General features: G+C 52.3%; 6 protein-coding genes across 9 annotated transcripts in view; all 6 read right to left on the bottom strand.

Annotated features, from left to right (window-relative positions):
- Positions 1-11205: 11205 nt before the first annotated feature.
- On the bottom strand, positions 11206-18866 carry HOXD4 (homeobox D4). Its single transcript, XM_044381454.3, is given in 3 exon segments — positions 11206-14660; positions 15202-15334; positions 15336-18866. Coding segments are annotated over 3 exon segments (777 nt in total). The 5' UTR covers positions 15639-18866; the 3' UTR covers positions 11206-14319.
- Positions 18867-34674: 15808 nt separating this feature from the next.
- HOXD8 (homeobox D8) lies at positions 34675-39120 on the bottom strand. 3 transcript variants are annotated; one of them, XM_057318800.1, is made up of 3 exons: positions 38505-39120; positions 36543-36690; positions 34675-36127 (listed from the first exon to the last, which is right to left on the bottom strand). In XM_057318800.1, exons 2-3 carry the CDS (start codon positions 36565-36567, stop codon positions 35832-35834), a joined length of 321 nt encoding a protein of 106 aa, XP_057174783.1. In that variant the 5' UTR covers positions 36568-36690; positions 38505-39120; the 3' UTR covers positions 34675-35831. The 3 variants fall into 3 exon arrangements, with proteins under 3 accessions (XP_057174783.1, XP_026348283.2, XP_026348282.2); XM_026492498.4 differs by lacking the exon at positions 38505-39120 and having other exon boundaries at positions 34675-36124; positions 36543-38496; XM_026492497.4 differs by lacking the exon at positions 38505-39120 and having other exon boundaries at positions 36543-38495.
- Positions 39121-42509: 3389 nt separating this feature from the next.
- HOXD9 (homeobox D9) lies at positions 42510-45115 on the bottom strand. The gene is made up of 2 exons (XM_026492501.4): positions 43867-45115; positions 42510-43520 (listed from the first exon to the last, which is right to left on the bottom strand). The coding sequence occupies exons 1-2, from the start codon at positions 44648-44650 to the stop codon at positions 43279-43281; spliced, it is 1026 nt and encodes a 341-aa protein (XP_026348286.1). The 5' UTR covers positions 44651-45115; the 3' UTR covers positions 42510-43278.
- A 2413-nt stretch (positions 45116-47528) lies between these two features.
- On the bottom strand, positions 47529-50853 carry HOXD10 (homeobox D10). The gene is made up of 2 exons (XM_026492500.4): positions 49853-50853; positions 47529-48485 (listed from the first exon to the last, which is right to left on the bottom strand). The coding sequence occupies exons 1-2, from the start codon at positions 50805-50807 to the stop codon at positions 48208-48210; spliced, it is 1233 nt and encodes a 410-aa protein (XP_026348285.4). The 5' UTR covers positions 50808-50853; the 3' UTR covers positions 47529-48207.
- Positions 48400-60509, bottom strand: HOXD11 (homeobox D11). 2 transcript variants are annotated; one of them, XR_008961519.1, is made up of 3 exons: positions 59356-60509; positions 58155-58609; positions 48400-48485 (listed from the first exon to the last, which is right to left on the bottom strand). XR_008961519.1 is itself a non-coding variant. In XM_026492502.4 (2 exons), exons 1-2 carry the CDS (start codon positions 60134-60136, stop codon positions 58374-58376), a joined length of 1017 nt encoding a protein of 338 aa, XP_026348287.1. In that variant the 5' UTR covers positions 60137-60509; the 3' UTR covers positions 57690-58373. The 2 variants fall into 2 exon arrangements, 1 of the variants encoding a protein (XP_026348287.1); XM_026492502.4 differs by lacking the exon at positions 48400-48485 and having other exon boundaries at positions 57690-58609.
- A 6140-nt stretch (positions 60510-66649) lies between these two features.
- Positions 66650-66956, bottom strand: part of HOXD12 (homeobox D12) — a 962-nt gene continuing 655 nt past the window's right edge. Inside the window, exon 2 of the mRNA XM_026490561.2 lies at positions 66650-66888. Coding sequence (XP_026346346.1) covers positions 66650-66888 — 239 coding nt within the window. The remainder of the gene's footprint in view (positions 66889-66956) is intronic.

Here is a 66956-nt window from a genome sequence, read left to right as displayed (position 1 = left end):
GAAAAAAAAAACTAAGAAAAATTCTATCCCTTTTGTGTCCTCTGATTCTTGATGGGGGTTTCCCTTCTTACCCACTCCACCCCCTTCTCCTGAAAGGTTTCTAAGGAGTTAAAGTATAACTAATACCATTCAACCACTTTTGTCTGCTTGATAAAGAAAACTCATAGGTCAGCTCCCCGCTCTTAATTCTTGATCTCCTCTTTCAGGCACCTTTCGTTCTCAAAACTCCCTGGGCTTCCATCATGGTCATCATGATGGACCACATTGTCTAGACAACTTATGTGGCCTAATGGATTTGACCACTAGGATCAAAACCACTCCTCCATTCACTCATTTCTCCTCCACTTTCACCAAAGGGGCCAATTTTTAAAATTCTTCATATTACCCTTTGTTTGGTAATATTATCGCCCATTTTGTTTTAAAATATAAGTGAATCTGGCATTTATATTGATAAGACACAGGCCCTTTTCAATGGGATAACAGAATACTAGGATGTGTTTTAGGAATTGTTTCTATTGCTCTTACATGTATGCAGTTAAGATATCTACCTAGCAAAGCTGGTCTTAATCTTTCTTTCATTCATTTTCTATATCAACCTCTGACCATTAAAGTTACTGAATATCAAATGGAAAATTACATCCTCATCCTATGATTAATATTTGTGTGTTTGCCCCCAAGCCAAAGGACCGGGTACTCTGGATTTACTTGTTTCTGGACTTTTCTGGCATCCTGGTTCCAGTCTTAATCCATGAGTGGGCCCTCTGGATGTCAAAATGGTCACATTTGACACTCAGCATACCCGAACTCACTGCTACTTCCATCATTTCATTTACAACTGTGGAAGCAAAATCACCCCCCCCCTTGCCTCCCAGGTTGACCAAGTTTATCTCAATAGGTGGACAAATCACATTAAAATAGCTTCTTTAGGAACCGACCAGGTCTTTGGAACAGATGGTCTTACATATATATTTGTTCCTATGGCATATTCCTGGAAGAAGCTCCGTGTCCTGGGCCTCAAAAGTGTAAATACTTGGCAGCTTCATGAATAACCACAGCGCCTGTTCTCTCGCATCTGTTTTCATTGTCTTAAGGAATTTCAAGGCCCACTCAATGATGAGCCACCACCCCAATGTCCACTGCCCCATAAGGGCCGTAGCCCTCTCCTCACCAGAAAGGACTTTGCAGCCTTCCCCCACATCCATATTATAATGCCGCAAAGAAACCAACTCTCCTAAAACAGAACCCAAGAATATTGTTACAAAACTGGTTTAAAAAAAAAAAAAAAGCTTATTTCTTTCCAGAAATCCCTACTCCTTGTGAACTCTGCTTGAACCTAAAAAGCAGGAATGGGTCATAAATCACTTGGACAATGGTCAACTGTTCAGTGGCTCATCTTTTCGATCACCTCCCCCCCCCCTTTTTTTTAAAGGCTTTCTTTTTTCGCCCTTTGGTACCTCTGCTCATTTTTGCTCCGGGACCCAAATGCCTTGGGGTGAAGACTAGCCCGTGTAGGGGGAGGGGCGGTCTTCGAAGTCCTCAGCTGCCCTTTTCTCTCATTCCTCCTCCCCTCAACCCCCGGGGTGCCGGCCGGGGCAGCCTCCCCAGAACCACGCCGGCACAACCCCCGGCCCCTTCTAGGGTAGGGGCACTAAATGGGGTCTGGCTCGACCTTTCTCGCGGTCCCGGGAAGTTGCCCAACTCAGCTTGGAGGCCCAACCGCAGGCAGGGAATGCAGGGCCAAACGGTCCCCAGCCAGAAGGAAGGCGGCCTCAAAGTGACCACCGTCCGCCGCCTGGGCCGCACCCGCCGCACCCGCCGCGCCTCTGAAGCCGCCGAACCCTGATACTTGCTCACTGCACTTAATTCTGCCTGGGATCAATACCTAATATGATACCGAATAAATAAAAGGCGCTCACAGCGGCCAGGGGACGGGGTTATTAAGCAGCTGGAGCTCTCACGGTGCATATCAATGCACCTGTCATTGTGGTTTGTAACAAAATTTATGACTGCAAGCGCGGCGGCAGTAAACGCTTCAGTAAGGAATGAAAAGAAAAACACTTCCCAAGGCCCGGCACTTTTCAGAAGTGGAAAACAGGCTCCGCGTAGGAGGAAGAGCAGCAAAAGAATTCCCTACTCCGCACTTTTCCCGGCCCCGCGCCCCGCGAGCAGGGGGATTATATAAAGTGGCCAGTGCCCGCCTGTCGGAGCAGCTCTGCTGGGCGGCCAGACGCGGGACCGGACGCGCGCAGCCTCGCCGGTGGCCGAAGACCTGCTGCCCGCCTCTGCCTGGGACGCCGGGAGGCTTGCTGGATGCGCGGACGCCGGCTCGGCGCTCGCTCGCTCGCCCGCCCGGGGGCCGTGAAAAAACCGAGGGGCTTGGGGAGGAAGGAAGAGAGGGAGGGGCGGCAGTCGCCGGGCTGCGACTTGCTAGGCAATTGTAGCAAATTATGGAGCGGTAGAGTCAGGGCAAGTTGAAAGAGAAGGGGAGGCGATGGTCTGCCGGTGGTTTCTGTTGCTCTCAAATGTTTCTAAGGTTCCAGTTCGCCTTGGCTCCTCTCCCTGTTTTTTCCTTAACCAGGGCCTCGGAAGCCCACAAATCTCTTTTTGACGGACAAGACTCTTGCTGGGCATCCCCGTTAATTCGCTGGAACATAGCAACGGTTCTTGCTCCCTGTTGGCTTTGCTACTCCGGGATTCCGAAACCACTCCTTTTCGGGTTTGCTCCGTAGGGATATGTTTGCTGCAGAGCTGGGATAGCTTTCTGCCCGAGTTCTCTCGTTCTCTCAGCCTGAGCCTCTTCTGCCCTATGGGAAGCCCTGGACGCGCCTTCTAAATCATTCTTATTTAGCCCAGATAACTCAATACGTAATACACCCTGCATTTAAGGCACTGGGCTCACCCCATTAAAGCGCCATAAATTTGAAGGCCGATGATCGGTTATCATGTAACGGGCAGCAGTTCACACTGAGGTGATCCACTTCAAAGCCGCCCTTTGTTTTATGTCTTGATGTATGAATCCTGAGGTGGCTACCTTGAGTTGTAGGACAGATGGAAATGTAGTGGAAATTATTTTTTTTTAAATCACACTACTCACCACAAGTGTGTGTGTGTGTGTGTGTGTGTGTGTGTTCTCAAATTTTGTCGGTAACTCTTTTTAGGTTCTTCGGGTTCCTTTTGATATTCTGTTAAGGCAGATCTGGAACAAAATGGAAAACTCTCAGTGGCAGCCGGTTCTTTCTTACACACACATGTTGAGAGGCTTTACCCCTTTTAAGGGTGTCATAATCAATGTGACTATTGTATGTGCTGCCCGAAGTCATTCCAGGCGCCTTCTCCCTGGCAGAAAGAAGACGTGGTTGGCTTCTAGGGAGTAAGTGGGCTTTAACACAAAATCTTTGGTGGGGTGGGGAAAGGAACAGCTCCAACCTGAGGAAAATGCCAGACCCTCAGGCAGGGGGTGGGCCAAGCGGGTCAAAGGCACAAGGGGAATTAGTTCTCTCCTCCTGCTTCCACCAAGCTCTAAGTGCTCCAGGTGCCCTAATCCCCCAGGCCGAGCCCACCCCCTAGGACCAAAAGAGGCCTGTGCAGAATTGGGGTGGAAGGAGGCTACAGCATACGGCACCAGAAAAAGAGGACGAATATATAGGTGGGCCTGGGTAGGTCCGAGTCAATGGCTGTCCTACTCAGCCCCAGTGGGAAGGGAGCTGGGCGCTATTTCCTGGTTTGTACGTTGTATCTTGAATGGTTCTCCTGAATTTATTTTATTCCAGTAGGTACCCACCACACTCCTGGCCTGGGCTGCTCACCCACTCCTGGGTAGGGATTAGGCTGCAAACCATTGAAGAAACAAACATCCGTTCCACCCTTACCCAGAAACAGACCAAGCTGCCCACCACTGTGGGTGCCTAATGGGTGTCCATGCAGGTCAGGAGAAAGGAGAGACACAATCACCCCTCTTGCAACTGCCCTGTGCAATTTGTCGACTCAGTAGTTTGCAAACACTAAACCACGCAGGAGAAAGCCCCACACAAAGCGTTCCGGTCCCTTCTAAAGACCAGAGCACGCAGCCATAAGCCTTTGAAGTGACCTTTGGCTCACACGGCAATAACTCACCCCTTAATGAACACCCAACGGAAGCGCCTCGGAGAGATCCCAGCCCGGTAGGGCTCCTAATATCACGCCCGGCTTCAGCTTCCCAGCCAGTCTCAGGCCCAGAGGGCCCAGGGGGCCCAGGCTGCCGGGCCGCCCCAGGGCTGCGCAGTGGGGGAGCGCTGTACGCAGGTCCTCGGACCTGACCGGCAAGCCCTGGAGCCACTTTAGATGATACATTCACGTGAACGGACATCAACTTTTGCCACTTGACTGTTTTATTATTTTTTGTTTGTTTGTTTAAAGAGGGTTCTTTAAAAGTAGGATCTTCCCCTCAGAAGACAGCTAAATTGGGAGGCCACCAGGGCCAACCCCGCGTAGCTAGATTTTGTTTTCCCAGCCATGGAGGAACAGGGTAAATGTGCTCCTGGGTGCTTGGGATGCCCTGTGCACCCTGTGCTCTGGTGCAGGAGGCTTGCAAAGGGAAAAAGAAAAAGGACCCCAGGGGGGACAAAGTTGGGCCACCCAGAGTCCTGACTGCCTTCTCCCGCATTCCCTGCTCAGCCCACCCACCATCCAGCACAGGCCCAACATCAGCCTCCTGCTTGCCCAGAATCACAGGCTTAACCCGGCTGGCTCTGGGCCACCAGCTCAAGTACCCTTTCCACAGCCAGAAACTGGGGGAGCAGGAGGGAGCCCTATCTGCGAGCTGTCAACGAAGAGCTGGTCCGAGGCAGACCCGGCCCTATACCCCAACCCCCACCAGCATCCCCGGGAAAAGTCTTTAGGGTAGGGAGCCTTGGTGCGGATTATTGAAATTTTCGGGGAAGTTATAAGTGAGTGCTCCATGGGGCCAAATGAAATGCTGCTCGCAGTAATTGGATTCAGCTGACTAAGTTGGCAGGCGCGCTGCTCCAAGGCAGCAGGCGAAGAAAAATGTCCAGCGACTTTAAGTTCTGATGGAGCCAAGAGCAGGCGATTGACAAAACAACTGTACTGTTCTCCTTTGATGGCGATGCCCTTGGAAGTCGGTCCCTCTGGCTGGGGCCTGTCCCAGCCTAGGCTAAGGAGCTGCTCCTTGCTTTCTGGGACCCTTCCCACAGAGGCCCAGGCTGGCCCGGCCGTGTGGCATTCCCATGAGCCTGGAGCTGCTCACTTGGACTCATGGAGCTGCTTACTTGGGCTCTGGCCCCGGAAAAACCCAGAATGAATTGTCCTGTCCTCCTCCAGCCGGGAGCCAAAGGCTCCAGTAAACAAAAGGAGGCAAGGGGGGCAGAAGCCAAAATAGGGTTTAGCTTCCATCCTGGGTTCTTTGGGGAGAAGAACTCAGGAGCCCTAAGTCTTTTCTCGGACACTATGGAAGTCAAAACGCAAATTAGTGAGGGGGCATGTGGAGGAGCCTCTCAAACTCTTCTGAGGAGTTTGGGGGTTCTCTTGAATTTGGGGGAGAAGCTTGAGTAGCACTTTAACCTCTAAAGGAAAAAATATTAAGCCAGTAGCAAGAGATAAAGGCGCCCGTATGTGGAGCTAGCTCCCAGAACAATGCAAGGAGCTGGCTGGTCACAGAGTTTATTTTAAATACATATAAATCAACCTGCCTGTGCCCAGCCAGGCAGCCCAAGACACAGAATTAATATGACGCTCCATCTTACTTTGGCAGTGACAGTGTAAAAAAAGTTTCTTTTTATTCATTTCATTTTCCAGCCCCTTCTCATAACTGCACATTTACCCCCAAAATACTTCCTCCACCCCCGACCCCCTCACCGACCCTCTCCTCAAACTGCCACCTCCTCCCTCTCTAACCATGCCATCAGCCACCCCCCAAGCCTGGCAAGGTAGTGTGTCCTCCTAACCTTTGGGTAGGCGGGGAGCATCCCCACAAAGCGCACCTCCTTGCGATTAATCACCGTCCTCGATGTATATGTAGAAGTGTATCTAGGTCTACGCGGACTGCCTCACCAATTGGCAATAATCAAGATCACAGATTACACAAAATAAATCATATTTAGTATCCCATTCAGGGCAGCAAGCAGCCCCGTGCCCAAAGATTTCCATTTTGTCATGCAATTGCTTACCTGGATCCCAATTTATCATAAACCTGGTGTCCTCGGCCTCAGAGTGGGCGCCAGTGGGGGGCAGAGCTAGCCTTCCCCCTTTGTCTGCAGACAACACTGTCCCAACCCTGGTCTTGCGCGCTCGCAGACGCGGCCATATACCCGAGCACACGGAATTCCCGGTAGAACGGAACCAGGCTGAGGTTCAACTACCAATAAACGCAGGAGGAACGAGTTCGTAGTCCCCGAGCTGGCTTCGCCCGCGCTGCGCGCCCGTCGGTCCACCCGCCCGCCTGTCCGCTCCCAGGCCCAGAGCGGCGGCCACCCGCGCCCCCACCCACTCCTGGGTTCCTGCCCAGCCCTCCCAGACCCCCCAGAGCTCGGGGTTTGTTTTGCTTTCGGAATGTGGCCCTTTCTGGATTTGGAGAGAGCCCCGGAAACCCCCTCATAGTCGGGAAATACAGACGCTGCCTTCAAATGCGAGCATATTTGTTCACGTGACCCCGAGGGAAGATTGTACTGATTGAGGCTGAAACTTTCACGCCATCCAGCCCCGGAGCGCAGCCAGGCCTGGGGGCTTGGAGGAGGGGCAGGAAGCGTGGGATCTGGGCCCATTCCCCGGAGCAGACATGGGTGGGCATGGAGCGAAAAGAAAGCCCCCATCTCGCAGCTCAGGACCAACCCAGCCCCAGCCTGGCCGCCGGCAGTGGGATGGGGGCGCTGAGACTCTCTCCCCCCACGACCTCTGACCCTGGCCCGGCCTTCCACCGGACTGGCCACGGATTGGAAATTTTAGAGGCTGCCTCTCAGAGGCATCTCCGGAGGTGGCTGTGGAGCATCAGAGGCCCAGGGTTCCCTTAGCTCCCCGGCCGGCCGATCCCGATACCTCGCGTCCGCACGCACCCAGCCAAGGCTCCGCCTAGACGGACGCGCTGCTCTCCCCCTCCCCGGACCAGGCAATTAGTTGTGGCACAGCGCAGGCTCCGGCCCTAAGGTGGGTGACTCCAGCTCCCAGAACCGGCCGGTCACCCCGGGGAAACCCCACCCCCACTCCCACTCCCCCACCCTCACCACTGCTTGAGGCCTCGGCTCGCTCCGCAGACGCAGCAGAGGAGCCACCACTCCCGAGAGCCAGAAAAGGCGCCTAAGCAGCAGGCCAGACCGGTAGCGGTCTTCCCTCTCTGCGTCTGGCGCACTCCACTCGGGTCCTGCGCTGCCTGGAGCTGCCGAGGCGCCGAGCCGCTCTGTGCGGAGACCTGCGCGCCTCTGAACCTGGGCCGGGCCCACGGAATCCGCAGGCCCGGCGACTGCCAGGCCGCGGCTTCCCGCTTCCTGCGGCGCCTCCAAAAAGGCGAGGAGCCTGCGAAATCAGTCCTAGTCGGGCTTATCTGGGAATCAAGGGAGCTTCTGTTTAGAAATACTACATCGGGACCTGTTCCCAGCACTCTCCAAGTGGTCGGGCGGAATTTACGGTAACAATTCTGCCTGTGAGAAAGAGTTAAGCTCTCGAACAGGGTGAGCGACCAGCCTCCAGGTCCTAGCCTGCCAAGAGCCCCCCTGGCCCTCTCCCGGCCCGACCTGCACCCCGGAATCCCGCACCATGCGGGAGTCTCCACCCCATCCCCTAAGTCTCATTTTCATGGCCAGTTCTGCTTCTGAACGGCATCGCGCATGGAGCAGATGCCGTGTCACCGCTAGCAAGGTCTCCGACAGGCGAAGGCGAATGTGAATGGGCTCGGCAGCCCTAGAAGAGCCGGGGAGAAGGGAGTAAAGTCCTCCTCATCCCCACTTCAGAAGCACAGGAAGTCCCCGAGGACAGGTCACAGGCTCGAGCCCCCAGACCTGTCCGGGAGCTCTTCCTTTTGTTCACCTGGCCGGGCCTGGCTGGAGGCCCACTCGGGACGCCTCTTGAGGCCGGACCGTAGGTGTCCCCAGTTCACCCCCACCCGGAGGATCCCGCCCCCTAGCCTCCCTCCAGGGGCCAAGGAACGGGCCCGCAGCAAGTGTTAATCTCCTGCCAAAGAGGGGGGCCGATTTGCGGGAATTTGTCTCCGGGAAAGGATCTAAGCCTTCTTCAATCGGAGCATATGTTCATAGAGCAATAAACCGGAAAGATTTACAGTCCTCGCCCGGCCCCCAACAGCCTCGCACCCTTTCAGGAATTACTTACGATGATTTATCACATCAACCCGGGCAATTGTCACACTGATAAAATAGCCCGGGCCGGTGCCCGCCAAGCCCAGGACTTGGGAGGCTGCTGGCTGCCGCGCTGCCAGCGGGGCTGGGGAGGCTTTTGTGGGTTCCTCTCTGGGCCTACCAGGGGATGCTGAGGTGGGTTGGGGTGGGTGGGGTTGGGGTGGGAGGGGAGCCAATTCTCATTGAGAAAAACGCAAGCAGCTCAGAGAAAGCGCCCGGAATCTGCGTCGGAGTCTCTTGCAAAGCACATAAACATTTGTCATCTCTGAATAATTGAATTAATGTATTATTGTTTGAATGTATAATTCATAGCGGAGGAAACTTTGTCTCTGTCCTGACTGGGAAATATACACACACCAAAAAAGAAATCAAAACATACACACGATCCCAAAACAACTACCAAACACAGCCAGCTCCAGCTAGCGGAAATCATCCTCAAAGCCAACGGGAGGGAAGAAGGCGAATAAAGAGGCTTTCCTCCCAGGCACTGGCCCTGAGTTGCGAGCTGGAGGAGAATGCCCGCTGCTGCCCCAACCCAGATCCCCGGGCAAGCTGGGGGTGGGATGGGGTGTGAGCAGAGTGGCTAGTGGGACCTCAGATCTCCTTGGAGGGGGGAGAAAAAAGGCTGCAACGGGAGACGACAGGACAGGCAGCCTTTGCGCCTCGACCTGGCCTCTCGCGCATATCCCTGCCCCAGGCTTCCTTTCGCCCCAGGGTCTCCGACTTCGGCGGCAAGGACTTCTAACCCGTGCCTTTATTTTAGATCTTCGCCCAAATTAAAAATACAAAAATAAAGGGGAAGAAGGAGAAACTCCTGGCGGGGGTGACAGAAGCAGCAGAGCTTGGGTGGGAAAGGAGGGGAATGGGAGAAGAAACTCGGAAATCATTATCTGTAGGTTAAAACCTGCCTGGGGTAAAATTTCAACTCGATTTTATAGCCTTCTATTATGACGCAAAGAAAAATTTACGACCCTCGCTTGAAAAGAGGGCCAGGGCCTTTTCTCACCGGTTTAAGAATAGGCAGCAGATGCCGTGACAGCGACCATTGTTCCCGGTAGACACAGGCGACCGGGCAACCTCGGCCCGCGTGCGCCAGGCGCGTCCCCAGCCGGGCGGTTTTTTTTTTTTTTTCCACAACTCCTGTTGTTTCGGAGCAGCCCGCGCGCACCCTCGCCCCTCGCCCCCTCGCCCCTCGCCCCTCGCACACCCCCACATGCTCGCACACACCCTCTCTGTCGCTCACATACACACACTCGGCCGCTCTCAGTAATTTTTCATAAGTGCAAAGCTTTGCTGAACCAAAGGTCACTATCCAAGCCACTAACAACTTCTCGCCGGCGCGCGGTTCCAAATCAGGAAGCAAAGGGAACTATTTGTCAGCGGCCCTGACAGCTAAGTTCATTAAGGATTTAAATCTGAAGAAATAAAAGTCGCCAAAATATTTACCTGCTGGCTGCGCTCCCGCGCCCGCCACTGGGGGCCGAGGGTGGAGGGCTGGGGGCGCCGCGCGGCCCCCCTCGGCGGGTGATATTCTTGGGATCCCTGCACTTTCCAAGTCGGAGAGAGCCCTTTGCGTGGCAGATTAATGACGACTCCGTGTTTCTTAAGGGACGTGCTGAATTAATTATTTCGCCAATCACGTGGTCGGGACTTGTAGAAATCTATTCTTATCATCTTCCTCGCACTTTGAAAATTCTCCGGGTTATGAAAGGCCCTCCCCCGGCTGCCGGCGAGCCCCGGCCGCCCAGCCAGGCGCGGGGGGCAGGGAGGGCTCCCCAACATGGCGGGCGGGCGGGAAGCGCCGTCTGCCGAGGGTCCCGATTTACTGTACTGTACTCAACCGGGCTCGGCTATGGACTCGCTTCCTCCTCGTCCCTGCCCGTGATTCAATACACACAACGGTATTGATGTATTGGTGGGCACAGGAGGAGCCATTAACCAGAAGACGGGCAGAGGACAATCATAAAATGTGTCTGAATATTTAAACTTCTGTCTGCACACTTATAAATACACATGTCCACGCGTCTGAGGCGAGCCCTTCCATATATTAAGGACACATGTCTGATTTTATGCATTCTGCTCATTTCCTGTCGCGAGCAAGCCCCCCCCCCCCCAGCTATTTTGGGACTCCTGTCTTGGCCCACTCTTCAAGGCGAGGCAAAGACGAGAGAAAGCCCTCGAGAAAAAAATAGCGCACGCCACTTTTTATAGTGGGGAGTGTTTATTGTCGTCTGGTGAGCAGAGGGGGCTCCAGGGGAAGGAGGGGCAGGTGCTGGAGGCCCCAGTGGGGCTGAACAGCACAGGAAAAGTAGGAGTCCAAGATAGGAGGCCAGAGGGGTCTGGTCCGAGTAGTCACTGGCCAGTTCCAGCTTGGCCCAGAACCCTGCACTCTTCCAGAGTTGGGGGGCGGGGGCCATGCAGGGAAGTCTCTCACCCACCACAAAACAAAGAGAGACTGAAGGGGTCTGGGGCTAACCGGGGCCACACAGAGAGCCAACCTGGAGCCTCCTTTTAGCCTAGGAAGTTACTTATTTTCCTCCAAAAAATAATGTCCTGCAGCCTGAATCCAAGCTTAGGCTTCCCAACGCTCACAGAATATGGTGGCCAAATTGGGAGTGTGTATGGGGGGGGGGGGTCAATGACAGATTTGCTAACCCTTACACAGTTTAACCTTACACAGTTTAACCTTCACATGTCAGGCACGATGCAGAAAATAATAAAATAAATTGTTTATATTGAATGTTAGCTTTTAGAAGACTTAATGAAGAATGCTTCTGTGGAGGCACCAAACAGGATGGAAGTTTCGCTACACCTTTTATTATTTCAAATATAGATCAACGAATTACATCAAAACTACAGGCAACAATTAGTATAAATAATACTTTAATCAGTGGCAGCAGAACATTGGTCAATTCTATTAAAAAAGCATCTTGTGTGAACAGACACCATGGGGCTGACTGACAATGTCATCTCCCAACAAAAGGCTGCAATGGACAAAGTGAGATGGGAGTCTGAGGAGCAATGTCCTCAGTAAACACTTCACTCCTCCCCAGTCACGACCCCAACACAGCTTAAAAAAAAACAACCACCACCAAAACAAACACTTCTGGCTCATATTTGGGGGAACAAACTGGAAACAAATAAAAGCAAATGGGCAGGGCGCCTTTCCACATCTAGGTTTCTCCAGAGTACGTTCCCAGATGGAAACTCACTTCCTTCCCTGCCCTAGGTGGTGTTGGTTGGGCGGAGGCACTGCTTCTTCCCTGCCCCACTCCTGTGGGCCCAAATGGACGCTGAGGTCCAATTGGGACCACAGGGTTGAGGGCTGCCCCCTGGGCCATCCAGGCTCCATTAACATTTCAAAAGACAATCCCCGGAAACTGAGGAGAACTGAGACTTACAAACAAAGAAGTTGTTTCTCTGATTAAGTTACTTTTCAAAGTAGTGGGGCTATATTTGAGAAGGAGCTTGGGTTTTTCTTCATCAAAACACGCCTCTTGGCTTTCCTCTGGGGCATGGGTGAAGGCAGCTATGCAGTTTTGGCATTTGGTCTGAAGCTGGGGTGAATAACCTGAACTTCTGGGAAGGGGGAAATCTATATAATAATCTTTATAATATATATGTAGTTGGGTGTTGTGAAAATATATACCTTTTCCCCCTCCCACGGAGAAGGTTCAATATATTCACAGATTTGGGCTTTAGGAAAGAATCTTAGCAACTTTCCAACTTGCCTAACCATAGGGGCTCTTTTCAAATGCTACATCCAAAGACTGCTCTCCATGTTAGAGGGGAAAAAAAGAAGAGAAGGGTAGTTAGAGTCCAAAAGGTTAAGGGTTTAGAGGTCAGTCCTCCCGGCTGAAATACAGCTAATCGAATAGAAAATTTGTCCTCTGGATGAACCTGATTCTGTAATTTAGCCGAACTTCAGTAAAATACCTTTTCAGCTTCTCAACGTGAGGGCGTCAGAAAAAAGACGTCTTGACTATGTATGAACTCTTTGCTTTTTGTCATAGAAACAATGATGCGAATAATGCAGGAATATCCATCTTTAATATCCCGACGTGGCGATATTCAAGTATTGCCATGTGCAAGTCTGAGAGCCAGGCTCACCCCAAGGAGGAACAAAGAGCTGTCCCCAGGGTCTAATACAAAAGACCAAGGCTTGGAAGATACTTTAGAGAAGTGGAATTTCAGCCTAGGGACTCCAGTGAATACCTGCTCTAAGCTCTCGGGAGACCCCAAAGAACATCCACATGCGTGCGGAAAACAATCTTTTTTCTCTCTCCACTTTAAATATATTTTAAAAAATTATCTCTGAACCTTCTAAAGTGTTCTGAAGCATTGAAAAAATAGCTCCAGTTCTGAATCTTTCAAGCTCATCCCTTCCCCCCCCCCCCACCACCCCCTTTTGTCACTTTTCCGTAGCTACAACCAGGGGTTTCTTTTTGGAGCCTGAGGCTTTGGGCTTTAAACTTCCAAAGTCTTGTTTCATTTGAGTATATGAACTCTGGCCATTACCTCTGACTCTTTCCCCCTTATCGTTAAGGGTCAGCATTTTAGAAAAATGAGCTTTGAACCCTTCTCAGGCAAGGCATAAGAAAAATGACTGAAGAACATCACTTCTGTTGTTTGAGAGTGACTGTTCTTAAACCACTACTCTTTAAGGCAAGGCAGAGGGCCTGAAACTTTCAAACTTTTACAATTTCTGTTTCTAATTAATGTGTTGAGAAAAACTTCCTTACATTTGTTTAAAAAATGAAAACTTCAGGGGAAAAAAAAACCCTAAGACCAACTTTCGTGGACTTCTAGATTCAATTAGTTTTTTCTCTCTTTTTTAAAGCAAGATTTCCCCTACTTTCCCACTTTCTCCCCACTACAGACCCCCTCTCCCACAGAGGCCATACACCAATTCCTATAAAAAAAACTGCTATATGGGTTATTTGGAATCCAGCATTTGGAATCCAGTTGGAACAGAAAATTCAGTCATTATCTAATGACCCAGAACATAGAGGTTTTGTTTTCTTTCCCCAGAAGGAAAAATGTTGGACCATTTGTTTCTTTCTTTTCCCTTTTCTTTAATCACCCAGAACTAGTTGTAAGCACAGTGCTGAAAAAAGCACATGTGGAAATATATTTTCAAGAACTCAACTTTGAGTGGACCCTTTGCTTCCCTCTAAAAGGGTTAAGGGCCCCCTACACACATTTCCGGGGAGTGGGGAGGGGGTGGAGTTCAAAATGCCAGTTAGAGCCAGAAGTTAGTCCACACATCTCTGGTTCTTCTCCCTGAAACTCAGCCCCTTTCACTGTCTTAAGATTTTTGGCATTAAGATGTCAGTTATTTCTGTACCCCATCCCCCAACAAATAAATATTTAAGCAAATATAATCTAAACATAAAATAACCCGTTTCCACTTTTCTTCTTAGACTCATTTCTTTGGGCATGGGGCCACTGGGAGCAAAATACTTTTTTCCACACTGGAAATTATACAGATAACCCAGAAAGTTCAGAAATCCTGGCCCAGCTCTCCTGTTTCCACTGAAAGCACCTAGCACAGGGGTGGCCAACCTTCCGCCTCAACTCCCCCACATTATTAAACCACAAAGATCCCTGGAGGGGTGGGGTGGGGGAGGATGTTCAAATTCACACTGGGATAAAGTATCCAACCTTCGTTTGCAAATTCAAAATCCAACAGCAGAGATTTTCATAAGTTTAATAACTCGCCAAGGTTTATGTTCTCAGTAGCTCCTGCCATATGATAATGTACTTAGAGAGAGAATCCCGCCCCCCTCCCACCCCCATCCCGCTCCAGGGAGGGGGCTGCCCTCGGGCAGGATGCTAACCTAGTCCGAGGGCGGCCTACGTGTCCTAGGTCCACCCCACAGTACCTTAGAGCCCAGGGAGGTGACAGCAAGCCCGGCCTGCCCCCGCAGCTTCGGCTCAGCCGGGAGCGCAGGGAGGAATGGGCCCAGGGTCCCCACTTCTATAAGGTCGTCAGGTCCGTGTGGTGGTCTTTGGCCAGCGGCTGCAAATGCTGGCCCGGAGCAGCTGAGGAAGAGCAGGAGGAGGAAGAAGAGGAGGACGAGGACGAGGACCTGCCTTTGGTGTTGGGCAGCTTGTGGTCTTTTTTCCACTTCATCCTCCGGTTCTGGAACCAGATCTTGATCTGGCGCTCCGACAGACACAGGGTGTGAGCAATTTCAATCCGACGGCGCCGCGTCAGATACCTGTTAAAATGAAATTCCTTTTCCAGTTCTAGGACTTGCTGCCGGGTGTAGGCCGTCCGGGACCGCTTGGGCTCCCCGCCAGTGTAGTTGGGGTTCACTGCGAGACAAAACAGACAGCACGGTCAGGTCAGCGCCCAGCCACTCGTTAGGCCCCTCGCCACTGCCGCTCACTTCCTGGCGTGCCCCGAGGCCCCGCGGCCCTCCCCGCACACTCCCCAGCCCGCTCCCTTCCTCCCTCCCTCCCGTCCTCCCTGCCTTCACTCCCACCCACCCTCGCACCCACCAACTCCCCCAGGCTCCCGGGCGGGGATCCCCAAATGTGGTCCCATCTCCCCGGCCCCGCCGCAAGCTCCAGAATTCCCAAGCATTTGGAAACCCCCCTCTCCTCTACCAGGTTCCCTCGGCTCTGAAAATGGAGTCCTCCCCCACCCCACCCCCATCTCCACCCCCTTTTTCGCCCACAGCCAAGCAGCCAGCCACATGGTCCCGGCCTGCTCCCTCAGCTATAAAAATTTATGGAGAGAGTAATTGCGGCGCCCATTGAAGCCCCACACGCCCCCACCCACTCGCACCCCCTCCCAGGGGCCCAGGCCTCCAGGCTGGGGTGGGGGCTGAGAGGTCGCTGGGCCGTGCCTTACCCGAATTCACGTGCACCTTCTTCATCCACGGGTAGACCACGGCGGGCTGCTTGAGTGCCGTCCCGGGGGGCGGCTGCTTGGGGCCGCCCGGCTGGCTGCAGGCCCGGGCGCTGGGCAGGGGCGCGGGCGGGGGGCGCCGGGGGCGCGGGGCACGGCTCTCCTGGGGCTCCGTAGTGACCGCCGGGGCCACTGGCTTCTTGCCCGTGACCCCGTGTGGGCAGCGCGGAGCCGGGCCCAGGGCCGCCGCCTCCGAAGGTCTGCTCACCGAAGTCGGGCCGTGGGTAGAGCCCCGGGGGCTGGAAGTCTGCACCCTGCACGCCACCGCTGTAGTAGTCGGCGCCCTGCTCGCCTAGGTAGCCGCCCTGCAAATATTCCTCGCACGGAGGGAACTTGGGGTCCACATACTTGGAGTTCACCATATACGAACTCATGGCCATTAATTTCAGAAGGTAGAAAATACTAATTTTTCTCGTGTTGTCTTTTTTTCTCCTTCCATAGGGCCCTCCTACTTGCTGTCAACTGAATAAAGTTGGCGGCCATGTGACCAGGCCAGCCAATAGCGAGGGAGCGAGTTTATCACCGGGTTGGTGAGCATCTCATAATTTTCACAAATTTAACTAAATAACATACGTGTAATCAAGTGACTCGCCATGGCACATTTGAGGGCCCCCACCAGATGTTACTGTAGTTCTCTAATCCCCAGCACCCTCATTCCTGGCAGGTAATCCCGGCTTTTGTCTGCCACTGATTTTGTTAACCTCGAGTGCCCTCTCTGCTCACTCCCGCCTGAAAACAGCCCCCCAAAATGGGCACAGTTCAAGGGGGGAATGAGACCCCAAATCTGTCAGGCGGCAGAATACCAAAAGGCGGAAGGGTGAGGCAACCTCTGAGTTAGGCGGAGTACCCCAGGCGGGCAGGGCTCCCGCCCGCGGGAACGGGGACTCTGCCATACAAAGGCCGAGTCCTGGCTTTGTCTTCGTCAGGGTCACCCAAAAGTTACAACAATCTGGCTGGCCTGAATCAAATCAGGCAATGAGTAACTGCCAAGCTTTCTGTGAGTGCCCAGGCTGGAGTGTTTCTAGCCAAAGCCAGCCTTACAGGTATGGCAAGACTGCCTCCCCGCACCACCACCGCCCCCCCCCCCAGCTCATGCAGCTGAGGGATGACCCTGGAAGGTGGTGATGGCACCCCCACCTCACCCAGATGGGCTCCAAAGGACCCTGCACTCCTTCTTCCCAACTGGCCTTCTTCCCACATGGCACTCAATGACCAGTGAGCCCCCTCACTGGGCACCCTCTGACCTCACCTCATACTCCTTTAGGGCAGAGTTGTGGCTGGGGCTACCTGGCCTTCCACCTTGCTCCCCAGTCCCCCAAAACCTAGCCCTTTGGCCCTGCATTCATGCAACCAATTAAGGGTTTACACAGGAGCCTCTGAGGGGCTTCTCCAGGCAAAGACTCCACGATGTCACCAGGCTCAGTCCATCTTCCTGGAGTCTAAGGTAATGAAACAGAAAGAAAACTGACCCGCGCCCGGCTGCCTCTGGCCTCTGCTTCCGACTGTGGCTATTTCGGAGAAACGTGAAGTTTTTGCATCGACCATATATTCCCCTAGAATCGAATCTGTGAATATGTGGATACCACACAAATTCGGTTCTACAGGGTATATATAGACAACGTTACTAGCTCGGGGTTCCACCCAGAGTGGGTACCCAGGACCGCTGCCAGCCCCGGCCTCTTCCTCCGAGCCATCACCGGCCCGACGCAGCCACTCGCACTTTCAGAGAGGGTTCAGGTAGCTTGAAGAGCCTGGTGAAAATTTGCAGCAACGAGTTCCCCATCCTTGTACCAGGGCTGGAGTGACCGAGCAGCCAAAGAGACGGGACAGTCTACTTAAGAAAGAAAGAAAAGAAAAGAAAAAAATAATCCATCCCGGAAACAGCGGCTTTATTACCCCCCTTGCCAGATGAAAATAACACCCCCCCATCAAGTGGTATTTTCCTGAAAGGAGCAAATGCCCTCAGTGGCAGAAGAAAAGATGCAAGAGGGGAATATTCTCCACCCATTCTTTTTCCCAGTGCGGAGGCGAGCCAGGTTGGCTGACAAAGCTAGTTCTCCCGGAAGTCTCACATTTACCTTCCTGGACCCTGTGCCGAGCTAGCCTCTCCGTCCTGCTGCAGCAGACCCCGCGGAAGGCACTGCTTGCAGGCACCAAGCTGCCCTGGGCGAGGGTCGGCGTGCTAATGGTGAAGGGCAGGGCGAGGGGTCATTCGAAATCATTTACAAACATATCACAAAGTTTCATTATTTTTGCTTTGCCGACAGCAGCACACAAGAGTACAAAAGTTCATGAATTGCACCCGCCCCAGCGCCTCAGCGCCGTCTAGGGCTCACCCCTCGGTTTGGGGCACGTGAAGAACACAGACACACTCAGGGCCCGGATGGATTTCAGGGGCAGAAGGATGCCCGGGCTCAAGAGGGACTTTTAGATCTCTGACCATGGGCCAGAGGTGTTAAAATTTTTTTTGATTGTTTTGATTTTCTCCCTTATGATTCAAAAATTAGTTTCAGCCTTATCCTGGATGGGGAGGTAGAGCAGGGAAACTCCCCTCTGCCCCCCAGCCTGGCAAAATTGGCTCCCTGCTTCTATTCTGCACTTTGGACACTCCTCACCCTACCCCCATCCTTTGGTTCCAGTGCTTTGGCTATTTTGTAGGGATTTCCTGAATGCCAAATCTAAGCAGAGTCCGAGGCTGCCCCACACCAAATTCCCTCCTTGGTGGGGGGTTCCCCCCAACTTACCCTATTGCCAAGTGCTCCCACACACCCACCTGCCTGGGGACACTGGGCCTAGGCTTTATCCAGACAAATTGGGGGAGCCTGCTGGGCTGGGTGGGGACCCGGGTGAGGGTACACATTTTCATATTTGTTAGACGCTGTGACCTGCATTTCACCTTATTGCTCCACTTGTTCAGACAGGTCAAAGCCAACGAGTTATTGATGAACAAAAGCGTTAAATATTCACCTCCCGCTCAACTGCCCATACAAATGCTTTTGATCTCTCGGGCTTTTTTGTGCTGTGTTCAGCTACAGGGTGCCGAATGTGGGTTTGCAAGCAAGGACCATTGGCAGAGATAAGCACCCGGAACAGGGGCAGCCGCAGGAAAGGGAGCAAAACCAGGGTGTCCTGGGGACACCAGATTTTGCAGCCTGGAGCCCAGAGCTGGTTACATTTGGGCCAGCCTGATTAATAGAGGGGAACTATGAACTGGACGGAATCTCCACTTCTTGGGCGGGAGGACACAGCCCCCAGGCAGCCAACTAGGCTGCCCACCCTGTAGGGCAAAGAAACCTGGCCCAGAGCCAAGCCCTAGCTTCTTCCACCCTGGAGAAAGCGTGTCTAACCAGAGAGGAAGGGTGCCTGGCTTCTATCACCCCCTTACATTCCATCTCCTATTAAAATAAAATAATCTCCATTTTGCCGTGAGGGAGGGGGTCACTGTTTCTTCCTTAGTTCTCCTGCCACTACCATCACCTTAATGAGATAGTCTGCCTGGAGATTTCACAGGCCTCCTCAGAACTGTACCTGTCTTCCACCGCACATGCAACTCAGAAAGATCCAAACTTCTGAGCCCAGGACCCCCAAGAATCTCTGCGCCCCCCCCCCACAACAGCCCTACCACCACGACCATCAGCAGCACCACGATGTTTGCCTGCAACACTAGCGGCTCTGGCGCGAAAATTCTCAAACTGCAGTTCCAGAGAAGCAGAGGTGAACCAGAAGGATCGTATCCCTCCCTCCTTGCTCAGCCCGTGTCCCCAGCCCAGAGCCCAAACCTCTGGGGCTGGGACCGGGGGAGGGGCAAGGAGGGATTTCCACGTAAAGCTCAGAATTCGCAGCCCTTCCCGGAAGCGGACCAACTCCACACACTCGCAGCCATAGAGGGTTACGTTTTTCTTTCTTCTTTTTATTAAAAACAAAACAAAACAAGAGAAGAGAGGGTTGGGCCAGGCTGGACCGGGTTAAGCTAGGCTGGGCTGCGGAGGAGAACCGCGTTTGCTTTGGTGTTTAGCAGGTTGGTTCCAGCAGAAAGCGATGCTCGCCGAAACTTGTTAATAGGGCGGGCTGCTAATTAGCTGCAAGCTGTTAACAGAAGCGTGGGCGGCAGCGGAGCTGCACCTGTGCGAGCTGGGGAGGCCTGGAGAGGCCCAAGGAGACAAGGGTGAGAGCCTGCGGTGTGTTCTCTTGGTTGCGTGACTGTGAACTAGGCCCCAGAAAATCTATCCAGGAGCACTTAGAGCCTCCACTCCCAGAGAGCTTCCCTCGTACCGCCAGGCCGGGGCAGCCAGGGCCGGTCTTCCACCCGCCCACTCTTCTGGCGCGGCCCTTCCGCCTACACCTCCCCAGTTATCAATACCGCCTCTTCGCAATTCGGAGGAAACGGGAAGGTACTTACAGCGGCAGTCTCTCATGGTCCCGAACCTGTTGCAATGGAAACGGGGGTCACTTAAATTCCACAGCATAATAAAGCAGAGATAGAGGATACACACAAAAATGACAAGGCCCAGACACCCCACCAATACCCAGACCTCCCCGCTTCGGGTGCCGCCCCCAGGAACTGCGCCAAGTTCTCCGCGGAGCGGGAGACCGCAGTCCTCAAGGGCAGACCCGGGGAGTAGGAGAGTGTGGCCCCCATCACCTCCTCCATTCCATGCACCCTTGGGCAAAACCTTACTGGTTGCTTGGCCCGACTCAGGCTGCCAGTAACAGGGTTTCCCCAGTGGGAAAACGGGAAGCGAGGAGAAAATGGGCCTTTGTGTGTTTCCTTCTGCACAATCGGCCGGGTGGGCGCAAGTCCACTGGGGAGGGGGCAGCCGCTGCATCTGTCCCCTGCCCCAGCTCCCCGGCTGCCTCGCGCTGCCCCAGCAATTCAACCCCCTTTACCAGTGTCAGATTGGTTTCAAATTCCCCAGCCCCAATTAGCGCCCCCAAAACCTGTCTTCTCCTTTCCAAAGAAGGGCCAGGCATGACTGGGACTTGCCTTCCCACTTCTGCTCCAATTCAAAACAAAGAGCAATTTCCAAGGGAAATGAGGACCCAAATGATAACCAAAGGAGGAGGAAAATCGATGGGTTTGAAGGTAAATGGCAATGCTTTAGATTGTCATGCGGCTCTATGGATGTGACAGCATTTTGTCAGCATTGCTTCTGGAGAGCCCACAAAGCAATCTTACAAAGCAGTGATCCTCATAGGGGCTGGGGTCCAGCTTTACGTTTTCATCTATTCTAGGATGGGAGTCTTCCCTGAGAAATCTCAGAGGCAAAGCCATCTCCATCCTCATCCTTTCTCTCCCTCCCCCTCTCTCCCCCACTCTCTCACTCTCTCCACCTAGACTACCACTGTTTAATTCCACGTCTGAGACACATGCTCCATTACAAGGAGGACAGAAACAGTAAGTCCCTTTTGTGAGGTAGGAGCCCTCAGTTCCTAACTTCTATGTCCAGAAGGGAGGGGAGGAAACCGGGATTCCCCTTCTATTTGTTCATTTAGGTTTAGGCTAAAATGAAAATTAACTTCGCTGGGACTTCTGCTCTCCCCAGGCAGGAAAGACAAGGCAGAGAAATCCCCCACCCCTGGAGTTGTCCTGGAAAAAGTAATAAGTGACTTACTGGTTTTCAATCCTAGTGGGCAGGGGAACTGGGAGTAGAACTGTCTCCTTCTGAGCCTGGCGCTAGCTGGAGCCTCTCACTTCCCTATCGCTGCTCCAAGAACCAAGCATCTGCACTTGTATGCTCTTAACCTAATTTATGGTGGGAATTATATTTTGGCTTGTCAACTCTCAAGCCATAAAACAAAGTTTATTGGAATCACGTGCTCGTAAATAGCCACTCAGGTCTCATCTCTGCACAACCATAAATAACCTTCGGCTTTAAACTTTTATTCACTAAATAAAGGTTCACTGCAACTGTTCTCTCACATTTAAATAGTTCCAAATATTCAGGATGCAAGGGGGGTCATATTCATATCAATACCCTGGGCTTTTCAAATAGCATCTTTTCAGAGAAGTCTGTTTAAGTTGGGAGATAGTGCTATTTCGAAAGACTGGTTGGTGGGCTTGTCTTATGATTCTTTGGCTGCATTCACTGTGAGTACCATCAACTCCTTTATTTCAATCATTTTCTAGCTCTAGATGTGGTAAATAAATAAAGAGGAAAGTCAAAGGCTACTTCATACTTGCTTATACCAGGAATTATTTGAGATTTTGTTCAAACTTCAACAGAAAAAAAGGTGGTTAGGGAGAGGCTGGGTGGGCTTGGGGTGGGGGTGGCAGTTGGGAGTTAACACTTGGCTCTGTATTGCTGTGGATGGGCTCAGTGAGAAAGGTGAAGGTAGCCACATGCCTAGATGTTTCTATAATTTGCTTAGCTCTGAAAGGGGAGCCTTTGCAAGTGACCAAACTGCTTAAAACAGCAAGACTTGGGGTTTGGTAAAGTGAGAAACTGGAGGATAGCCCCATCGGGATCTTTGGCAACTGAAGCTCTAAAGAAGGTTATAAAACAATAAAACAGCCCTGGTGTGAAGGGGACGGGGTGTGAGGAAGCAAATGAGGTTCTCAAGGAGCCCAAGCCCAGGAAGTCAGATGTCCCTACTCCCACAGGGCTAGGGGCTCATGGTCCCTGCGCCCAAACCTGAGTGAAATGCTACACGCCCACACCGCCACTCCCACTAGGGGGTGAGCCTAAGAGAGAAGGAAGGAGTGCGCTCGCCTGCGGAGAAAGCCGAGAAAAGGAGCCTGGGCCCGAGTGATGCTATGCTGGGCGAGGTGGGGGTGGGAAAGATGCCCCCAGCTCCCACCAAGGGGGGTAAATAGAAAGAGAATTGACCCCCAGCACCCTTCCACAGCCCACCAGAGTTTCTACCAATCAATGTGAAAACGTGTAATTTTGACTATTCTGATGAAAAGAATGGGGGTTATGTGTAGGTTTGTAGAGCACACGCACATACATGATTTCTAAATCAAATTCAGTTGCCGAAGTTCTCATCAGCAAGTCTTACCAAGCCCACGAAAGAGATCCCTCTGTACAAAGATCTCTTTGCGTTCTAACTTCCACCCATTCTCTGTATATTTCTAAACCCTGTGTATTTCTAAACTTTCATTAGCTGAAAGCGGGGAGCTGTTAGCTCACTCTACGGCATTTATTTCTTCCCCTCCCCCACCAGCCACTCAGGAGGACCTTTTCTTTTACAGTTGGTAGCATCCGTTTTCAAAATATGAGTAAAGATCAATCCTTTAAAAAAACGATTTCTGATTCTGTTAGGACCAGGTGAGCAGCTACAAAATTAGTCCCAGTTAATCCACCGTAAAAAAAAATAATTAGAATTTGAGAGATTGAGACAAGCTTTCTTTATTTTTCCTTAAGTTAATAAAACAGAATTAATCAAAGCATGTGTGACTTTCTAGGCACTTGTGTGAGCTTTCCATGGGGGGTGGGGAAAAAGGAGGAGACTGGGCTGAGGAGGTGGTTGTTTGAAACAATGCCCGGTGCCTGATCTGGGCTCAGTAGATACTTTTTAAATGAATGGCGCGATGAAGGATGGTGACTGGGCTTGCTTGCAGTCTTCACTGTGGCTCACACAACAAGATGAATAAAATGACACAGCCTACTCTGTATATTGAGATAATAACAGGAAAGTAACTAGCCACACAGAGGAAAAAGGAGGAAAGGAAGACACTGAGGCAGACATCTTCAATTACTTTCTAATCTTAGGGCAGCCAGGCGGCATGATTAAGGAGAGAGTGTCCACCTTCCTACAGGCTTCCCTTGCCCCCGAGCCCCCAGTGTCCTGGGCTTCTGTGAATGAATGAGGGAGTGGGGATAAGAAAAGAACAAACTTGGTCTAATAAGAAGGCTGAGCATCAGGGGGATCAGCATACTAACTTGGGCCAATTTGTTGGAGTTTTCTCAGGGAGTTTCCATGGTGGTGGTGGTAGTAACAGAAGAAGAGGTGTGGAAGGAGAGGTTGAAGCCTTCTTTAAAACCTATAATCAATTCGTTTTGGGGAGAAGCGGGACTCTGGGCACTATACCTCTCCATTTGGCTGGAAAGGGTCAGTCCTGAGAATTCCTGCCCAGAGAGCTCCCATGAGGTAGGGTCCCATGTAGGGCTCCACCAACCTAGAAGCCAGAGCAGCTCCCAGAAAGGAGGAGATAGTAAAGGGGCATCAGCAGGTATCAGCTACACTCCAAATGTGATGAGGTCTGCTCTCTATCCACCCTAAGGGCCCTTGCTATGTGGCCCCAGGGAAGAATAGTCTGATATTGACTTTTAAGAGGCCTCTTGCCCAGAGGTGGTATTGAGCTCTCCTCTTAAACTAAGTGTCTGCATAACCAGGATAGGTAGGGATAGGACTTTGAATGAACTCCCTAAGTGGGGGGCAGATGGAAGAAGACTACCTAGGCCTGGCACTTGGGAACACAGGATGGGGGTAGAGCCAGAGAGGGGCTGAGCAGGGAGTCCCAAGAAGGAGAGAAATATGATCTCACATTCCTGTCACTATACTCTATCACTGAAAAAGGAACACTTCTCCCACCACCCTCAACCCTACCTCCTACAATGGAGTCTGCTCATTGGAGCTCTGGCTTGGTGTCCTCTGGAAAGAAAAGGTGACCCTAGAGTGAAATTCTAAAGTGAGAGATGGGATCCAAATGAATAGACCCTGAGACAGGGCCTTTGATGATGGACCTGAGGGCTAGAAAAGTCTCCAGTGGTCCCAAGAAGCGTAGAGTCTGGGATGGCCATCTTAGTACTTTGAGAAACAAGAGTGGAGGCCTAGATGGCACAGGAGTTGGGGATGGCTGGGGATAGCAGCACTGCCCTATGCCATAGGCCAAACTTTGTCTGGCATGGTTGGTAGATAAAGAGACTAAATGTGTTTTAAGAGAAAAACTGACGCAGGTGAACTCCTGGTTAAGCCAAGAGAAGTAGCTTGGCAAAGGGCTGCGGAGGCCTTGTTAGGAAAGTCTATAAGCACAAGTCACGGAAGCCAGGATGAGGGGTTGGAACCTGGTTGCAAGGGGTCTGTGCATATATGTGGGTTGTAGCATGAAATAGTATTTACATAGCTCTTTAAAAGATAGAAAGAGTCTCAAAAATTTGGAAAGGCTGATGGAGATTTGGAGGGATAAGGCCTCTCCAAGATATCCCTTGACATCACTGTGGCCCAAGTTGGAAGCTATGGCTCAGCCATGGCCCTGGAGCCTAGATCTTGGAACACAAGCAGATTAAGAGGGAATGGGACATTTCTGGCATCCTCTGCTGTTGCCTTTTGCTTTTTAACCCTGCTCCAGATTTCAAGAGGCTAAAAAGGGGATGTGGGCGTGACTGATAGGTGGTGGTGGAGGTGACTCTCTCAGGAAAGGCCTGCCCTCGGGAAAGGCAGGAAGCCTTCTGTAGGAGTCATGGATGTGCCTGTGTGGGGGCAAGACCACCTCAATCTGCCCACCTGCCCACTGAGGGGCTAGGGACACCTTCCTTCTGGATGTGGTCCTGAAGTCTACCCACAGGCAGATAACTGACACCAGAGACCCGAAGGGGCAGGGCCTACGAGGACCACTACAGCAAGAGGAAGCGTCCCAGAACTGTGTTCTTCTGGGTCTGTCACTTTCTGTGTGACCAAGCCTTGGTCTGTCTTCTCCTCTGTAGATTTCATGAATTGGGTGAGTGAACCAGGTCTCTTTCACCTCTAAAAGTCTAGGCCTGATGTTGAGCAAAAAAGAGATAATGAGGATAAGCAACATGTATTGAATGCTTGTTATGTGCCAAAACACTGTTTCAAGTATACTTAACCAGTGAGTTAATGTATGTAAGGTAGTTAGAATACTGCACGGCACACGTATTGCTATGTAAAAAAAAATCTTCGTAACAACTCTTGAAGGTACTCTTATTCCTACTTTTCAAACGAGGAAATTTGCCCTACTTGCCTAAGGTTACATAGCAGGTAAGTGGTAAAGATTTGAACCAAGGCAGTCTGAACTGAGAACATGCTCACCTCTTAAAAATCTCCGAGTTAGCAAGAAATCAATGTTCCCTTCCCTAAATGCGAGCAATTAATCAGCCTATGGGGTAGTGACATTTGAAAACTCAATTAGGGAGGGAAGTATAGGGGGGTGCTTAGTGGTAAAGGGAACTTGGCCCCTGGACACCAAAGAACCATAGAAGAAGCAGGAGAGACACTTGACCAGTAGTTTGCAAATACAGGCATGCTTCTTAATTGCCTTTTGGGAGAGTGTTTACAAAATGCAGGTCCTAGATATTCTGATTTAATAAGTCTAGCCTGAGACCCAGGAACCTGAATTATAAACATTTGAACTCAGGTCTTTATTAAGAATCATTGCCCTTAAGTACGGAAAAGAGGGAAGAAAAAGACTGCATTGCCAACAGACAATGGTGGATCAGTGGGGTTGGATGAGGGTTGATTGTCGAAGTCGCGTGTCACAGCAGTGCAAGAAACGACCCGTGGAGCCCACCAAGGTCCTGAAATGGGTGCAAGAGTGAAAGAAGTGTGTGTTGGTGGTGTGGAAAAGAGCTGGAAAGAGCGTCTGCAGTGTTCTCAAGCTGCAAAGTCAAAGAGATTCGCCCGCCCTCTCAGAGCCTCAAGGAAGCCCAGGGGAAATTCTGGAAGCCCAGGGGAAATCCTGGAACCCAGGCCCTGTGGTAGGAGAGTCAGGGTGAGGCTGCTCCGCCTGCCCCGGGAGGCGCTGAGCGTTGTGCTTTTCAAGGCTGCCGATCCTGGATACCAGGATCGCAGTAAGACAAAGTAACAAGAACAGCAGCCCGGCCTGAGGGGGATGGTTAAACACATCTTGTCCTACCGCAGGACCCTAGTTTCCTGCTTTTATGAGCCCAGCGCGCGGAAATCGCGCCACCTCCGGGAAAGCGGAGGAAATGAGGTGGCCCGCCACTCTCGAATCTGCCTTCAGGCTCCGCGGCCTTGGGTCTGCCTAAATTGTCCATCCCGGGAAGCAGCCCTCTGGGGGTGGGCGCAACACCTCCGACCATCCACAGAGGCCGAAAGCACTTTGCGACCAGAGGACAAGGGAGGGGAGTCACGTGTCCCCCCCTACCCCGCCCGCGCCCGGGGCATCTCATGCGCCGCCGCAGCGGGCAAGACGCTTGTCCTACAGCGCCTCCTCCTGGACGAGGCGCCAGACAGCCGAGCAGGGGGACTGAGCCGGCCCGGAAAACCCGAGGCTGAGGCTTCTTCGCGCGGGTGGAGGTCTTCCGGCACCAGAGGCTGCGAGCCGGCCCCTCAGTGTCCCCTGGGGCGGCCAGAAATCGAGAGGATCCTGAGACGTCCTCCCGTCCCACTCCCACAGGTTCTCGGCCCAGGAGCGTGCATCCCCCATTAATTAGGCGAGTCCAGGCGGATAGTCCCTCCAGTTTGTCCGTTTATTTATTTATTTGACCGTTCTCTGCTGAGTCGCTGGACCCCGCAGAGCCCTCGAACGTGCTGCACTGGCGTAACAAAATCTGAAAATGGTACGGAGGAAGGGCTGGCCCGAAGCTTGGCGGCTTGAGCAGACGCCAGGAGGAAAGGCCTTTTCCTAAAGCAGAAGCACCAGGCTGAAAAAAATCTATACAATTCCCAGAGGAGCACACATAAAAATTTTCTTTTAAGGTGTTAAAAGTGTGTGTGTGTGTGTGTGTGTGTGTGTTTCCTTTAACGCCTTGAAAGAAGATTTGGCTTCCCTTTGGCCACTAGCTCGTATTTGCAGACTGTTTCTAAAGTACAGATTTAAATTGGGATGAGGTGGTGAGTCAAGATGATTGAAAATAACGTAGTCAAGGACAACATGTTGGGCTATATTTAGATTGAAGGCTGGAATAAAGGAAAGACGAGCAGCGAAAACTGAGGGAGGGAGGAGTGGAGAGATCGGGTTATATCTTCCTGCTCTGAGTCCACTCGCCCCCTCCCCCATCCGTGCCTTATGGTTGGATCCCCGGGCAGGGCTATTTCACTGCACATGCGCCAGACGCCAAACGAGCGTGCGTGGCAGGCGCTTAGGGCACTGAACTGTAAGAACAGCTTGCGCAGCGCTCTGCGGTGTGCGCCACCGCGCACTGCTTGCGTGCTTACCTGCAGAGGAGCTTGGACGCCCCATCTCAGAGAAGCAGGAATCGTACTTTCTCTTTTCTTTAATTTTTTTTTCCAGGAAAATCTGTATTAAAACTCCCAGCCGTCCTTTCTGATTTGCAAGCCCTGTTCCACCAAACCAGCAAAATCGCCATGTTGCCAAAGAACACTCTCAAGGTTGTCATTTGCATCACCAATTTCACATCTAGTACAGGGCTTCTCTTGAGTCGTTGATCAAGGCGGGGAATAAATCACCGGGCGTTCAGAAAGCACAACTTACCCCTCATTCTGCACGACCATCAAGTCTAAGGGACTCATTCCTAGAAAGAGGGTATCTATTCACACCAATTCCGGAAGAGTGGCCCTAAATTGGACTTAAATCGGAATTCCGAGTTCTTGGTGGCTTCTCCCTAGCTTCCGGTGCCCCCGCGTGCCCTGCCCCGCGGCCGCACTGCGGCAAGGCCGTAAATACCTCTAACAGCTGCCTGCCTGCCCAGAGTGAAATACTGTCTTTGTTCCGATTTCCCCTGCTTCTCTAGCTCAGAAAACAGAATTCTGGCGAAATACACTTATTTGAAGGAACATCTCACAGGAAAATACGTTTGGTTTTCAGCCTTGGTGCTTGGCCACATTTATAATAACGAGTTTTGCTCTTTTCCCTGGCCCCCATGAGTGCAAGCCCAGCTCACAGCCTGTCCCGTAAAACACCGAGGCACCGACATGTCAGTGGCTCCCTGAACTGTAAACGAATAGAGGTTGGGCTGAGGACGCTGGCAGCTACACTTCCAGGCTTTTGAGCTCTTAGAGTCCAAGTGTTTCTTACTTAATCTTTAAAAATTGAGTTTAATTTTTAAATTGGGTTAACAGGGACAATGGGGGCATTTCCGGCAGTAGCAAAAGCGTTAACTAGTCTCCTCCTGGCCTGAGTTCAAATGTGATTTGCAGATTATTTATTCCTTTAAATGCAATCGACCATTAAGTTCCAATAAGCTCTTAATGCCACCACAGGACTTACAAAGAACCCTTCTGTCCTCCATATCTCCGCATGACCTCACCCTCTGCTGCATCGTAATAGGACCTGCATCCCGCCTAGGTTCTTAGTCACTTGGGCGCACTCAGCCACCCAACCCAGGGAAAAGCGACTGAAGCTCTGAACACTAGGGCTTGGCCATCACGGCCACAACTCCTCCCCACCCCCACACTTGCCCCAGCCCACCTAGGGAGCTCCTTAGGCTTTGGAGCTGCCAGGCGACAGGCCCACGTGCCTCTGACCAGGGGCCTGCTTTTCAATAGGTAATGCTTTTTACCAATATGAAACAATGATCTCAACAGCCATTGTACCGTAGTGGCGAAATAGTTACAAAATACAGACATTCCAAATAAAAAATATCACTGTTTCTTATTTGTGAGATCATAGTGATCCACCACAATTCATAAGATGGCAAATGGCCACAAATAGTGGCCCTCCATTTTGAAACCAGCGTGATTCCATCGTTAATTACTAAAATACCTTTCTACACAGATGTCATTTACTGTTTAGGAACACTTTTATGGCCAAAACTATTACAAAGGAATCTTTGGAATATTAGGATTTGCCGCTGAGTGCTTTGGAGACGATATTCAGCAGTGCGCAGGTCCACCCCATGCGCAATGCGGCAGATTGTCCACAGGTTTTAATATTTCACAAGGTGTTCATGAGGGAATAGTCCAGAGGATTTGAGGGATGCATCCTCAAGTGCTGCTCAAAATCGGTGGGATAAAAGATCATTCTTTTTTTTTTTTCTGCAAAGGATTTTCTTTTGATGCATAATGTTTCAGTTCAGTAATTTTGAAGAAGAGGGTAAAATGTTGCTATATAACGTTTATTTGTAGGCAAAAACCCACGACAGTGCATTTAGAGAGCAAAATACCTACTCTTTTCCTATTCTGGCAAATAAGAAACACACGCGATATTTGAATTTAGACATGCTTTGAATTTCTTAAATATCTATTGATTTTTACCCAAGACCTGCACCGGATTTTCTGATCCCATTACCTCCCAAAACATGTATCCATTTTGTGACGTAAAATAATCCAAATTCACCTGATAGATTATTAGATGTGGGAGGAACCTTTCTTAAATTGCTACAAAAATTCTCTAAGAACTAGATAAACGGTTAAAAATATTTAAAATTCCATCTCATACATAAGGCCCAATAAACCATAAACCCTAGAAATTAGCCAGCATCACTCACCAAAGCCTAGATTAACAAACCAAACACATCCTGGGTACACAGAATCCACCCCACCCCCACCCCAGCCCCAACCCTCAACCCTCAAAAAACACCTGTTAGCCTCCCAGATATCTCTGACCACAGACAAGCCGCAAACACTGCTCTATACTACCGAGTGCCTTTAGTGACCCACAGCACAGCTAAGACGTCCAGGAACCATTTACAGATTCTTCCCAGGGTGGGGATTAAGGGGCTCTCGATCCAGTGGGGTCCTATTTGCCGGTCTCCACCTCTCGGAATCTCGAGGGGGAAAGGAGGCTTCCCGTAGACTTCTGAGCTCAGCCGGACCCCACCCGGGGCCCCAGGGGACGCCTGCTCAGAGATGGAGTGATTAGGCAGCAGGGAGCGCAGGCAGCCACCCCGAGGTACCGGAGAAGTGTAGGGAGTCTGGCCAAGCTCACCGGGCTGCCCAAGAGGGTGGGCGCCTGGAGCTCCTTGGCGGCAGTGCTGGGGCGCGGGGAGGGGCGACTCTTACCCGGAGGCTGCCGAGCAGGAGGCGGCGGTCGGCCAGGGCGGCTGCAGTAATCCATTAGGCGCTGCCGGGCTACGCGCACTGGGGGCGGCAGGGATCCGCTCATGTTGGAGAAGGAGTCGCCTCGGAACCGCGCGGCTGCAGTCACCCGGAGCAGGCCGGCTGCTCCTGGCGGGCGGCGTCGGCGCCGGCGGGGGCCTCGGCGCCCGGGGCTCCTTCCGGGCTCTCCCGCCCGCCGGGCTCCCCACCGGCTCCGGAGGCTGCAGCGGCGCGGCCCTAGCGAAGCGGCGGTGGGGCCACGTTGGGCGCCGGGCGGGAGCGGAGGCCGCGGCGGACCCCGCAATCCCGCAGCCGGCGACTGGATCCCACCTCTGCAGAGACAAAGGTTAGAAAAAGAGGGGGTGAGGCTCCAGGAAGGCAGAATGCGGGGGGAAATTCGCCTGGGAAATCAGGAAAAAGGCCGTGAAGGCGAGCGGCGCCTGCACATGACCAGCCGCAGCCAATGACGACCGCAAATAGGTCATAAAAAGGTCTATTACCAAGTTGTAAATTTTCTTCAAACAAAAAGGAATTTGCTGCAATTCCTTGCGGATTTTGCACATCCAGCTCGCAAGCGCCATGTTTTTTCCTCTTTCTCTCTCCGCTATCTTCTGTTCTCTCCCTCTCTGTTCCTCCTCCTTTTCCTTCCTTCCTCCTGTCTTTCTTCCTCTCAGCTCCTCTCTGCTCTCTGCGTCTCTTTCCTCCATGGTTCCTGACTCTCACCTTTTCTAGGAAGTATTTCTTTTGCTCTTTTTTGGTTTGGCTCGAAACCTCTGCTGAATAGACCGTTGTGTTAGAGGGGAGATGAATGCGGTGTACTGCACAGGCGCTCGGGGAGGTGATCCTGGCAGTCACCCCCCTCCGACTCTCCTTGCGCGGGTCACTTGGCTTCTCCTCCCCTCCCCTCACAGAAAGGCCCGCTCCAGAGCGGCAGTCAGGCACTTTCGGTTTTTGCCCCTCATCTCCAGGCAAGCCAGTCCCGGCGATCTTGCGCAGTAAACCTGGGCTCTGCAGGCCACGAAAGCCCGCCCTCCCCCTAACACCTCTCCAACAGGAATTGGGGTCCCTCCCATTTCTTGGGGTTTCTGGGGGTAGGAGAGTCACCGACCAGCTCAAAGCCTGGAAATGGTTTTAGGTACTTGTCAACTTCTCCAAACTAACAGTTTGAACTCCCAATGCTTGGCATTTATCGTGGCAGAAATACCCTCCTGGACAGTACTGGATTCAAGGGGAAGCAGTCTTTCTGGATCCCCTATGAAACCCCTTGCTATTTCTCCCTTAAGTGCAATTCCTATTTCTATGCAATTTAATTCCAGTTTCCCCTTCTTCCACTGCCCCCAAACTGTCCATCAAAAAGCCTGCTCAATGCAACATTGAAGAGGAGAGGGGCTCCATTTGTCCGGGAAAAGAGCAGACCCTCAGTTTCAGCCTTGGGGGAAAATAGTCCTTTTTCTTCAAAGGCAGGAGTCACATTCCTTTTGCAGTTCTGATAGGAGCTGCTCCAGAGAACACCAGCTGAAAGTAAATGTCCTTGAGGGCCCCAGCATTCTCCTCATCATTAATGCATGGGCATGGTCATCCAGCCTTCAGAACCTGCCTGAAAGAGGTAACCCATCCCCCCCATCCTTTCAAGGGCACTGTCTTTGGACTTCTAGTAATGCATTTATAAATATTTGCATTGGATATCTATGGGTAGGTTTTCTGCTATTAACATCCTCACATCCAGTAAGTACCTAAGTGAACATAGACTTAAGCAGGAAACACACAGCACCCTCTGAAGCAGGCCATTTGTATCCCTTGAAAAGGTTCCGATGACCTTGGATGTTTTTTATTAAAGGAATTCTGTTGCCATCTGTCAGCAAAAGTCATATTCCTTCTAGAAACAGTGTGCTCTAACTTTGCTGGAGGGAACCACAGCAGTATCCAAGGTCCATTAAAATGCTCTATTTCCCTGTCCACCCCCAGATGCCCGAAGAATCAGGAAACACCAGGGAAGCAGAGGACACAAGCTTGGATGTGAAATAGCAACATCTTATGCACTGAAGAATAATAAAACAATGTTTTTAATTACAAAAGAAAATATGTAAGAAAATGTGCAGCAAATTTTGGGGCGGTTCCAAGCTAGAACACTTTACATTGATCTGTACATACGGAACTGAACAGAGATTGCTCCCTTCTAAAATTTTCTAGGACATGATCTCAATTGCCGATTTTTGTCTACCCACATAAAAGCGGAGCTTTATGACCCTCCTTTTCAGCCTGGGGAAGGGGGGCTGGGAGAAGACTTTGCACTTTTGAAAAGGCAGCCATATTTGCACTTTTTCCCCTGTGCAGAGGTAATCCAGGCGATGTGCTGGGCTTTGTGGAACCTCACAAAATGGCAGTCTCCGAACTGACTTTTCTCTAGAAACCATTGAGACCCACACCCTCTTTTGTGTGTTTCTAGTCCTCGCAAACAGAGAACCTAAATCACTTGGAAGGCTTGGTTCTTTCATTCAGTGTTAACATTGGAGGGTCCTATTTTTCTCTAAACGGTTTACAGACCTCTCTAAGCGGACTCTAAGTAATCCAGGGCCAAAAAGCATCACCTAGATTTTCAAAGGATTCTCTGAAGGTTTATGCACATTTCTGCAGCAAAAATGTTTGCTCCCTTAGCTGCAACCCTCCGATGTTTACAGATTTGAGCCAGTTAGAAGGGTATCTTCTGTGCTTGTCACCTTGAGTTTGTCTGCATAAAACACCATGATGGGGGTTTCTAGCCACTAAAAGAAGGTGGTGTGTGTGTGACGGGGGGGGGGGGGCGGTGTAATTCCCAAGCTCTTTATTTGAAGGCAGATCTATGATTTTCCCAGCTACAAAAAGAAACATATATACCTACATTTATTTATGACCAACACTTTCTGCAATGTGTAATCTATGTGTAAGTACAAATACACCAAATATATACCCAGAATACCAAATTTGTAGATGAACAAATACTCTGCAATGCACCAGGTATTACAACAGAGTTTTCTGTACAAGAGCTCCAGTTTTACTATAGGTTGGGGGCGATGAGTCAAGAAGGTACAACGCTTCCACAGCAACACAGAATATAGAGGAAATAAGCACATTGCTACCTCCCCTTCATTTCTTGATTTCCACATCCATTCATGCACCACCAGGTCCCCTGAGTCTTGCCCCAAGTCAGTGGCTCTAAAACTGGAATTTAGGGAGCAGTTTTCAGTGGGAGACAGCGAATTTTGCTAATAGAGGAATCACTTAAATGGAAGGCAGCTGGAGTTTAGCCAGTAAGAACCTCCAGCTAGCTTGCGGCTACCACCGCCACCGCCATTGCCACTTCTACCACCACCTCCACCAACCCCCACCGCCACCACCACCACCCCACAGGCTGTTCCCTAGCCATGCTTTCAGGCGCTTGGCATCTTTGCTCTGTAGAAGCCAACGGCAGTGTCTCAAGCAGCACACGGAGCAGAACGTTTCCAAATCCAGCATGCACAATTGCAGCTGTTTCCTCTAGTGCAAATGTTTCTTAAGCCGCAGGCCACCGTGACTTAAAATTGTCTTTCCTGGCTCAGGTCAGCGAATGCCACAGCCACAGCCTCTTCCCTGGATAGAAAGCTAGGTGGTGGGGCGCCTGGGTGGCACAGCAGTTAAGCGTCTGCCTTCGGCTCAGGGCATGATCCTGGCGTTATGGGATCGAGCCCCACATCAGGCTCCTCCGCTATGAGCCTGCTTCTTCCTCTCCCACTCCCCCTGCTTGTGTTCTCTCTCTCGCTGGCTGTCTCTGTCAAATAAATAAATAAAATCTTTAATAAAAAAAAAAAAGAAAGCTAGGTGGTGTTTCACTTCTGGCCCCACCAGTGCCAACATTTCCCAGGTCCTTGAAGTGGCAGGCAAATAGCCTACCAATGCCTAGGGACTGATTCAGGCCTAAGACAGATTCCATTGTCTTACCTGTGCAATAAAAACCACTCTGGAATTAAAAGGTACCTCTTTAAAAATAAAAGCATCTAGGAAAAGCAAAGAGCTCTTCAATGTCTACCTGATGAGATGCATTCCATTTTGGGGGGAGAAATATTAGTTTACTTGAATTTCTCTACTCCCCCTCTTTCCCCTCCTTTTCCCTCATAAAATGGCAGCTGCAGGAGCAGCCTCCAATGGAAAATGGATATCTCGTTAATAACGGATCCCAAACCCCAGCATCAGCACAGGCTCAGCGGAATAATCTGTGGTGTAACCTGGACTCTGGGTCTTCCCCACTGGACCCACAACTTGAGTCCTTTGCGAAGTTCAAAGCTTTCACAGTATCTTAGCAAGGTTATTTAGAGCAAGACGCAGCTAGGATAGCCTAGCCAGCCAGCCCTCTCTGTAATGAAAAAAAGACCCCTCCCCTGCATTTATTTATTTTTACAACGCAGTGCTTGGAACCCCCACTCCTTTTTTTTTTTTTTTTAATCAAATAGAAACTTTAGTGAAACGTTGCCTTCTAGTAGCCCAGGTGGTGGTTCCTGACTCAGGGAAAGGGTTATGTGCGGCGCTTAAACACACTAGCTCTAGAAAAGATTCATTTCTTTATTAAGGAGCTAGCTATGTTCTGGAGCGGTTGTTTACACTCAGATTTTTCTGCATTTGCTCTCAGGGCTTGTTTCAATAGGTGAGGCCTTCCTGGAGAACAGCAGAGGACGTACCAACCGACATCTGAGACGCACACAGTTGGCTCAAAATGGGCGTGCAAACAGAGCGAAGGGAATACAAATAAATATGGCACCTATTTAAAAAACGGAATCACAGCAGCGGCCACAGCATAGAGACCTAGCGATTTCAGGCGATACCAAGCGCAGTTCAAAACGAAAGCAAGCTGAGAAATGAGAGGCATTCCACAAGGCGACTTGCCAGAGTGAAAAGTTAATGAGTGAAAATCTTATAATTGGCTTTTCAAGTATTCATTCACTTTAGATGATGAAATTGTCATAATTTGTATAGACTATAGAAAATTGTTAAGCGTCAACTATGACATTTTCCTGAAACTTTTGTCATTGGCCCAACATTTTCCCCAAGTTTAAGGAAGCTGCAGAGCTGGACTACACATTACACTCTTCAGCTAACATGTGCTTTATGAATATTTGGCCCAGACTTTTCCCAGAGATATTACATTTACAAAATACTCAAAGAAACCTTTTAGGAGTAAACAAAAGGCACCCGAACCATTCATGATAAAAGCAGAAAAAGAAAACATAAATAATACATTTTAATCAAATGACATAAAGTAAATATTCTGCACGCATAATTTTTAAAAAATTAATAGATCTCTTTTAATTTACTCACCATAAAGAAATGATTTTAAGTGTTCAAGTGCACTTGTTTGATTAATAAAGCATTTATATTCAATTATTTAGTGCTAATCATTAGGAAGTTTATGTTGTTGAGGCAAATCATCAGCTCAGACATTAAAAACTACCATTATAAAAATATAGCAACAAGGTCAGTATCAAATTACCCTTACATAGTACAGCTCAAGGGCTGCTTCTATGCAATACTAAAAACTTTTAACACTCAAACCCCTCTCAAAGCGCAGTAACCTCAAGAGCAGTGACATGAAGGTAGCTTGAAATACAGGTAAAGTCCTTTCCAACAAAGAAAATAGATGGTGTCCAACAGCATGTGTTGATCATTAGTTTTAATAGTCTGTGCTAAAATTTTAAAGGTAGAAGTTAATTTGTCAGGCCTTCAGCTCTGTCTTCCTCCAGCTCTTGGGCTTCCTTTTTGGTTTCCCCATCCTTTGCCTCCTGTCGGGAAATTGGGAATTTGTCCTTGTTGTTCTCTTTTTTCCATTTCATTCTCCTGTTCTGGAACCAGATTTTTACCTGTCTCTCCGTGAGGGCTAGGGCGTGGGAAACCTCAATTCTTCTCTTCCTGGTCAGATAAGGGTTAAACAGGAATTCTTTTTCCAGCTCTAGGGTTTGGAAACGACTGTAGGTTTGTCTTCCTCTTCGTCTACCAGGAGCTGCTGATTTAAAAAAAAAAAAAAAAAAAAGGAAAACAAGCGTTTTAGAAATGTAATGGTGCCTCTGCAGGTTGCTGGAGCTTTCTGGAACGGGTCTAAGGGATGAAATATACACAGGTCTCTTTAGCTCTCATATAGATAGATAGATAGATAGATAGATAGATAGATAGATAGATAGATAGGATATGCAGGCTTGAGGTACAGAGGGAAGGTCTTCACAATTACTCTGTCCCCATTATCTTTACGCGGTTTCTACTTTACGAAAAAAAAAGTATTACTTTATGAATAAGACCCACTATAGCTACACAAGAAGGAAAAGGAGAGGGAGAGGAAAAGGTAGTTTTAAAGCTAGAACGTGAGATGAAAGCAAATTTCTCCCCCTCTCCCCGCATTAAAAAAAAAAAAAATGCATCCCAACCTTGTGGTCTCATCCAGGGAAACATTTGAGAAGGAGACGAGCTCTGATTTAAGTGGTCTGGGTCCTCGCCAATATTACCACTGGACGATTTACAGTCAGGATATTGTACCAGCTCGGCCTCTTGCTGGGTCGTAAAAATCGGCTGTCTCTGTAAGTTATCGTATCCGTAAAACTTCGCGGGCTCCCCGTGACAGGCAATCCCGCCGCAGGGGGGAGGCGGCGGCGGAGGCGGAGGATGCGGAGGAGGAGGGGGGGCGGCCTGGTAGGCTGCGGCCGGGCTGCCCCCGCCGGGGTGGAAGTAGTCCTGGCCGGGGCCCGGGCCGCCCCCACCACCGCAACCCGGCCCGGCGGGCGGCGGCGACGGATGCGGGTGCGCGTGCGCCTGCGGGGGCGCGTGCGGGAAGCCGGCGGCGCTGTTGCCATAGAGCTGCAGGGCGGCGGCGGCGGCGTGGCGGCTGCCGACCTCGGGCGCGAAGTGACAGTCGTAGTAAGTGGGATTGATGGCCTCGCCCGCCGCGGCCGCCGCCGCCGCCGCCGCCGCTGCGGCCGCCGCCGCCTTGTACTTGGAGTACAGCGGGTTCACGAAGTAAGAGCTCATCGGAGCGGCGGCGGCAGTGGCCAGGGGCCGAGGTACGGCGGCCCCGGGCGGGCGGTGCAGAGCAGGCAGGGAGCGCGCCTCAGCGCGGCCGCACTGCCGCGGGGGCCTCTGGGGCGGCTGCTCGCGCCGCCGGGGCCGCGGGGCTACGTCGTGCTGCCACCCGCCCGCGCGCGCGTCGCCTTTGAGGCCCGGCAGCCGCGGGCACTTGGCTACTGGGCGCTCATGCCCGGCTCTCGCGCCCGCCGCCTCAGCCTCGCACCGCCTCCCTCGCGGGTCGCGGGGCCTCGCCCAGCCCCCGCGCTCACCGCCCGCCCGGCCTCTCCCGGCGCGCGCCGGCTCGGCCGCAATATAATCGCCGACGCCCCGGGTGACCTGCCCCGCTGCCTCCACTGTTTCCTCTCAGGCACCAGGCGGCCCTGAGCGCACCGGGACAAGAAAAAAAAGTGCGCCCGGCCCACAGGGACACTCTTTGGCTTCGGTTTACAAACCTCCGCTGTGGAGGGAAGAGAAAAAAACACCCTCTACCCGCCACCACCTCTCACCTCGGCCCCCCCCGCGGCCCCCTCCCACCGCCGCCGCCGAGGCTGCCGCCCCGGTGCGCCCCGGCGAGGCATTTTCGCACCGCGCCACTGTGTGGAGAAGATGGGGGCGAGATAACCGCGCGGAGGGATCCGCGCGGAGGCGACACCGTTGCTCCCGACGGGACTCCTCACGCTGGCCGGGAGATGCCTCCGCCGGCCTTAAAGGGGGCCCATAAAGCCGCACTGCCAAGGGCTCGACTTGCCCCCCGGGGCCCAGGGAATCTGGCTCGCGGCTGGCGTGGCGGGGGCGCGAGAGAACCTTACACTTGGGGGGAGGCAGGGAGGCCACTCCCAGGAGGCTATGGAAGCAAATGACCCTCCCCTGGCCCCAAGAGCAGCCCCTCAGAGGTTGGCCGTGGCTTTTGCGCTTCTGAACATGCGGGCGCAGCCCAGGGAACAAGGGCCAAGTAGTGTAGACAGACTGGACCGCATACATTTGGGTTGGGTCCTGGGTGGTTTGATTAAAGGCCATAAGGGTGATCCCCAAGCCAGGCATTATCAAAGCGAATCTAGGCCCTTCTTTTCCGGGCTGGCAGGCCTTCTGAAATGAGATGTACATTTACCCTTGACGCACTGCACGCCTGGCTGAGGCTCCCAGGTTAATTGATATTTAATGGAAATCATGCCCATGAATATAGTTTCCATCATTTCACCCTTGATAGACGTCAGCACCAGGGGCAGGGGAAAAGAAGAATGTGGGGGCGGCGGGGGGGCAGATTAACATTGCTGAGGGAGTAAATAGAAAAGCGACAGAAATGTTCCAAGGCGGGAAGGAGAACTCACGCTGGGGTGGGTAGTATTTCCTCGAGCAGGACGCGCGGCTCCCGGGTCTCAGCCCCGGCACCGAGTGGACCAGGGCAGGCGGTGGCCCCGGGCGGAGCACGGGGGGCCGACGCCTGCGAGTCCCCACTTCGAGCCTCCGGGCGGGTGTTCGGATCGCGCCGGTTCGAAGCAGCTGAAGGCGGCGCCCATCGTCTGCTAATGATTCTAGTTCATCTGCCAAGCCTGTGAACTTACTGCTGAGAGCGGGCGCTGGACTCAGCTTAAAAAGTTACTAATTTTTCCAAAAGAAAGAGAAGGCCCATCCTAGCTTGAGCGATGAGGAAGAGAAACGTCCCGTGTCATGTGGGCAAGTCGAGTGTGAATCGGCAAAATATTCCTGATTTTAGAAGCCCGCTCGCCGTTACACCACCGTCTTCTCTCCCTCAGACCTTTTTTTTTTTCTCCTCTACTCCCGTATTAACGTCCAATAAACATAATAAGTCTATGCTGAGTGCGTTTTCCCTTGCCTACTCGGCCTTTTTCATGGGCTTTTTAGATGACCGGGCCCCTTTTCCTGAGGGATAATCCATTGTTGCGAGAGCACCAGGCCCATTCCAGCCTTGAGAACCGATCGCGGAAACATGCCCCGAACCCACGGAGGGCGCTCCCGCTAAAGCTAAAACACACCACCCCGGCATTTCACGCCTAATGCAAATACCTAAAAACCCGAGACGGCCCCCAAAGGCGCAGCGAGCGAGTCATTTCAACTACCCCCCACTCTTTGTGGGTTGGTCCAGTCTCTGAGTGCGATCCTGAGGTCAGTCCGTGTGGACTGAATCATATTTCGCAAATAGAGAAAATGAGATCGACAAGGAAAGGCATAACAAGATAATGTCTAACACTCTTTCAATTGTTTCTACAGGGAATGGCTGGAAACGGTCAAGGTAAATGACTGTTAATGAATTTCCAGATGATAAAAGCATGCTTTATTTTTTAAATTAGTAGGGAGTAGAGGATACTGGGGGCGGGAGGGGGGGCGGGGTTGTTGTTGTTCTCTGCCGGATATCGCCAGGTAAAACTTCCTTGAAATCCGAAGGCGGACAAACCGATTCCGATAGTTAACGATTTGTACTTCAGTCTTGCAAATACCCAATTAAAAGAGAATTATTCTCAATAAAGCCTTGGAACCAACTTTGTAATTGTGGCTTTTTAAATTTCAGTGTTTGGCTTGTGCGCTTCTAAGTATTTAAACTCTGGATCAATGAGTGGGTTTTGGAACAGAATGGGGGAAAAGAAGAGTGAACCCAGATCTCAATAATACAAGGCACCTTCCAGAACTGTGTGATTTCTGGGGGGCAGAAAAGAAACACAAATACTACGAAATTCATTTCTACACATTCTGGCCTAATTAACAAAGCATTACAACACAACATTTCCTCTTGGGACAAAACACTTAGTTCCCCTTCGCCCCCACCCCAAGCATTTTGTTTATAATTTGAATGGGAAAAGAGCGCGATTAACTTTGTAAATAAAGATCTATGCTTTTTACACGTTTGTTTTGATAGAATGCATTAACTTAACCATAACATTTTATAGTTTCAGCTGTGCCATAGTCCAAATTTTCTGAAATCCTGACTAATCCAAAATTTTATACCTAACAAACACGCCCGGAGAATTTAATAGTGTACACTGAGCCTTTCTGGTTAAACTTATCCTAATTTAGAATTAAAAATAAGATTGTAAATATCTTAAATCAAAACCTTCCTCGCCGCAACTCCAGCTTTATGAGATCACAAAGTGGAGCAACAGCGCCCTCTAGTGGCAAAATGCCGCCTCCAGTAGACTGAGTTTAACTTCCCTTTATTCGACTCAGACCAGTTCTAATCTTGTTCTTTATTTTGACTGGGGCTTGGATCGCTGACACTAATAATGCTTCATCCCTTTGATTGTCAACAAGTCAAGTGCAGCAACCGGGGGCTCCTGAATGCCAAAGATATTTGTACTCCCGAGAGCTTCCAATAGTGTCTTTTTCAAAAGCTTCCAGCCTTTCTTTTGCCAGACACAGTAGGTCCCCATTCCCTAATCGCCCACAACTACAGAACGGGCTGGATTGAACAAAAATTACAACTTTCTAAATATCAACAACAACAGGCTTCTTTGTCAGAGGAGCCAGGCACTACTAAAACAAAGAAATGATAGAAGTTCATTTTATTAATATTTTCTTTACTTAGCATTAAATCCTGAATATTTGCTATTTTAACTTTTTATTTTTAATCCTTCAGGCCCATTTCACTGGGCAATCTGGGGGCAGGGGAAGGCAGAAATAGAAACCAAATTAAAAGCTTTTTGTTGGATCTCTGAGCGGCTCTCTGGAAAGGCCCTGTTGGGCTGTTTACTGACATTTCTATACACAATAAGTGAGATTTTAAATTTATATCAAAAGTCACAGAGTGAAATAAATTGACTAAGCATTCCACTTGAATTTTTGTTAAAGCAAAGACTTTAATCAGCTTAGGTGTTTCTTTCGAGGTTAGTCTTTTTTCTCAATTTTAAAAATGTTTTCTTCTAATTCAGCTGTAACGATTACATTTTCTACAAGCAAATAGAATTTACAACAATACTTTTGCTGCAAAGTTTGGAATGGAGGGTCAGGTACTTTTATGATAGGGTATTTAAATAACTTCATTTTTTCCTGCCGACCTGCGACAATGCGGCTGGGAGACCCTCAGCTTGAGTCAATGACTCAAGATCACTAACTTCTCCCACCCACAAATAACAGGCCAATTTAAAAGAAAGAAAGAAAAGAACGAGCTAGACTGCGGCCATAGTGAAATATTATAAAGAGCCACCCACCATAGGCTAATCCTAATACCAGCCCATTTTTAAAAATCAGAAATACATCATCTCCTCTTTCCTGCCCTCCCCCATTTTTATTTCCTAGGTGCTCACACCTAACCGGGGGCTCCCAAGCCCCTGCCTTCTTGATCCAACACAGTCTTGTTTATATTTTATTGTCCAGATTTTAAGACCCAGTTTTTTCTGCATTTTTCCCTTCCTCCCACAAACACAACATCAAAATGAGATGGTTTCAAAGCGAAGCGCCGAGCCTGTCGTAAACTCATTACCTCCAGACGTCTCGCCGGCTCGATGGCTTTATGACACCTTGGCTCTTCCTGTTTTCAAAGAGCCCTAGGTATCGGGTTGGCTGCAGGGGCGGGGGTACACTGCACCTTCTGCCGGATCTGGGCCTTGGCTTTCCCTCCCAGCCCCCCTCTGCTTTTCCTTCAAGTCCCCTCTTTCATCAGGATCCCCCCAAACTCTTCGATCAACCCCTCCCTTCACCCAGCCCAGGCCACCCGGCGCCACCCACTCTCGGGCCTGCAAAGGCTGTGCTGGGCCTGAACCCTCACTTACAATGACCTTCATTTTAGCCCCTGAATGCGGCCTTCAGAGGGCCAAGCTGGGGGCTAAACACGCACTGGAATTGAGTTGGCGGGGAAGGGGCGATGAGATGGGGTGGGGTGGCTGCGAAGGAGAGCCTTGACCATTTCGATCTGCTAAGGTCACTTTGGGGCTCTTGTATGGAGGGCAGAAGCTCACAGCCTAACTGGCTCAGCCCTCCCGGAACCAGCCACCCTGACGCGGTGGGGGAGTTGCTCCAGAGTGCAGAGTTGGCCTTTCCCTCCTTTAGAGAGGGGAGTGGATGGCTGGTACTCCATGAGCAGAGGGAGACATGGGGTGCGATGTGCCAATGCCCCAGCGAGAGGGTGTCTGGCTTCTGGGGCCCATGGGCTCCACTGGGCACTGCTGCAAGGCTGACACTGGGCCTAGGGCCCAGAGTTCGCTGAGAAGCTGAAAGCAGGCTGGGGGAAGGACAGAGCAGCCAAGGGCCCCCCAGGGGCTGTGCTCTGACTGGGTCTGCCCACACAAAGGGAGACTCAGAGGCACGTCAGAAAGACCGCTCAGGTGGAAGGGCCCCAGATTTTTAGCAGTGTCTCTCTCCCAGGGATGGAAGAGAAGTCCTGTGGGTGTGGTATTTTGCAAAGAAAGAGACAAGAGAAAGCAGGCACACACTGTTCAGGGCCAGCGTCTGGGCTCCATTTGATCAGGTCAGCATTTATTGGTAGGAAGCGGTAACATTTACAACTGGTCCTTAGGCAGGAACCCACAGGGCCTACACCCGCGCCGACTACGCAAGCCGAGCCCTCCCCAGGAGAGAGCGGCTCCTTCAGTGCACTGAGAATACACCCCCCCACACCCACCAGAGGCCCTGGGCTCCCCTCTCGGCCTCATTTCAGGTCCCAGTGAAGGGCCCACGGGCTCCCTGAGGAAAGGGGACTTTCGTAACTGGTAGGCAACCCGGGTGGGCCTCCCGCTGTTGTCGCTCTGCCTTCATTCTCAGAAGTGGGGTGCACTTGGCCCCTGCTTGAGCAGCACTGGGGGCTAAACTACTGCACTTTTCAGAAACATAGGGGACATTTACACAGGGGAGGGCTCCTCAATCCAGCGTGCACTCACAAAATATAGCATTTCCTATGGAACCAACGGTTCAGGAAAGGGAGGGAGCGGGAAAAGGCAAAACCCCAAAGCCACTTCATTTCTCCAACACATAAGCGAGCAAATACAGAGTCCCCCAAACACCTCACAGAGACCAACCACACAGTCACTTCTACCTAAAAAGGGAAGGGGGGAGGAAATGTCCGAATAGCTGGAGAGTTTCTGGAAATCAAGCACCCACAAACAAAAACCCCACTGCCTTTGCAGCGCACAGTGGTCCCGCCGGCGCCGCGCCGGGTCAGTCTCCTTTGGGGCATTTCTCCTTGCTCATCTTTTTCATTTTCATTCTACGATTCTGGAACCAGATTTTGACCTGTCTCTCTGTGAGGTTCAGAATCCTTGCCACCTCGTAGCGCCGGTCCCGGGTGAGGTACATGTTAAAGAGGAACTCCTTCTCCAGCTCAAGCGTCTGGTATTTGGTGTAGGGACAGCGCTTTTTCCGGGTGGAGCGAGCGTGGATCCAGTTTGCTGCAGGGTTGTCTATGAAGAGGGGGGTTTGAAGAAAGGGATCGAAGGGCGGAGGGGAGGCAAGGAGAGACGACAGGGTGGGGGAGAGAGGTCGTTAAATTAATTTCACCAAGGATGGCCGCTTTTCACAACTTGGGGGGAATTATCATAAAAAGCCTTAATGCCCGCGCTCTGTTTACCGTACAAACCGCGCGCCTAGGGTAGGTGGTTATGGGAAGCTTTTTATGGATGCGTGTTGCTCGCCTAGGCTGGAGTAGGCGTCTAGACGTTTTTATAGGTTAGTAAAACTATCAGTTTTGCACATTCGAGCCTTACAGGTTTCAGCAATAAATCAGGGGGCAATTTCTTTTGCACTTACTTGGGTCAAGTTGCTGCTGCGGCGGCTGCGGATGCTGCTTCTCCTCCTCCTTCAGTGGGCAGCCTGGGCTCGGGTGGTCGCTGCAAGCCGAGGGCTCCGACGAGCCGCCTGCCCCGGACCCGGACCCGATCCCTGCCCCGGGCCCGGTTCCCCCAGCCGCCGCTGCCGCCTTGTCCCGTAGGAACGAGTTGCAGGAGAACTCGGGGCCGCCGCTCCCCTGGGACTCCCGGGCCGCGGAGCACTCAGTCCGTTTGGAAGAGGAAGACGTGGAAGTGGAGGAGGAGGTGGAGGTGGCGGCGACAGGGGTCGGGGCCCCTCCGGTTTCAGGCTTAATCCCGTAGTGGCGCCCGTTGGGTGGGCCGCTGGGGCCGGGGCTGGGACCAGGGCCCGGGCCACCTCCGCCCCCGCCGCTCCCGCCGCCGCCCGCGCCGCCCGCAAAACCGGGCAGCGGCTCCATCCAGGAGCGCATGTAGCGGCCGGGCTCGGAGGCGGCGGCGGCCAGGGGCGGCGGGGGCACGTACGGGTGGTAGAGGCCGCTCATCGCCGCCGCCGCCGGGGGCTGGGCGGGCACCGCGGACCACGAGGCGGAGAACACAGCCGATTTGGGGGCAAAACTACACGAGGCAAACTCGGCGGCGGCGGCGGCCGGGCTGTCGGCCACACCTGTGGGCCTGCCCTGCGCGCCGGGCCCCGGCGGTCCAAAGCGCGCGGCGAACACCTCGTCGCCCTCATGGCCTATGAGCGAGTCCACGTAGTAGTTGCTGAGGGTGCCACTGGAGGACATTTTGAGGCGCCGTGCGCTCCCACCCAAGGTTACACTGCCCGCCGCGGCGCCGCTCCCCGCCGGCGCCCGAGCCGCCGACTAGTTCGCAGACTGCAGCTTCCACCATTGGTCGCGCGGCCCACGTGATCATATTTACCAATACCGAGAGTAAATCAGTCCGCTAAACTGGGGGCTGCTGTGATTTAAAAAAAAAAAAAAAATCATCATCAACATAAGCGCCGCAATTAGAGCCCAAGAGCCCGGTCCGTGCGCCCAGCTCGGTCCGGCCTGGCTCGGACAGTCTGGCGGTGGCTGGAACCACTACGCCCGACCGTGGCCGGAGGAGGCGCTGGGGACTATTTGTTCGTCTCCTCTTGCCGCCCTCGGTCTTGCAGTTCAGACCTAGGCGCTGCCTCTCCAGCCCCTGGACTCGGAGCCAGCGGCCGCGTGTCCTGAGCGCACGGAGCGCTGGGCGAGAGGCTGGAGCAGCCCGGGGCACGCAGGGCGGGATGCGGCCCGAGGCAGGCCGGCCTTCAGAGGCGGCCCCCTGGCGCCCGAGGGGAGTTTTTTCCCTGTGCCTCTCTCCCTACCCAAACCCACCCCTCCCTACACATACCCACACACGCTCTCTCACAGCTTGTCGTGTTGTTTAAAACAGGTGGAAGACCTCTGTAATGATATTATGCCTTTCAATAAAAATTTTATGAGGTGTATTTGATTATAGATTAATGTGTCCCTAATAAAACGGACGGATGGAGCAGCTCGGAGGGCCTCCTCCCCCTACCACACTCACACACGCCCGCGCAGCCACACACACCCCCGACGTGAGGCGAAGCACACGCCGCGGCCCGAGGGGTGAGCTGGGGCAGCCCGGCCCGCCGACTGGGTGCTGCGGCGGCCACCGCTGGGGCTTCTGAGTGCCCTCGGAAGTGCTGGCAGGCTGTAGAGTAGGCAAAGCGGGGACAGTGGCGGCCAGGATGACTGTCTTCTCCGGGGCTGCTGGAAAGGCCCTGGAAGAGAACACGCCATAGGGCAGAACCCAAATGCAAGCGCAGGCCCGCTCCCGCCCACCGCCCCAAGCCTGCCTCAAGGAGGCCGGCGGGAACCGCGTCTCCCGGGGCCGGGCCGCTTCTTGGCGCTTGTTCTTGGACCACTGTCTTCCGAATTCTTTCTTTTCCCTCCAGAAGTAAGGCTGGGCAGCCTTGAATCTGAGGGAAATGCCCATTGTCACTCCCAAATCCATGGTACAAAGCCTTGGCAGCTCGGCTGGGCGCCGAGACAAAAGCAGCCCGGGAGCAGGCGGCAGAGGATCTATCCCTCACTCTACAAGTTGCTCAGAGCACCCGTGGAGGGATCCCAGCCCACCTCGAGCCCCGGAAAGGAAAGGGGTAAATGGCTACTTATGGCCTGATTGATTGCCTTTGCCAATGGCTTTCTGATTTTGTTCCAGAGGAGATGTCTTTGCCTGTAGCACCGGGTTTTCCTCTGAGACATGGCCCCCTGTCAACACCTAATGGCGCGCCCCACATCGCAGGGAGGAAACGGATAAGTTAAAATTGCCCTCCTTCTCCTGCCCAACCAATGGAGGTCTGGGCGAATCTACTCCAGTGTTTCCAACCTGGCATTGATTCCGAGCCTTCTCTCTCCCACCCCTAGGAAATGGCTCCCCTAAAGGGTTCTGTCTTGGAACTGGGGAAGGTTCTTCGTTTTCAGAAGGAAGTTTAAAACTCTGAATAAATACTGAATTTCCCAAAGACTCCCTGGAATGAGAACTGTAAGGCTCAGAGCCCCTGAATAGACAGTTTCATGGGGAGAAAAAGAAAAAATGAAAAGGATGTGTTTTGTGAAGCTACTTGAAGCTGGCGGAGACCTTTTGAAACCACAGCACAGCCTGAGAAAACGAATTCTTTGTCAATTCTTTCCTCTGGGGCCTCTTCTCCTTTCTCCCACGTAGGACCAGATAAGCCTGGACTCTCTCGGTGCAGGCTGGCTGGAGTTTTCCGAGCAGTGTCGGCAGCTGGAACATTGGACTTCATGGGAAGTCACGTTCATTTGCAAAGTCCCTTTCAGTCATCTTTTGTACATTTTCTTGCCTCCCAGATACAGTGGCTCCAACCAGCATTTTATAATTAAATGGAGCATTACCTGGGGGAAAATCTTTTCAGAAAATTTTAAGAAAATTTCATGTGGGCCACTAAAAGCTAATGACTGAGCATGAAATCCTTCCACAAGGAAACCAGGGCAAAGTGGGATGGGAAAACTCACCCATCCTCGGCTTCGCTGTGGCCTGGCTTGTCCTGTGCTTGGGATAGGGGTGGGAGTAAGGGAAAGGGGGGGCAGGCAGAACTGGATCCGTTGCAGTGCTAGCTGCTGGTTGTCCTTGTTCCTGCACTGGAGGCCCAGGCAGCTTCCAGGTGGGCCGGACTGGTTTCAACCTAGCCCCTGACGATGGCACGCCAGCCAGAAATCACCAAGACCCCACTGAAAGTATTAAAAAATAACACAACCAAAACCAAAGACAGGAAAACACACAAATGGGGAGCTGTGAGGGAAAAAGCAGCGTGGGCACAGTCTTACTTACCAGGCTCTGGTTAGAGGGAAACTCACACCCATCTAGAATTCAATTGTGCTACTATCTTGGGGAGGTGGGAGGGGGAGAAGACTCCTCTTCTTCCCAACTAGGAAAACAGCACATCCAGGCTGGATTATCACTCCCCCCCCCACTGCCAAATTTTAGCACCCTAGGCCTCCTCCAGCTTCTCCCATTTTCCTTCTCCTGCTATCGCCACCCCCAACTGCCCCAAACAAGCAGTTTAACAGGAAGATAATCTCACCAAAGGCTTTCATTTCCACCGTAAGGTGTATGTCCATTTCAGAAAGCAGAGGGAGCGCACTCGTTTCCAGAGTTTATTGCATTATACATGCGACCAGAACATGCACAGAAAGGACAGGTTGCTGTTGTACTCCTACCAAACCACAGATGCACCACAAGGGAAGGCTACAAGGCATAAGTCGTCAGTATTCCATCTCACCAAGGACAATTGCTAAATTCATTTGCGAAAAGATACATTGTAATGTGCTTTTTTAGTCCCCCTCCCCCCAAAGCTTGTGGGTTTTCTTAATCTTTTTTAAATATATATGTAACTTAAGTACTTTTAAGTACTGAATGTGTTCAAAACGCCATGAGATCATGGACTAACCACACACAGACCTTTTGCGTTAGGAAAAACATGAAAAAGTCACATTGCTGGACAGATGAATGAACTGATGGATGCTGTACAGTCCCAATAAGTTAAGACCCAAATGAAAATGCGCAGTAATAGTTACCCTGCATTACGATGAAAAAATAATAAATTACACGTGCTAGTTTTTTAATATATATATACTCATAGGGATTACAGATCACTTGCAGCACGAACAGAATGACCCCAAAGTCACATTCTAGCAGGAAACAAAACAAAACAAAACAAAAAAACAAAGAGCAACGAAGGTTTTGTTTCCGCCTTCCCAGTCCTCCAGCCCTGGGCCCTGGAACGCGGTGCTCCCTCTCCGATCCTGGCCTCCGACGGGCCTGGGACCTAAGAGAAGGTGAGGTTGGCGGTCAGTTCTCGGATCCGGTTCTCTCGGCTCATCTTCTTAAGTTTCATTCGGCGGTTTTGAAACCAAATCTTGACCTGCCTGTCGGTGAGGTTAACGCTCTTACTGATCTCTAGGCGGCGCTCGCGGGTGAGGTACATATTGAACAAGAACTCTTTTTCTAATTCCAGCGTTTGGTGCTTCGTGTAAGGGCACCTCTTCTTTCTGCCACTCTTTGCAGTGAGCCAATTGCTGGTTGGAGTATCAGACTTGATTTCCTCTAACAAAATTAAAGGGAGAAGAAGAAAAAAAATCAAGAATTTTTTTTTTTCTCTCAGTCTTTTCAAATGTACCCTTGGCCATGACCCCGCTGGCAGCCAGGCCGCTTTGGGAAATGCTGGTATTAAACATTACTCATATGAGGTGGGCCCTGGAAGGGATTTGTAATTGATGCCAGATTAGTTTAAATGCCCAAAATGACACGATGGGCGGGTACTCTTGCCCTAGGTGTCAGGGTTCTCTCTCTTTTTCTCTCTCAACTTTCTGACCTGCACGAAACATTCGTACAATAGTAAACTTTCAGGATCTCCCCAGCAACATTCTAAGTGGGCAGCTCATAATTGGGCTGGAGTGGAAGAAGCAAACCACAGCCGGAACAAGACTACCAACACCATTGCTGCCTCACATCCCCAAGTCTGCCACTTCTTCCCCACTTTTCCTGCCCGGGCGGAGCCCCACAACCAGGTTTATAGTGGCCCTTCTCTTTCAAAAGATAATCAAGGAAGCGAGTACACCTTCTCCGACCTGCCTGGGCATTGTTGTACCCCTCAGAATTTCTCGCATTCTCATGCCTTCTTGTCCCCACACAAAAGCATCCCCTCCTCCCAGAAATGTGGCTTCTTACTGTGGCCCACCTCTGGACACTGGGGGAGAGGCTTAGGGCTAGGGTTTCTTCTCAAATAGCCAGAACCCCTGGCTCTTTGCCCCAGCCCAGCCCTAAGGCTGACCCTGCCGGGTGGGCCCTGCAGATTCCATTCTCCCCTTCTTCAGCTTTTGCCCTCTTTGCAAATGGATTGCAAAGCTTGCGGCACTTTCCCCAGACAAAGCCAAGGTTACTTAACCCCGCAGAGGCTGGGAGCCCTGTTCCCCAGCCCAAGCGCCAACCAGCCCATTCATTTCGTTCCCAGTGCCTCCCCCAAGCTCGCAGGATGCGGGGTGCATACACTTGAACACGACCACGGTGCCTTGGACCGCCTTAAAATCATCACTGGGTGAAAGGCAAAGCTGGGACTGCAAATCTGAGCAGGAGAAAGGAGGTTCTGGGGCCGTGTTTACGAGCCGCAGGTCTCATTTGCTCTCTTTTGTTGCATTTCAGGTCTAGCTCAGGAAAAATAAACCCGGCAAGCCCTTCCTCTGCCCAGGCGCCATCAGCGTGGGGCCAGGACTAGCCAGGAGGGCCAGGACAGCCGGGGAGAAGCGGGGACCATCTCGAGACTGAGACTGCCCCTCTAAAAGCCAGAAGGAGCAGCACCTGCCAGTCGGCCCCGCCTCAGCTGCCCGAGCTTGACGCTGGGCACCCAGGCGCTCCCTCTCTGCCGGGTTCCCGGGCTGCACGCCCCGCTGGGGTGGCAACTTGCTCATACCGACCTTTGCTTTCCTTCTCCTGTACTTCGGGACTGGACACGGAGACCTCAGCCAGGCAGCTCCTTTCTTCCGGAAGGCCGCCCTTGGCCTCGGGGCTCCCCACCTGGGAGACTTTGGTGGGCTCTTGGCCGCTCACGGGCTCGTTCATCTTCTTTTCCATCTGCAGCTGGGCGGCCGAGAGCTGCGGCTTGGCCGCGCCGCGAGGGTTGAGCTGGAGCATGACTGTGGAGCTGCCTTCGGGGCTGTTATTGTACTCTTGGGTTTTCCCGGTGGCGTAGGTCTGACTCAGTCTAAAATATCCAGGGACAGGAACCTCGGGGTTCTCAACGGGACAGGACTCAGGGACCAGCCTCTGGTACGAAGGGACCTCAGCAGAAATGAGTTTGTTGCGCTTATCAGAATACATGCAGCAATTGGATTCTTCCTTAATGTTGGTGGTGAAGGAGCAAGTGGGGACTTGCTGTGTAACAGGTTGCTCTATTCGACAAGATCTGTTCGGGTCTGTCCAACTGTCTACTTGAGGTATATAAGGATGCACATTCATACCCATATTTTGGTGGTTCACTTCTCTTTTGGCCAGAGACGGGAGCAGTCCACAGGTTTGCATTCCATAGGTCCCCATGTCTGCGCTAGGTGGTGGCATGTACATGCTGGCGCTGCTCGAATAAAAACTGTCACTCCTGCAGGCACTGATCAAGGAATCTACTAAAAAAGTATTAGCAGCAGGAGAGCTGTTGGGAAAGGACATTTTGGGGAGGAATTTGAAGAAGAGAGATTGTGTCCTTTGTAGGCTGACATCTCTAGGAAAACATTCCCCGTGTAATTGTGGATGCCTCTGCCGACCACATGACAACCAAGCCAATGAGATTTGAAAATGGCCTTGAGCCGCAGCCTCCTCGCAGGTCACGTGCTCCAGAGCCCGGCCGGCCGGCCGCGTAAGCACGGACAACAGCGACATCTACTACGCGCCCGCGATAGTGCGCGCTGTAGACAACCGGTCCAGCACTCTCCGTCGCCCGCCAGCCTCCCCGGGGCTCGCTCAGCCCGCCGGCCCCACTCGCGTCCCCCGCTCCGGCCTCCGGGCCCCGCTGGCGGAAGGAAAGTCTCGGCCAGAGGGGCGTCCGGGAGGACACGCGCGGGGAGGGAAGCCAGAGTGCCGTGGCGCCAGCACACAGAAGCATTCCCCGCACACACCCAGGCAGAACGCGCCCGAGAGCCGGGGCACGGGCGGGGGGCGGGGGCCCGGCTGGTTAATTTTCTCCCGGGCAGCCTGGGAAGGTGAGTCGGATTCTCTGGGCTCTGAGACATCCCACCCCAGGGGTCCACAGTAAAGATCTCTCACGCAAAGACGTGGCCAAGTTATCGTGGGGAGCGGAGGCGAGAAGGGCCGCGAGGGCTAAGAGGCCAAGCAGCTGGCCGGCCCTGAGCCCGGAGGACTGGCCCGCCCTGGCGCTGTCCATTCTCTCCTCCAGCCCGAGGGAGATGCGGGATCCCGGCGCCTCGGCGCCCCGGTGGGCTATCCGAGCCTTCGGTTCTCTCGGAGGAACCACACCCCGACCTCTGCGGCCGGGCCGCTGGGAGCTTTCAGCCCGGAGACAATCCCTCGCCAGCAGTTGGCTATCCTCGAAAGCGTCCCTCCGGTTCCCAGCGGGAGAACTAAACCGAGGTTTCCCTCCCTACACACCCTGACAATAATGAGCAAAGAGGAAGGAAGGAAGGAAGAGAGAAAGAAGATAATTTTTTCAAGGAAAGGGGAAAACTCTAGCCCTCAGACGCCAGAAGTTTTAGAAAACTGACTGGGCCGAGTAGAAGAGAGAGAGAGAAGCAAAGGTGTCATTTGCTTCTTCTGCAAAGAAAAATATGTTTTCCTTTTATGGATTTTGTAAAAGCATTGGTTTCTGACAAGTACAAGGTACAAAAGGTTGTGGAATTTATTAATACATATTAAGAAGAATCAGGGCGATCAATAAAATTCTCATCTACATTCTTGGGCTACTTGGTAATTTTCTTGCTTCTGAAGGTTTTTAAAGAGTTATACCGGCTGTTGCCACACACGGGAAGATATTTTATTAACAAATCAATCGAGACTTTGTAAAGGATAAGATTAATAGTTAAGATTTAGCATAATGGCGTTCGCTTTATGAATTATTGAAAATTATACTATTGATTTTTCCCCTTCGCTACTAACCAAGAAGGTCAATTTTTGTTTTAACACAAATCGTCAAATATTAAAAGCTATACTTTTGTCAGAAGTTGAGTTTTATAGTTTTGGACAATTCCTAAAATTATTTGACACCGTTTTGCTTGGGTAAGGGGAGGGAGAAAAAAAAGGAGGTGAGAGAACCTTGGTCCTCTGTTTCCTTTGGTGACGGAAAGTTCTATAAAGAGGATTTGGTCTGGGGTTGTGGTCGAGCTCATTAAAGAATAACCACCATCACCACCATGGAAATTCAGAGTTTTACGAGAAACTTCTCCAACAACTTCCTTTCTTGTTCTCTGGCTGCAGGCGGGTGAGCCGCCCTTCGGAAACCCGGCCTCCGGGAAGCAGCGGGAGCTTTAACCTTGATTTCCAAAGGCTTGCCCTGGTCGAGGGGCCAGGCCAGGGCACAGGAGCTGTCCTCGGGCTTCCCAGATCCCCTTCCCTGCATCGGAGAGAGGAAAAAGGCCCCAGAAACCCTGATTGTGAACCAGTTCTCTGTCCGGAAAGGCGTCTGTGTTTTCTTCTCCCCACACTCACCCTGTCATGCGCTGGCCTTGGATTTCAGGCCCAGAGACTGAACTTGTGAGCAAATTGGGTTTCCGCCTCAGCAGAACATTTCTTTGGAGCCCAATGCTCATTAAAGCGCCTCAGCATTCTGGGGGGGAACTACGAGTCTGCTCACTCCTTTACAAAAACCTTTTCCAACAAACCCTCTGTCCCCCCTCCCCAAAAGGAATCTCCCCTGGCCTGGTGGAAACAGGCACTGAACATTATTTTCGGCCTTGGGACCACTTTGCCTGTCCCCTCGAAGTGCCCTCGCCCAAACAATAACCCCTTTTAAAAAACTCCGCGGTGGCAATGAGACAGACCTTTTAAACCTTTACGCAGCTGTTCAAATACAACATCATTGTCAGGTTAAAAGCCTGACGCCTCTAACTGCTCCGGCTGCGGGATGCCGGCGGCGAAGCCCGAGTTTAAACATTACCTTTCCGTAGGGGTGGCTGTTTTTAAGCTTGAGGATGGGTGGGGGGGGGGGCGTGAGGAAGGCAGGAAAAAAAAAATGCAACTTTCGACTCTAGTCTGCTACCGCTCCTGTTCAAAGCTAACAGCCACGGACCAGCACCCCAAAAATTGTTTTATCCGAAGGTGGAGATCATGATCCCGGCCAGTTAAGCGTGCCCAGGGCTGGACAAAGTGCCCGCTGCACGCGCTCTCGGCAGGCGCCCTGACGCCACCCTGGCGCTCCAGGACTGTCGTCCCTTTGCATCTCAGCCAAGGGAACTGCCTGGAACTCGGTTGTCCAATTCTCCCTACCCCACTCGTGAGGCAAGACTGTTCAATCTAATCGGGAATTTTATGCCCATCAAATGCCCTTTCATAATCTTTATTTATACATGAAGAAAACATTCAGGCTAAAACCCAGCAATTCCTCGCGGAGCTAGTAGGTCTTCGGTGAGCCAGCACAAGCAGGATCTGCCTTCCGAATTTGGGGGCCTTTCTGTTTCAACTCTCAGGGGCTTCAGGCTCTAAGTCACCCCCACATTAGATTTGGCCTGAAATAGTTCTCCTTCATTCACAGCAAATATGTGTATCAGCTATAATTTTGAATCTATTATCACAAAATTCTATTTTGTTCTTTCTCAAATATCTGTCTTCAGACCAGTTCCTTGAGGCCAGAGACTCCAATATTTCAGAGGGATTTTATAATAAAAATGGAGCAAAACAGAAATAATACAAGAGAATGATCTGGACCTGGGAGGATGGAAACTTTGGCTAAGACTCTAAGGCTGAGATGAAGCAAATGGGATGAAAGGGCAGTGGCTTTCAAGGCCAGCCTGCATTTTGCTTTGGAGTATTTAATGTAGCTGCACAGCCGCTGTTTTCGATCATCTTTAGATCTCAGTTGGAGCAGTTACCATTAATAATAAATCAATATTGCACGATAAAGGAGATGAATATCCATATTTGTACCAAGACATCCTTCTCCCTGGCACAGCTCTTTCCAGAGAAAAATTAATACGGTCGCTTTAGCAAGAAATTAGCATTTGTAATCAAGAAGCGGCTTGCATCTGCGCTCTTCTGTCACCAGGAAGAACAGTGACTCTGGGCCTGAGTAGACCTGGGGACTCCTAGGTTCACTCTGAATTTGGGCCCTGAGTGGCCTCAGGGCTGTGCCATTCTTTGGGGGCAGAGCGGATGGAGACAAATTTTAAAGGCTGCTTCCCCAGGGAACCCCTCCGGGTTGCACTGTGCACCTTCCAGCCAATGTGAAAAGAAATCAGGGGACAAATGGGCAGGCTGTGGAAGCCACCACCAACTCAATGAAGAGTCTGTGGAGACTGTGCAAAAGGGCTGGCGGCCGGGGAGCCTCTTTCCGTTACAGACACAAAAGACTCCTACTTGGCGCACTTTCCCTCCACTTCAGCATCTGAGATCTCGGTGACTCAAGATACATGGCCACACTCCACGAGCCCTACAGGCTCTGAACAACCAGGAGGGGTCGGATCTGCAGCCCCCAGAAGTCCTGGTCCAATCCTTTGCCCTTTCTTAGGCCCATCTTGGGCGCTGCTGGTAGGAAAGGAACTGCAGACTGCTGAGCACCCGTTGTCTGAGGAAGGCTGCCAGCCAAGGCCAAGGGGCCCGGAAAGGCCACATGCACCCCTGCTGGAGCCGCCTAAAGAGCAACACAACGACATTTGGGGAGGAGGGTTCTCTCCCCACCTGGACTGACACCCAGGTTAGGCTCTGAGAAATGTCGCTTCACAATAGCTAAGCAGGACCGGCAGTCAGACAGGCGGGAGCCGGGGGTGCCCGTGGGGAACACCTATGCCTCTGGCAGGCGCCTCACTGGGGGGCTTACGGCGCCCCAGCCTCCTTTGAAGCTGATGCCAGCTCCCAGGGGTGGACCCAGGGTCTTTGGTCCAGGCTTTGGAGAAAGGAGACAGAGACAGCCGAGCTGAGGAGGCCAGCACTAATTCTGGGGGCTGCAGGAGCTTCACAATGAACTTCGGGAAAGAAGGAACAGTCACCCTCCCTTAGAATAGACCATGCATGTCCTGGAGCCCTCCCTTTTGGACAGAGGATAGCGACACAGGCCCTCCCCAAAGTCAGGGGCTTTTCAAAACGGGGGTGGGGGACTAGGAGGGCATGCAGCAAGAAGACTGCTTCCAAGAGCTGGTGCAAAAATCAAACTCCATGCTCAAGGCCAGCAGGCGGCTGCGAAGAGTGTCCAGGGTTCCGTCAAACGCAAAGCTCGTTTGCTTCAAATGCAATCCCCATTCTATGCCGCCTTGCCTCGTAGTATAAATGTTTCCCTGGACAGCCTGCGGCTTCCCGCAGCCGCATCAGCCCAGCCTGGCCCAGACGCCGCAACTCATAGTTCCACTTGCACTTCTCGCTACCAGTAGCCCTGGGTGCCGGGCATGGCCTGGTTGGAGGGCATTCCCTCGCCCAGAACGAGCCCCTCAGTCCCAACGCGTCTCATTTTCTCTGAGACCACATTCAGCTAAGTTGCCGGCGCCCCGATCTGTCTTAAACAAAAGCCTTTTAATCATCCCAGGCGGTCGGAGAGCGTACAAGGCGGACGCTGTTTTTGGGAGGAGTTGATCCTGCCCTCTTATCGGTCTCCGTACTCAAACCAACAAGAAAATTAATTTCTCTAATTTAATTAACTCTCAGTGGCATGACCTATTTTGAAATGTACATATTTGTCTTTAAAAAATCTCTCCTTGACACCACCAGGTTATGCCAAGGTATTCTTTGCAACAGCGTTATCTTTCAGGAGACAACGATTATCTGTTTCAGGAATCTGGGTAGCTCCGTTTTCTCTGTCTTTATGCAACTTTCCACACCTCGTGGCTGCTTAGAACAAACAAACAGCAAACAAATACCTTAGTGGCCGCCTGTTTCTAACGGGCTGAGATTGTCTATTAGAATCAGTATTGGAAAGATACGGTACTGTGGCCTCAGCGCCAAACGCGGCTTCTGGAACGTGAGCACGCCCCCGTGTGGCTCTCCAAGGCCATGCAAACGGGAAATGGTATCCTTAGGCTCGGCTTACCTAAGGTGGTGGACACACAAGCTTGCTACATTTAGATGCAGTTAAAAAAAAAAAAAAAAGATAGATGGAGAGAGAAAGAAATAAAACAGTTTTAAGCTCCTGCAATGATCATACTACTAGGGCACTGACATTTTAACAGACACCCAGAATTCCACACAAAGGAATCCCCTTCCGGACGAAATTATTCAATTGTAGGCTTTGTTTCTCTTGCAATTTTCACCAACGGTTGAGGGACACTTTGGAAAACAATATAAATATTTTTAGTTTTGTTCCATATCATAGAAAGTACAATAACTTAACTGGCGGTACAACAGTTGTTTTTTTTTTTTTCAAATATAGCAAAGGTGTAAATCTGACTAAAGCTTCCTCTTTCAAATGCCTGCTTTGAAAGCTGTGGTTCTTCATTAGAGCAAAGGGGACTGCTGTCTATGACCCCCCAAAAAAACCCACCTCACTATATACTAGCTGTATTAAAAAACATGCTGGTAGACACTTAAATCTAACCAGTATTTTAAAAAGAAGTTAACTGCTATTGAATTACACAAATGTTTGAAGGGAAATTAAAGTTATTGATCCTGAAATTAGGCATTTGCTTAGATTTATGGTGAGCCTCTGATATGATGCTGTGTGGTCATAAATGTATGTGGGGGTCTGGATGTGTGTAAGCATGTGTGTGTGAGTGGGTGGCGGCTGAATATCACAGAAGAACCTTAAGGCGCCTAATTATTCAGAAAGGTTAAAGGTGATGACCTTGACATTTTGGAAGTTCAAAGGCATACACTTATGCACTTATGTTTTTCCTCCCGCCCCACCACCAAACTTTGGCAATTAAAAAAATTGTGTATTTGGAAATGCATACCCCCTCTGAAGGTGCATGGGGTACTGTACATCTTATGGATTTGTTTTTCTTTACTTTGGGCTTAGGAGAGGTTAAGAGTCATGATTCACTTTACTTTTTTCAGAGAAAGAGATGCTTTTCTCACTCCTACAGTTTATTGCACATTGCGGAAATCTCTTTTGGGCCCACCAGAAGGTGTATAATATAACCCAATTAAGCTGTTTAGAACTTTGGCTTTTATGGTGTTGTCTAGACAGTTCAAGGTTTTGTAAACAGCCTGGCCTGGCCCTGCAACATAAAGTGCAGTTCAGCCCCCACCACATTCTTTAACTTGCAGCGATAAATGCAATGAGAAGTGGGTCTGCAGCCTCAGGCCCTATTCCAGCGAGAGGTCTTACCTTCTCTACCCTATGCCTGCTGTGACATTAGCAAGGATCCCAAGCCCTCTCCACCACTGGTAACTTCCTTTTAGCAAACTATTTTTTTTTCAATGAAGGTTTCTGATTTTGATTTCTTTTTTTAAGGGACCCTGGCTCCTTGACACCTTGTTAAGAGTACATTTAGATTTTCTAACAACTTTTTTTAAATGGTTTTTGTCTTTTCAGAAATTCCAAGTTCACTAAACTGGGAATGGGGGGAGGAGACTTCCTTCTTAGGTTCCTGCTGCCCCAGCCTCATTGCCTGGAGAAAGCAGCACCAGAATGGCTGGGTCACATCCTCAATTCAGAAATTCATCCCTAAAGTGATTTTAAAACCAGGGTAGCCTAGACAGGGTGGGAGAGAGCTACTCTTATTTCAGTGGGATTAAAAAGAATTTCACTTGATTTTCATTTGCATATGGGAGAAGGTTCTGGCCACTAAAATCCCCTAATCAGACACTAAACTTCTTTAAAGAGGAAAAAAATCATATAGTGTGTTGAAGCTGTAACCTCCATTTTACCAGAAACCATTTATTCACACAAAACACAGTGACTTATGCCTCAATAGGACAGACCGACAGACCGAAGATACATTTCCCAGAGTTTAAATAATCTGCATTCACCAAGGGGGATGGTCGGGTCCCTTAAACTCAGAACAAAAACAAGAGCCTTCCAGCCCCGCGGCCTAACTCTCTACAGATCCCACAGCGTCCCCACGGGGACTGGAGAGAGGGAGGGAGAACAACAGCACATTGGCGGTAAAATTGTAAAGGGACGTTTTCATTTACCATTTTCCCCTTATTAGGATCCATTCGGCCAAGTCCCCGGCCTCGTCCGCAGGCAGCAGTGGTCGCTGGGAGGTCCCGAGTTGACCGTGGGAAGGAATCGTGGTGTTCCACAGAGAAGAGGCGTCATTAAACCCAAGGACATTGGGCCTGCCGAGGGCAGGCTGGTGGGGAAGTGGGTGGGCGAGTGGGGCTCGGGAAGAGGGGTGCTTCCTGGAGCTCTCAAAATAAGGGGTTTCCAGTGAAATATTGCAGACGGTCTCTGTTCAGTTTCTTTTCTTTCATTCTGCGATTCTGGAACCAGATTTTGACTTGCCGGTCAGTGAGGTTGAGCATCCGAGAGAGTTGGAGTCTTTTCTCTTTGTTTATGTACACGTTAAAGAAAAACTCGCGTTCCAGTTCGCGGATCTGGTACTTGGTGTAGGGACAGCGCTTTTTCCGGGACCGCTGGGGGGCCACTGCAAGGCAAAGAAACCAAGAGGTGAGAGAGACCGCTGGCTGTCCACCCCCGCCCGCCCGCCGGCCCAGGCCCGCGCGAGGGCCAGGCCTCGGCCCGTTGGGGACGTCCCCCGCCGCCACTGAAAGGCCCTGCCTGCGTCGTGGGAGATGATATATGGGCGGGCACAGGAGAGAGTGTGGGTGTGGGCCTGTGTTCACGCCCGGACACACACACACACACACACACACACACACACACACACACACTGGCACGGAGGTGGAGAAGCAGAGGGCAAGGCCGGCTCTGAGTTGGAACCCGAAGGGAGAGAAACACGAGCGCGCCCAGGCATCTGCTCTACTCCAGCCAGCAGCGCGCGTCAGCCAGAGGCTTGGATAAAGTCCAGTTCAAGGATGTCCCCACCCCACCCCCCTTAAAAGCAGGAGGCTCGAGTGTCCACACTCACAAAGTGGCTTGAAATCTACCCCCCCACACTCCATGGTCTCTAGCACCACCCCCCCCCCCAAACTGGGGAAAAGCTCTCTGCAGCGATTAATGTCCCCTTCGAAGTCTACCTTAAGCCCACCTAAATTGGTTTCCTATCGTAAACACACTTTACAACGGCCCGGGAAATCTTATAGGATGTATAAACCCCTTCGAACGCTTATAAAGTAGCACATAAAACGGCGCAAGCAGAGGGAGGCCCCCGCCGCCCCCCCGCGCCCGCGGCCCCCCGGCCCAGCCGCCCACCCCGCACCGGGTGCCTACCTGTGCCGCCACTCTTCTCAGCCCCCGCCTCCCCCGGGGGGCCCTCGCCATCGCCGCCGCCGCCTTCTGCCGCTCCCTTGGGCTCCGAGCCGGGGGTCGCCTTGGCGCAGGGACTTCCCCCGCCGCCACCGGCCCCCGTCTTGGGGTCGCCCTTGTCGGCAGCGCCCTCGGGCTGCGGCGGCGCAGGAGGTGGAGGGGGCTGCGGCCCGGCGAACTGGGGCCCGGGCGCAGCCTCGTAGAACTGATCGAAACCCTGCGGCAGGATGCCGTTTCGGCCCACGGCGCTGTAGAAGTTGGAGGCGGCGCCCGCGGGGCCGTGTGGCGGCCCCGGCGCGGCGCACACCGGCTCTGGCGCCTTGAAGAGCACGTCTGGCCGGCGGCCCGCGGGAGGGAGCAGCTCGCGCTGCATGGCCGCCTCCTCAGCCGCTGCCGCCGCTGCCGCCGCCGCCGCGGCTGCCGCGTAGTAGGGAGCGTAGCCCCCGGCGCCGCCGCCGCCGCCCCCGCCGGGGCCGCCCCCGCCGCCGCCGCCCCCAGCGCCGCCGCCGCTGCCGCCGCGGTATGGCCACTTGGCGCGCTCCAGGCCGTAGTCGCGGAAGGCCACTTCGCGCACGGGCTGGACGTGCGGCGCCAGGTTGGAAGAGTAGGGGAAAGTCATCTGGCAGGACGACGGTTGCGATAGGAACGACGGCTTGCTGGCGAAGTCCGACGGGGCCACATAGTACGCGCAGCCGGGCAGGTACATGCTGGCTGCGCTCGGGCCGCACTCATCAAAGTCGTTCATGGCTCCGCGGCGTGCGCGCCGGCGAGCCCCGGGCCGCTCCCCGCGCCGCCAACCTGAGCCATCGATTGCACAAGAGGCTTGGGCCAGGATCAACTAAGCAAAAATCCCCACCGGGCGCTGACGTGCAATTCATCTTGATTGATTCTGGTGGTAATTATGTCACGTGACGCCATGGAGAGAAATGTCCTTATATCTATATCAGCTCTCGCCAACACGCCCCGGGACGGCTCCTGGCGCCGAGACACGCGCGCGCTGGGGGCGGATCAGTCTTCCTCTCCAGCCAGCACTCCCCGGGCGCTCCCTGACCAGGCTGAGCCGCAGGCCGGTCACCTGTGCGCCGCCGGCGGCTGCCACTGCTGGGTGCATCTGCCGCCGCCCGGCTGGGCCGCCCGCCCGCGCCCGCCCGCGCCGCTTTAAGTACGCGGACCGAAGCCGGCGGGGAGGAGGAGGGAGGGGGAGGAAGGGGGAGGAAGGGGGAAGGGAAAGAAGCGGAGAGCGGAGGGGGGAGCCCCAGCCCGGGGCACAGGGGACTAGGTGTGAGGTTGTGAGGTTCCCACCCCCCACACCCCTTCCTGCAGCCGCTCCCTCCCCCGCGACGCCGCCACCCTCTGCAGCTTGCCGGTCAGGAGCTTGTTGCTTCTTGCTCCAGGGGCGTAATTGCGCCACTCTCGGGGCACGCGGAGCCCTGATTTACATATTTCTCAGCCCTGCGCGTTCATCGCAGAATAACTTGGCTCTCTCCACTCTTGACCCCGGGAGTGCGAGTGCCAGCCTCGGAAAAAAAAACCACACCAAAACCCTACCAGGAGCTCACCCAGGCCAGGGCCTCGGTGCCCACTCGGATCTCTCGCCCTCTCTCCTCCTCTATTCTGTCTCCCTTTCTCCTTCCTCGTCTCCCTTCAGTCTTCTCACTTCTTTCTCTCCTGTCCTCTCTTTTCCCACTCCCTTCACTTGTTCCCTCCTGCTTTCGTCCTTACTTTCCTCGTTTCCTCTCCTCTCTGTCCCCTGATCCTATCTCTTCCTTTCCCCTAGCTGTGTGTCACCATCTCTGTGCTCTCCCTGTCGCCTCTCTGCCTTTGCTCTCCCAATGCTAAAGCAAGGAGGAAGTTCAGGCAGCGGAGACGCCCGTGGCCCTCTAGAAGCTGGGGGGTCTGGTGAACAAAAGGATCTGGAGTCCTACTCTAAAGGTGCCTGGCCTCCCACTCCCCACCAAACGGAGACAAACCACGGGCGCCTCTACCCTCCTCACCCTCTCTGCTTTTTGGCCTGGACTAGGACCAGTCCGCCTCACAACCAGCCCCTTCCCTGCGTCGGAGACCCGCCAAGGCCTATGCATCCACGCCGCCCGGTTTCCCCCAGGCTCCTGCGGTGCCCTTGGGCCGGCATGGTCACTGCGGGGGAAGCCCCCTGGAGGTCCGTTGGCTCTGGGGAGGGAGGCGGAATGCTCTCAGCAGCTTTTCCCTCCTTGCTTGAGCCTCTCTGCAGCACTTGGCCCTGAGAGCCCCCCCATCCATTTGCCCCAAGACCTCACTTTCCTCCACGGCGGCCGGGTCCCTTTTCCTAGTCCGGGGGTCCAGGCGAGGCCTGGCCTCCAGGAGAGCCAGCGTTTTCCAAAGGTAAAATCGGTCTCTCACAAAGAAGCTCCCCAAACCCAAATCCCAGAACCGAGGGCAGGAAGTTGCCCCTCTCCCCAAGATTCTTCAGCCCAGGCAATCCCAGCACTGGGTTCTGGGCCTCTGCCCTACGCCCAGGGCAGGCGGTGCAGGCTGTGAAGCTGGTTCCCTCCCTGGCCCCGGCCGCCGCAGTGCCCGTGTGGCGAGCTCTGCCCACCATGCCGACAGACAGAGAAAAGGCGGGTGATCGGAACTCATATCTATTTTCTGGCCGTTGTCCCCCCCTTTCTCTTTTTCTCCTCCCTCCTTTTCTCCCTCCCACTCTTCTTCCTCCGCCCCCCTCCCACCTCTGCTTTCCTCCGTACACTGCGCAAACAGGTCTGTGGCGACTGGAGGGCAAGGAGGCTCCCTCCGCCCCAGAACTGCCCATCGTTTTGTGCACCCTCCTCCCAGCTGGCACCCTCGTCCAGATTCCAGCTCGCCCCTTTCTCCTCGGTCCATTCCGCCAGCACACTTATCTGCCTCCCATCTCCATCGCCCCCCACCCCAGCCTCTCCCTTTCGGGCTTGTGGTCGACGCCCCTGGATCTCTCTCCTAAAATGGCTCCCCGGACACTGCACACTGGCCCTGCGGCAGCTCAGGACCCAGGGCAGCGGCTGCAGGGACCCCCCCCCCCCCCAGCCGGGTCTTTATGTGTCTGGGAGTGCGCAAAATTTTCGCACCTTCTCTTTGCAGGGGGTGGGGCGCAGGCAGCCCGCTGCCCCCAAAGCCGAGCCTGCTGACCGCTGAAGAGGGAAATGGGGAGGACGGAACCATTCAAGTTCAACGACATGGCGCTGGCGGCTCGGGCTGGAGCCGCGCTTTGGCGGGGGAGGGTGCGCCATCTGCAGCGGCGCGCTGGTGCATAGGGGAAGGGGCAGCGGACCCCTCTCTGAGCGTTAGCGCGGATCCCCGCCCCCACACCCAACCTTGGGCTTTCATTTTGGGCCCAGCCCGCTTCGGCCTTTTGCCCCCGCTCCCTCCTGGATCCTCACCCCAAAACCTAAGGAAAACCGCAGCCTCCTGACCCGCGGGTCCCGCGAGAACCTACCATGAAGACTCCAGCGTTGTGGCCTTGTCCTTGCCGGCGCGGCCCCACTCGAAGCACAAGGAGCGCATCCGACTCTTCCGGCACATCCAGCTGCTCCGCGAGTGGTAGCTTTCCGCGCAGCGCCCAGACGCGATGCGGTAATTTTGAGCCACCCAAGATAAGACACTAACTTGACCTTAACTTTGTCAGGGCGCCCCTGGTATCTGGAGAACGTGAACAGACACTGTCTGGCAGCCCTCGTAAAAGCTGACTGGGGAAGGGATTCTGAGTCATTTCATTTATTGCCACTACAGTTCTGCAAGAAAGCTTTTCCTCCCTGCCAAACTTTAATTATTTATGCTCTTTTAGGAAACGAAAGAAGAGGAGAAACGCGGGGGAAAACACCCAGAGCCAGTCCCTTCCCTGCAGAGCCTTCGGAAAGGGCTACCTAAGTCAAGTGGCTGGAGAACAAAAATGTGGGGAGATCACCTTTGTCCAAGGACGGTCGGACAGGCGCTGTGCACCCCCCTCCCCACGAAGGGGGGGTGATTGCAGCTGGGAGAGGCGGGGTGAAGAGCCCCCCCCCCCGCAGACATGAATATTTACAACGGTTCTGGATTTCTCCTCCACCCTGTGGCCTCCCGGAAGCCTCCCTAGCCTGCCTCCTTTGGGGAGAGCCCCCAGGCCTTAAGAGTCCCCCCGTCGGCCCTCTGAGCTTGCAGCCGGTTGAATGCCAGCCGAAGCCATTTTTTCTCGTTTAAAACCCTTTTTCTTGGTCAAGAGGCCTGCCTGGACTGCAGCATTTCGGAGGACGCATTTGTCTTTGTGCGAGGGAATGTTGAGCACTCAGATTTCAGCATCATTTTTCTCCGCGTTTGTTTCTTAGGAATTTCGTCGTGGTTCCAAATCCCTGCCAGGATCTTGGCTAGGAAAAAAGAGATGAGACCACCGCCTTTGTATTTTTGCGGGTCAGTAAAGGGGATGAATTTGAAAAACACTGCTGAAGCCCCAACGGACAATCGAGATTTTACACTTACAATAATTTCAATCTCTTTGGGGAGTGGTCTCCATGAATTTCTCCACCCACCCCACCTCCCAGGCTAAAGAGAAAGAACACGATGATTTAATGGTATACTTTGGAAAGAAACTGTCTCTCTGTGTTATCCTAGGGCCTGCATCTAAGTCTGGTTTCCTAGTCCTTTACCCAGCTCTCTGGACCTGAGGTCTGCGTGTGGCCTCCGCCTTTGTTCGGCTCTTTTGGGGGAGATACCCAGCTCCGGGTACCACTACCTCCCTGAGCCCCATCAGGTGGGAAAACATTTCTAAAGATAGGGCTTTGGCAGTCTCTTGCTTCTTTTTCCCCACTGTTGTATTTTTCTTAAAGGAGCCGTTTTAAAAATATTTTTAAAATACACATCAAATTTGCTTCAGGAAAGGGGAGTTGGAGCCCATGAGTACTTGGCATTAGAGATTTGATGGTTTTGCTAATTCTTCCACTCGCTAAAAGCTAACAATTCTCTTGTTTCCATTTCAAAGCTAGCTGGGAGTTGAGGTTTGCAAGAGGATGGTGAATACTGAGCAGGCTTTAAATTTCCCAGCCTCGGCTAGAGGCTCCTAAGGCCTACGGGGTGTGGGGTGCAGGGTGCAGAGGCCACATTTCCCAAGGGAACCTGCTGGGCTCCAGGCAGAGGCGCCAGTATGCAGGATTTCCACAGGGGATAGCCTGTTCCAAAGTAGCCTCACCGAAACATGGCAGAGAGAGATGTTTTGTGTTGAAATCTGAGGAACCTCATATCTTGACAGCACTCCCCCCCCCAACAGTAAGCCTTAAAGTTTGATAATTTAGGCAAAATACAGAAGCCCTGGCCTGCAACAGGCTGAGAGTTCACTTAATGCTGTCAAATCTGCACACAGTCCCCTCACCTTCCGCTTAGATGTTTCATACACATTTTGTTCATAGGCTTTTATACACCATTTGCTGACTGACTTGGAAGCCATTTTCTCCTTTAATGAACAGTCAACACCTGCAGTGAAACCACAACCAGGAAAGAAAAACGAATTTGTTGGCCTAAAATCATTAGGAGGGAATCCAAAAGGGTTTTGAAAAATTGACATCAGTCCCTTGACAGCTTGGCTGGGACCTGGATATTTATTTCCACTCAAAACATTTTGATGTATCTGATATATACAAGCTATTGCGGTTTTCTTGACAAAATCAAAACAACATAAAACATGCACAACAACTGTTACATAGCAAAGAAAATGCGATTAGTCTAAACATAAACTGCGGTCAGTTGGACTGAGGCTTGGGGCTCTCTGTGAGGTGCTCATTCCAGATCTAGGGCCTAGTCCTGCACTGAAAATAAATCACTGGACTTGGGGAAGGAATGTTCAACTCTTTGGCTGTCATACATCTCAGTAGGAGTTGGGGGGCGCTACTTCTCAGAAGGAGAGGGAAAAGAGGTAGGGATGGTAGAGGGAGCTGGGGGGGGGTCGGTTTCACTGAGGGTAGACAGGACACCCCAGCACATGCAAAACAACTCCATGTGGCATCCCGAACCCCAGCCTCCACAAAGCAAGCCCAGCAGGGCTCAGGGCTTTACAGGCTCCACTGAGGCAGGCCAGACATGGCCTCAGAAAAGGCACAGTGGCTGAGGCACAGAAAGGCCCCTGGTAGAGTTGTCTGGTGGTGAAGAGGGTGAAAGAGGGGTCTTCTCTCTACTTGGTCAACAGCAGCGACCAGGGGCTAAGGATTGGAGGGACCTCCTTCTTCACTCCCTGACTGATGGAGAAGCTTTCACCTCTCCCACTGGTGGCCCATTACCCTAATTCAAGAAAGACATGTCCACACCTCAAGAGGAAAGCCATATTTACAGTTGGAATGTGGGACACCCCTCTCCTCTCTCACTCCCTTCTCCCCCTGGATATTTCCCCCACTTCCTAGTGCAACCCAGCCTGAGAGCAGATTAGCAGCTGTCCTCTGCAGAGCTGAGTCCAGTTACAGAGTGCAGGGCTCTGGCCTAGACATATGTGAAGAGATAGGAGAAGTAGGAAAAATTTTACCAGTCCTATCTAGAGATTGCAGTTGGCTGTGGGGCCTCAGCCTCCCTGGAATCCATGGGAAGAAAGTATCCACACCGTTCTGTCCAGCTGGAGGGGCCAGCCCAGCCCAAACTCCGAGGTGTCTTCGAATTTGTCCAGCCACACCATCCCTCCCTTCCCCTTTCCTCCCGAAGTCTGAATGTCTAGGGTGGCTTTTGTCCTCCCGAACCAGCCAGGGCAGACAGGAGGGGGGCGGTACCCTTTCTTTCTCCAGAGCCAAGTTTCTGGCTTTGCCACAAGGGGCTTTGGCTGCAAGGAGAGAGAATTGTGCCTGCAGCCCTTTTCTACTCCTTCCTGAAGGACTTCCTAAATTTAATTCCAATCTGAGCTCTAGTGAGGTGCCTACTAAATTCAAAAAAGTCTGGAGAGAAGAGGAAAGGGAGTGTAGTTGGAGGCAGAAATCTAAGTACAAGGGTGCTACAGGAAGCGTCCATGTAAATACCCCAGACAAGAGCTAGGACAGGTGACCGCAGGCCCCCACTCAGGAAGCCTGAAGGCCAAGGTTATACTTCAACTTCTGCAGGCCCCTCCCAGAGAGCTGGAATCGTAGAGGCCCAACTGGCCTGGTCTCCAAATCCTCTGCGGACGTCTGGGGCTGCAGACTGAACGGAAGGGTACTTAGGACCAGCGGAGAAGGAGCGAAAGGCAAAGCCCCTACTCCCAGCTCTTCCTTTACGCCAGGCCTCGGCTTTAAAAGGTAGGCCTGGCCAGCCGCGACCACGCGGGGGTCTAGTATAGCGCCAGCGCCTGCTCGCGCAGGACCACGCGCTTCTTTTTCATACGCCGATTCTGGAACCAAATTTTGACCTGCTGGTCGCTGAGGTTCAGCCTGTTGGACAATTCCTTGCGCTTCTGGCGGTTGATGAATTCGTTAAGGAGAAATTCGTTCTCCAGCTCCGCAATCTGCTGCTTGGTGTAGGGTTTCCGCTTCTTGCGGGTTCTCCCTGGGGCCGCCCCCCACGGTAGGCCTGCAACACAGCCCCAACCCAAGTCAGCCCGGCAGGGCGCTCCTTGTAGTCTGCCCGCCCCCAGGGGC

This window comes from Ursus arctos, unplaced genomic scaffold (assembly GCF_023065955.2).
Source record: "Ursus arctos isolate Adak ecotype North America unplaced genomic scaffold, UrsArc2.0 scaffold_1, whole genome shotgun sequence".
Taxonomy (NCBI): Eukaryota; Metazoa; Chordata; class Mammalia; order Carnivora; family Ursidae; genus Ursus; species Ursus arctos.
This window is presented reverse-complemented; position numbering and strand designations above follow the sequence as displayed.

Bases quoted from the DNA above. Each gene is read 5' to 3' on its own strand.
- HOXD11 (XM_026492502.4), bottom strand. From the start codon at position 60,136: ATGAACGACTTTGATGAGTGCGGCCCGAGCGCAGCCAGCATGTACCTG. The intron at 58,610-59,355 runs GTAGGCACCCGG...TTTGCCTTGCAG, and splicing joins TGAGAAGAGTGGCGGCACAG to TGGCCCCCCAGCGGTCCCGG.
- HOXD9 (XM_026492501.4), bottom strand. From the start codon at position 44,650: ATGTCCTCCAGTGGCACCCTCAGCAACTACTACGTGGACTCGCTCATA. The intron at 43,521-43,866 runs GTAAGTGCAAAA...CCCTCTTCATAG, and splicing joins GCAGCAGCAACTTGACCCAA to ACAACCCTGCAGCAAACTGG.
- HOXD10 (XM_026492500.4), bottom strand. From the start codon at position 50,807: ATGTCGCTGTTGTCCGTGCTTACGCGGCCGGCCGGCCGGGCTCTGGAG. The intron at 48,486-49,852 runs GTCGGTATGAGC...TAATTTTGTTAG, and splicing joins ACAGGAGAAGGAAAGCAAAG to AGGAAATCAAGTCTGATACT.
- HOXD8 (XM_026492497.4), bottom strand. From the start codon at position 37,140: ATGAGCTCTTACTTCGTGAACCCGCTGTACTCCAAGTACAAGGCGGCG. The intron at 36,128-36,542 runs GTTGGGATGCAT...TTTTTAAATCAG, and splicing joins TCCCTGGATGAGACCACAAG to CAGCTCCTGGTAGACGAAGA.